Source organism: Cajanus cajan, chromosome 7, assembly GCF_000230855.2.
Source record: "Cajanus cajan strain Asha chromosome 7, NIPB_CcT2T_4, whole genome shotgun sequence".
Lineage (NCBI taxonomy): Eukaryota > Viridiplantae > Streptophyta > Magnoliopsida > Fabales > Fabaceae > Cajanus > Cajanus cajan.
This window is the reverse complement of record NC_138523.1, coordinates 1,178,901-1,250,989: the sequence shown is the minus strand read 5'-3', so window position 1 is coordinate 1,250,989 and position 72,089 is coordinate 1,178,901. Positions and strand designations below refer to the sequence as shown.

Here is a 72,089-nt window from a genome sequence, read left to right as displayed (position 1 = left end):
CAAATGATGTAGCTAAAATATTACTCCAAAATTTTTTACATTGGGTCTAAATTAAATCCTAGGATGTAAAATTTAATTTAAATACATTGTTAATGTAAAAAAAATTACATTTGTATCTAATGAAGCATTATTGTATAATTTAATAAATTAATTTGTGTTGGCATGAAAATTTAGGTCGAAGGAAGATGGCCTAATTTGTTAATTTCTTTTTAGAAATTAGCAATGAAAGAGTTATATATTGGGCAGCCAAGAAGTTTATTAGTCACTGAAAATGAATTTGCATATATAGCTTAAGGCAAAAATTATCTTTTATTATTTCTAATTAAAATGAGATTTGGAGGCAAAATCAATTTTATTTTATAAATAACAGTGAAACGTATATATTTTTATTGGAACAAAACACAGCAGAGTGATTTTTTTTTTCTTTTCATAACTGTGATTTTTGTAGCCATATAATATAAGTGAAGCAAATTGCAAATATATTTTCATAATACTCGAAATTGAAAATAGAGAATTTGATGTGGAGAAGTCACAATTCAAAATATAACAAAAGCTAATATCTAATGCTATTTATTTAGACACACGTGTAGTATCGATTATAGTTAGCTGGCAACAGCTAGCTAGAGTCAGTTGTTCCTATATTACCTATCATCCATCATAAATAGTTGAATGCGATGTATTCACATTGCGTGGACATAATGTATTAATATATAGGTTAATTTTTATTTTTTTTAATATCACTTGCTCTATTTTTTAGTTTCTATAATATAAAATAAAGTATTTTAATTTTCATATTTATTTTTAAATATTTTTAATTTTTATAATTTAAGATGAATATATTTAGTTTCTTTACTTATAACTTTTTTTTAATTCTTTTAGTCTTTGTCAACAATTTTTTTTGCATCATTGTATCTTTTGTTTTAACATAGCAAAATTATTCAACATTTTTTAAGTTTTCTCTTATCTATGGATCAAGTGAATATTATTTGTAATTATTTTTTTTATTTATTCAATTACAAATTCTTAACATTATTTTTGTTTTCACTATTATAGGTCTCTTCATCGTGTCTTTATGGAGATGTAAAATATTTTTTATTATGGTTTCATCGATCCGATTGTCATCCAGTGTGTTGGAAATAAAGACACTAAGGTGAAATAGTATTTGAAAGACCGATTCAAGCTAAAAGGAAAGGAGGTGTACTTAATTAGCACCTTATTTGAATGGTTAAGTACTTGTATTGTATTTTATTTAAACTTTACAATAACCTAGCACTTTCTAACACCATTACAAAATGCAGTGCACATTGATAGCTCTTTGTAGGTCTTTGGATGTAAGCTTGATCTTGTGAGGACTTCCCTAGGTAGCTCAAAAGAAGTTCCAATATATTGTCTAGAGAGTTGTCAAGCTAACAATACTTATAGTTGAATCAAAATGTATTTTAACTATGATTTATTTATGTTTTATATTCATTAAATTATAGTGTCCATATCATTTGGGTAATTATGTGATGAAGCACATACTCACTATTGATATAAATAACATTAGGGACTCATGGAAAGAGGTAATACATTTTTAAATCAAATTAATTACTTTAAATGATTATTTAATTATTTAATGATCCATTAATATTTAACTTATCTCTATTTTAAATTATTTGTAGGTATTCAAAAATTCAAATCTATTTTTAAATACTCTTTTTCCTTATTATCCAATGACATGCATACACATGAACACTTGTGACATCATTTAATCATATCTATTTGTTAATGTTACATATAACTCTTATAGTCCTAGTATAACTTTTTTAATTTTTATTTCTATTTTTAATTTTTATTTCTATTTTTACTTTTCATTTTTCATCGAATGCTTTGTTCCTTGCCTAGAATTCTTAGAACATCGAAGTATATTTAATGACAAAGAAAATATTAATTCATATGAAAATGATATATTTAATAAATATATTATGTTATTTAAATTTAATAACTATAATGTTTTATACTATTATCAATTTTTAAAAAATATAATATTTAATAAATTAATACTATATAAGAAAAAAAACAATTTATTTCTATTTTATTAATAAATACTATATTGTAATTAATATATATAAAAATTGATTAAATATAAAGAAAATTTTGCCCACTCGTATTTTTATAATATTGTATTATAACATTAAATATTATATTCATTTTTGTATCTTTGTTTATTTTTATTTAATAATATATTTTGAATTTATATGAAAACTAATATTTTTAATAAATATACTATATTTATTAAATTTAATAAAGATAATATTTTATAGTATTATCAAAATAAATTAATATAAATTCAATTTTGTAAAATAATAAAATACATTAATACTATATTGGGAAAGGATAATTTTTTCTTTTGTAATAGTTGGATAAAAAAGGATCTTAGATCCCTAAAAAATATATGTTTTAATGTTAACAAAGTCGAACATTTTTTATAAAGAATTATTTTTAAGATCATATAATAAAAATGATAACATAAGAAAATTGGTTTGATGATATGTCTTTCAACAAGTTTCTCATATGAAAATACTTTGTCTACCTAAGACAAATTAATGCATTAAATATTTTATTTTTTATTTTTGTTGATCATATCATTTGTTTATATGTTATTCCTTAACGAATCAAAGGGATATAAGCTTCTTTAGTACTTGAACTTCAAAAAGGAGTGAAAATTTTCTTTTCATCAAAGAAATGACAAACAATATCTCGATATATGGAGTGTGACACTTTCTACCTTGTATACCATAACATATAGTTAATATAAAATCGAACTACCTCATATGAAATAAATGAACTCAAAATTCATACAAGTAGAGAGAATCACATTGTTAACATAAACTAAACTTAATGGAAATAACAAAATTACTAAGGAATTAAAACCAAAGCTATCAAATTTAATAACATGAAGTCAACCCCTAAATTAGTCCTAACTACGCCCCGATGTCACATGTCCCATCAGAGTAACCCCTTATGAAGCCTAAACCTCATCACCAACATCTTCAACACCATGCTAATGATCACTTGTAGAAACCACAAGAACAACAACAAACAAAATAAGGAAGTGAGAAACATCTCACTCTAGCTCACGATGCAAGAACACCACCAAATAACCAAATACAAACAAGCATACAACAAGACATAGCATATGCAGATAAATATTATCATCACACTTGGTTCATGCATAACATAATAAACAATAATAGATAATCATTATAATTTATAATGCATTATGCAATGGACGCATACTACATATTATCATACATGTGGTACAAGTAAAACATAAAAATTATGCATTGCTACTAGCAATACACGTAAAGTAGCCTATGAGGATATACTACCAAGGTTTGATCAAGATAATTAAGCCACACAAGATACATCTTATGTACATGAGGGCGGGACTGAGGCTTTCAAAATCGAGTTATCCTCAAGGTTGGTTTCCAAGCTTTTACGCAAGGGGCTTTCCCTGACGATGTACTTCATATGTACCCCAAAAACACATTTTATGCGAATGATGCATGTCAAACAAACTCAATGCATTACATTCACATGACCTTATAGTTTCACATTTCACATATTTCTCATATCACATTACTCATCATTCATGTTCATATATTATATAGATATCAATTCACATTCACATCAACATCACAATATAGGAATTACAGCATGGAAATCAACAGAAGAACAATAAGAGATTCGTAGACAAGACAACGCCCAACGACACATGCCTCTACGCTTGATGCGAGTCATCTAGAGATCCACATTGGTCTTTGACTGGATCACGCTCGACATGAGTCATCTCATGCTCAATGGAAGCGTCATAAGGAGTCCCTAGAGCTTCCATGCTCGACAAGTGTCATCCCATGCCCAGCATAAGAGACCTTGAGAGCAATCTTTGCTCTCAGCCTCAACGATGCCCAACGTGCCTCAAGTGGTGCCCGACACTATATAAAAAAAAAACACATATAAGAAAAATGCCAAGTTACGAGTCATACATCAATTCATCAAAACTCACAATTCAATCAGTCAAAGTGTTCCCAAACATGTAATTAACATTCCAAAATATGCAATTTACATGTATTAACAAGTATCTTCACACAACTATCACAATACACTCCCTCCACGAGAATGCATAGGGACCTCAAATCATGTAATTACTAGCTCCAACATGCAATTAATCATACATTCAAATAATTCATGTCATTATAAACGTGTACGAAGAACAAAAGACAAAATAGATGCATTTGGGAAAAACCTAAGAGCAAACTTTGCTCTCGGCCTCAACAACGCTCAAAGTACCTCATGCGATGCCTAGCTTCGTATTAGAAACCTGCAAACTTCCAAAATATAGTTACAAAGACAAACCCTCAACACTCAATTATGCATTTCAATCGATAAAAGCATTCTATTTTACATGCTAAACATCAATAAGACATTAATTACACATTCTAAATGCATACTTTTAATAACTACACACATAATCATCATTTAGGGTTCCCATGGGAACCCATAAGCAAACCAAAACATACAATTACAAGTCAAACTCAAAATTTACTAACACGTACACACAATTCACATCAATTAGAACATACAAGAAGAAACAAAGAAGATAAAGACATATTTGGCGAAAAAACCTCAAACATAGGCATACAACAAAGACAGGATTGGGGCCACATCCCACTACCTAGCATACAATCCCACACCCAAAGTGATGTTTCTCACTCCCTCTTACTGTGGTAAGCAGAAGAAGATGGATGCACGATCCTGTAATGGTTTTCTTCTTACTCTTGTTCTCCGAGCTCTGAAGCGTGAAAAAAATGCATACATAAAAAGAAAATGCCTAAAATGACAATTGATCATAAACTTCCTTTTTTAAATAAAAAAAACTTAACTTCCCTTCCCTTAATTAATTAAATAAAACATTTAATTAAATTACCTTATATTATATTCCAAACATATCAAATAATTGAAATAAATATTAAACAGCTCCATTAATTAAAACAAAAATACCAAAATATTTATTAAATACTTATATTATATTTTATGAAAAATGGGGTGTTACATGCAAAGTCATTTAAAAAGTCATTTTTAATTGACACACGCAATAGTTTATCTCATTATGTACCAAAAACGTGATAAACAACCCCCTTGATCAGATAAAAAGTGACAATTTGGTGGAACATATTTAGTGTTTGCATTTAATGTACCAAACAAGATCTTACTCTACAAGGAAGAAAGATGAAGAAAGACGAAGCAAGCCTACGAGTGAAAGTCAAGGATTTGCAACAATCATTTTCATCAAACACCTATATAAAAAAACTTGAACTCAAAAAGAATAGAGAACAACTTCAACTATTCTATGTACTATTTCTTTTTGTGTAAATCTTTGTACCTAAAAGTTGTATCATGTCTTGTGAGAAAGATAAAACAATTAATGTTGTTTTTACTCAGCTTTAATTGTGTGTTTTAACTTAAAATCTACAAAGACTTTGTTATATAAAGAATAACTGATTTTGAAGCCTAGAGAGACTTCATTATTGAAAGAATACTTGGATAATTTGCTTGAAGAGACAAGTTAAAGAATATTTATATTAAGCCAGAAATGGCTTGTAAAGGAATGCTTATATCTTTGTAAAAGATAGTGAAACTTGGTCGAGTTAATCAAGAACCAGATATAGTCTCAATAGTTGAGATGAATCAGTATAAAAATACCTTGTGTTCTTTATTTCTTACTTCATATGCATTTCTTTAAGACTAACATTTCTATTTCACTGTTTCGAAAAAGTTTTATGTTTTTTATTGACATTATTCAATTCCTCCCTTTAAATGTCTTTTTTTTCTACAGTAACCATATTATTGATATGAAGTATCCATCGAAGTCATCGGTGATTAATCTCCATTAGAGAACCTAGCTGACCACTTTTAATATAATTCTCTTCTTTCAACTACATTTTTTTTATACACAAGACTCGAACTTAAAACCTTGCTTAATGAGATTGAGTTCATTACCATTTAATCCAATTACTTATTAGTAGGAATCATTTTATTTTGATTTTAGTTATAAGTTATATATTAATTAATAAAAACAATACATGATATATATATAAAAAAACCTGGCTGCTCATGTATTTTCAAAATATTTTATTAATAATAATAAATATTATATTAATTTTGGTGTCTTCGTGTATTTTATTTTAATAACATATTTTGAACTTTTATACATTGGTATGTAAAATCAAAAAATTATTTAATGTATTATATTTATCAACTTAAATTAATATATTGTGTTTAAAAATATAATATTTTATAATATTACAAAAGTAAAATACATATAATATTAATTAAATAAATAGGCTAATACAATATAACAAAGAAATCAGTTTATTTTTATTTTTCTAAAACTAAGTTATATCTAACAAATTATATACCAAATAATATTATACAAGAAAAAAAATTGTTTATTCATACATTTATAAATTTTATATTTATGAAATTAAATGGTATATTAATTTTTGCAACCTTCATCTATTTTACTTTAATTATAATATATATATATATATATATATATATATATATATATATATATATATATATATGACTTACAATAAAATGACAGTACATTATTTATCAAAACACTTTTTTTTTATACAAAATAGACTATATATTTTGACTCTAAAGATAACAGTAGTATAGAAAGTCTTTTTTATGTTGATCATAAAAATATAACTGACATAAAAAGTTATTTTTTTAAGTTACCAATTACTTCTTCGTTACTCTTTCCTCTTGCTATCACATTCTCTTTGTGTTCTGCTGTTGCCACTTTCACCACCACATCATTTTTACAACACTTTTTTCGCATTATTTTCCACCACCAATTTGTTTCCACATCACCACACAATATCAACATTCAATCAATATTAATATAAAATGCAAAAACAAAATGAAAGTAAAAGAGAAAAATAATTTACCTTGATGTACAAGGAAGAGGGGACGAAATGGAATGAGAGGAGATGAAGAGATGAACAAAAATTGTTATGACCCATCAAGTCTCTACACTTCACAATTCAACAACTAGCAACAAAAGCATACATCTAACTATCTAGGATTAACATATAAGCAATATCTAGATATACGTGCAATAATATATACTTGCAAAAAAATTCATCAACAACTAAAATAATATAATAACTACACAAGTATACATATGTACAATAATTCAATACTAACTATATAATCATAGGTTGTTTGTCAAGTGACAACTACTAAACCAATTACACCAGAGTAGCCCTGAAGATCAACATTGCCATTACCCAACATGATCTCAAAAAACTCCTTCTCTAACCTATTTCCATATAAATATGATCATCGCAGTCTAATCACAAGAAAATATGTAAAGGTAAGCTAGTATTCAAAACAATCAACAAATATAGAAGAATTAACTAACTATATTACAACTTAAACAACTGAGCAACATGCATCAATATTTATCCACAATTGCAACCTAACTACACAATATATTCTCAACTTACCATAATCATACCCATCAAAATATCAACATCGTATATGAACAAACAAACACCATTTTCAACTTGAACAACACAACGATACTACAACTTATCAACATAACAACATAACATATGCACAATACAACTCAATAGCTTAACCACATGCACAACATAATCAACTACATGAATTGTTACACATTTAACTAAGAAATGTCTTACAACACAAGTAAATAGTTTAAGTGACTTGACCTTATAGAACTAACTAACAACACAATCTCTTTGGGCTATCTAGATCAACAACTAGGTTGGATAAAAAGCCACAACTCCATGGTTTCTCAATTTTCGCCACTTAAACTAGGAAAGCCTAGTATTCTTGACAGGGTAGAACAACTTGGATGTGAGTCTACCATGACTTAAGCATGCATAATTAAGTCTCTTAATTGGATTAGTCTATCAATTACCCTCCAAATACTATACCTCTTCCAATACTTATTTAGGGATTTTGACCCCTAACCTTTTACCTTACTTGGTTTGGTCACTTTATACATGCATGGCTTGACATGACACCTATACTATGGTCACTTATAGACAATATGGTTCAACCTTACTTCCATACTGCATCAACTAAGGTCTTAGAGAAGACTCAATAATCCGTTTCAAGAGTCAAATTCTCAAGAAGTATTTTCAACAATTAGGTTTGTAGAGCACCGCAAGACAATATCCTCGCAATAAGGTATTTGACTTTTAAAACAACCTCTTTTTTAGTTCGAAGTCAATCAACACAACTCAACATAATTCCTTAAGCATTCTCAGCAACACCACCTCAACAATACCACATGCAATTCAACTTACAACTTTCAACAATTTAATCACATATATACATCATTCCAGATCAGTGTATAAATAACTAACATCATATATCAACATACAACATGTGAGAGATACAACTATCACACATATGATCAACACTTAGTCAAGAAATCAACATATTTTAATTAAGAAACCCACACCTGATGCCATTCTCCTTGTGACCTACATGAATGAGGTAAAAAGCCTCTGACTCACCACACCTAGTGCCAATCTACCTGTGCCTGGTGTGAATGAGGCAAAGAGTCTCTACGACAATCACAATTGGCATAACTAAATTCATGCTCGACCTCGTTTAAACAGAGAATCATTGCCTTACCCACGTATGACATTACTACATTGTGTAACATCCCATTTTTTAGAATAAATTAATAAATGATTTTTAATTAATCAATTGGGGTATATTATACAATGAGTGCTATTTTACAAAAAATATTAGTTATTATTTTACATTATTATTCTAAATAGTAAGGAGTAATTAATTGGGCTTTAGTTGACTGGTTACGCATGGGATATGGTTAGTATTTTATATAAATGCATTAGTAAGGCTAGATTTGCCTCATAAAAAAACTTTTAACATGTGCCTCTTGTGATCTAATTAAAGAAGAATGAGAACTAAAAAAATAGGAGATGACCTTGGAGATCCTAATCAAGACTTTGGCATCCATCAAAGTAAAAGGGCATGAAAATCTCGCTTTGGATGTGGGTTATCTACAGGGTAGCAGAGTTGACCCTAATCTCATTATTTGTATTTGAATGCATGAGGAATTAAACTCAAAAGTTATTTGTGATTACAGTATGTATTTGTGATTACTTTCTAATTATATTGTTATATTGTAATTATATTTCTAATCTTTGAATTTAAATCTAAATGTAAATCTATGGGTGTCTATGAGTTTTTTGAGAAACCTTGAGATTTTGAGATTAAGTAAGTCATTGGAAAAATAATTACGAATAAAAAACCTTAAATAAGAACGAAATAGTTAGACAATAAATACCCTTTCTCTTATGTGAATTCATGTAAGTTTTAAGACTTAATATCAGACTGATTTGAAAATTATATAGAAAAGGATTTTATTGATACCCTTTCTTTTATATATACATATTCTTTTATTATATTCCAGTCTCCTTCCACTTAAATATTTGTTAAGGATAATTAAGGAAAAACATATTTAAACAAGTTAACTGATTCTCTACCATAGTTATCCATTCTAAGAAGAGGAAAAGCAGTTTATTAGTGAGAAAAATATAGTTTTTGAAATTTCAGTATATGTTAACGTAAAAAGAAGTTGAAATTTTTACCTAAATATTATTTTTTTTAAAAAAAAATACCCAAATAACCACTGTGCAGGTTTATTTACACAGATAGAACTATTCACTGTTCAAGCTCAGAATTCGGTTCCCGGGGAACCGAATTCTGAGCACCAAAATGTATTTTTTATTTATTTCTCAACTCAGAATTCGGTTCCCCGGGAACCGAATTCTGAGTTGCTTTAATATTTATTTTTTTCGTGTTTGCAGGGGAGACGTGGGCTGACGTTGGAAGCGGAACGACCCGTTCCGAAATCAGAACGGGCCGTTCTGCTTAAAGAAACAGAGTGGCATTTGTTAACGTGAAACGGGACAAGAACGGGCCGTTCCGACGTTAAGAATTAACGTTGAAATAGATGTTGGAAGCGGCCCGTTTTAAACAAATTGTTGTGGCAATTTTTTTAACGTGGAACGGGCCATTTTGGTTTTAGAACAGCCCGTTCCAAGATAGATATTTACACATTTTTTTTACTCCTGGAACGGCTTTGGAACGGCCCGTTCCAGGAGCTGTTTTTACAAAGGTTTTTTGATTTGGAACGGGCCGTTCTGGTTTTGGAACGGCCCGTTCTAGGTAAACAGTAAAAACTTGCGTTTTTCTATAAATAGACCCTCTCCCCTTCATTTTTTTCACACGATTTCAGATTAGCTTATCTCCTTTATTCCTTCCGTGTACCCCTTTTGAATCAGTTTCTTAGAATCACGTTAATTTCCTTTAAACCTTTCATAAAATGGCTTCTTCAATCTACGTTATTGTTCATTCTGATGGTTCCATTAACCAATGTCCGAATGAAGGAATCACCTTCTCTTCTCCATCTGCAAAATTAGTTCGTATCAACAGAGGAATTACTCTAGAAAGGCTTCAAAGAGTCATCCACAGAAAGCTACATCGACAAGATTCTGAGAGGGTGGCTAGCATACATTTTCGGTACCCTATTAGACTTGGCCCAGGGGTTAGTAACTATACCTGTGTTGAGTTGACGGATGATGAAGACGTTGAGGCAGTTTTCAATGTTCACGATTCTAATCAACTTCAATCAGGTATTGAATTATATGCTACATTTACTACAGTTGAATCACATGCACCACAAGTTTCACCTTCACGTTCACCTTACGAAGTTTATCAAAGTTACCAGTACACTAACCCATCTGGCCCTTCTTATGATATCCCCTCCAACTACAACATTGAGTCATACACACAGCTTTTAAGTGGTCCAATCATGGACCTTAATCAAATACCTTCTCAGCCATTTGAGCAAGCTAGACCTTCTGCTTCTCAACCCAATGTTGAAACCAACATTGAAGATGATGTTGTTGTTGGTCTCCCAACAGAAAATGTCTTTGATCCTTTTAGCTCGGACGAAGACGAAATTCTCTCTGCACATGAACATGATGATGAAGAAACCCTCCCAATTCCAAATAATCCACCACTACAACCACAACCAGTAGCCATATACAACCCACCTCCACACTTTTTAGAGTTTCCCAATGAAATCCAACAAGACAATGAGTATAGCCATTTGTTGGAGCGTGATATGGTTGTGTATCCACCTGGAACACTATTTGTTGGCCAACGCTTCCAAACAAAAGAACAAATGCAGGATGCCATAAATAGATTTCACATTGTCAACCATTGCAGTTACAAGGTTAAAAATTCAAGCAGTAGTAGGCTTGTTATGGAATGCGTTCACCACGACTGTGCCTGGAGATGTCGTGGTATATTGCGAACCAGGGAACAACATTGGGAAATCATGATCCTTGAGGGCCCCCACACATGTGTTTCCCCACTTATCTCCCAAGATCATAATAAATTGGGATCACAAATGATTGCTCAAAGCATTGGTGAAATTATTGAGGTTGATCCATCGGCATCCATTTCAACCATCATAGCCCACATCAAGTCCACCATGGGTTATACAATTAGTTACAGAAAGGGATGGTTAGCCAAGCAACATGCCATTGAGAATATCTTTGGAAACTGGGAGGAGTCGTACAACAAATTACCAGGTATGTTGCAAGCAATGCAAATGTATGTTCCAGGTTTTATTTGGAAATTAAATACGCAACCGGCTTACCAAGGTGAATTATTGGACGAGGGGAGTGTTATCTTCAAAAGGTTACTTTGGACCTTTAAACCATGCATTGATGGTTTTGCCTTCTGCAAACCAATTGTACAAGTGGATGGTACATTTTTATATGGGAGATATAAAGGTACACTATTGGTCGCAGTTGCGCAAGATGGTCGCAACAACATAATTCCTATTGCATTTGCTGTTGTTGAAGGTGAAACTAGTGATGCATGGTTTTTTTTTCTGAAGAACTTGAGGCGGTATGTAACACCGCAAGATGGGTTGTGCCTTATTTCTGATCGTCATGAAGCTATTCGAAGTGCATACTCAAGAAATGGAAGTGGCTGGACGGAAAATAATTCTGTTCATGTCTATTGTATTCGACATATTGCACAAAATTTCATGCGACGGTTCAAAAATGCAGCACTAAAGAAGGATGTCGTCAATATGGGTAAGTTTATCATTACTTTTTTTAAAGCATTTGATTATTACTTTTAATTATTTAATAATTTCATTATTTTGCAGCCTACGGGATGACTGAACCTAGATTCTTTTACTATTACAACATAGTAAGAGATACTAATGTTGAAGCATCTCAATGGTTAGACAACATTCCTAGGGAAAAATGGACACTAGCATGGGACAATGGACGACGTTGGGGACACATGACAACAAACCTAGCTGAGTCAATTAATTCCGTATTGAAGAAAACACGAAATTTTCCAATTTGTTCCATGGTAATGGCCACATACACTCGTTGCAACAAGTTTTTCGTTCAAAGAGGTACGGAAGTGGGCGCAATGATTAATGCAGGACATGTCTACTCGGAAATTGCAAATAAAACTATTCAAGATGCACAGTCTAAGGCAAATACTCATAGAGTTATCAGCTTTGACAGATCAAGCAGTAGATTTCTAGTGGAAGAAACGCAACATTCGAGAGAAGTTCGACCAGCTAGGAGATTTGCGGTAAGGCTTGATGAATTGTGGTGTGATTGTGGCAAGTTCCAAAAAGTTCATATCCCTTGCTCACATGTGCTTGCTTCATGCTTACATGCACATCATGACTATGAAAGGTACATATCTCCCATATATACCTTACAACAAGTTGCAAAGGTATACGAAGGACAGTTTGGAGAGCTTCGACATGAAGATTATTGGCCTACTTACACTGGTCCAACTTTGTGGCCAAATCCAGAACTGAAGAGAACTTCGAAGGGTCGACCAAAGTCCACCAGGATTAGAACAGAGATGGATATTAGAGAACAACATACTCATGTCAAAAATTGTTCTTATTGTCACACTCCTGGTCACACTAGGAAGACATGTCCGAATATTAGTCATGGATGTAGTTCCCGCCACCAATGATCATTATTGTTGTAATCAGTTGTAATAAATTTATTTAGTTATGTAATATTAAAGTTAATTACTTTGTGTTAGTATCGGATAGTACGTTGTGTTTGTGTTAAAATCGTATATTGTGTTGAAATCGTATATTGTGTTGAAATCGTATATTGTGTTGAAATCGTATATTGTGTTGAAATCGTATATTATGTTCGCAACAATACTTATAATTATAATAGTTTATAACCTTCTTAGTCTAGATCGCATGTAAAAATGCATAATATTAAAATTCATATTACATTGATAAAGACACATAGTACATTAGAATAAAAAAACAATAACATTAACATAGAGTGATTTATATACATTTTTCAATCTCCGTAATGGTGTCCAGTTCCACAACGAGGGCGACGTCTATTACGGCCTGGATTACGCCGTGGAGGTTGTTGCTCAGAAGGATTTGCTTCATCATCAACCACCGGATGTTGAAATGGTGCTGAAGAACTTCCAGGTTCATTACCGAATTGTGGACGGTAAAGAGATTGCATGTATGATTGTGCTGAAGATGGAGTTCTAAAATCTACTCCAAATAAATTTGTAAAAAAATCCTCTGAAGTTGTTGCAAATGAATGTCGTCTGTCAATTATGTTTTGTTCAGGAGTGACGTACTGAGGATTTGATACATGTTGACCAGTCTCTTCATGCGATCGCATGGAAGTTCGACCAGTCTCAAATGTTGTGGAAGTCCTTCGTTGTTGATGGGTCCTTGGATCTTGTAGTAGTCGTGGCATAGATAAAAAATAGATGGAATTGGCCATGTACCATTCCATGTATTCTCGTGTGTGAAACAGTGGGCCTTGCATTGGATGACCCATCAATGTGTGCTCACGTCTATTGTTCCATATGTCGATCCACTGAGCATGTCTTGTAACCCAATTTTCATCTTGTCTTCCCCTCATGTCAATGTTGTGCAGGTTATCCAAATTATTCGGTGGAGAAGGGACATCCTGGAAGAGACGAAATTGCAATTTCACTCTATCAGATTGGTGCCATTCAACAATTGCAAAACAAATAATGGAGGTGCATGATGTCCATAGCAGAGCATCTCTATATGCTTGCATCGGTATTGCTGTTTGCAATACTCCATATGGCGCCCATAAAAACTACAAAAAAAATTAAACTTCTTTAGTTAACATATTATGCTAAACAAAAGAAAAAAAAAATAAAACTTTGATTTTAAAGAGTTACCTGATCATTCTGAATGTGATCAAACCTTGATCTATATCCAACAACATCATTATGAGGTACATTTTGAAAGTTTAAAACTCTGCCCCCGCTCCATTTACAGACTAGAGGGAATGATGCTGGTAACCTGGAAATAGGCGCAATATATGGCATGCGATGCCATGCCCAAGATTGTAACAGAGATGCACAACCACCCATTGTTTTGCTACTAACATTTGTAGCTCTACACATTTCCCTATATAACATAGCTAAACAAGCCGACCCCCAACTATATCGTCTTGTTCTTCTAAGATTTATTAATAAAGATAAATACATAAGATGTACCTTATTGCCTGTTTTGTCAGGCATCAAAACACCTCCTATTAACCCTAATATATATGATCTACAATGTGCATCAAGTTGTTCTTGAGATGGCTCCTCTGGTAATTCTAACATATTATCTCTTAACCACTTTAACTTAATCATAGAGCCAATTAGTGACTCACCTTTAACTGGCATGATTCCGAGATAGGTGGAGCACATTTCCTCCCAGTCATATAATGTTGGGCCAATGACTGGTAAACCATCAACTCTTAAGCCAAGTTGAAGTGCAACATCCTCCAGTGTTATGGTGCACTCTCCAGTTGGAAAATGGAATGTATGAGTCTCAGGTCTCCATCTTTCAACCAAAGCTGTGATTAATGCGTGATCCACTTTTAGATGTCTGAGCTTTGCAACCCCAGAAAAACCCACTTCCTCTAGTATAGGAACAATTAGAGGGTGAGGTTCTGGCATTGAATGACAGTAAGAACAAATAATATTCTCAGTGTCCTGCAATAATAATTACCAAAATTAGTACTAATTTGTTACAAGTTAATTGAAATTTAAAGTATATAACGAAAGTGCTGAACTTACAATTCTACCAATGAAAGCAGACCTATGCTCATTTTGCTTCCACAACAACATTTTTGATATAGTTAATAAAAATTGAAGAAAAAAAAAATTTCTTACTATCAAGGTGAATCAGAAGCAGTACAAATCGCATCAAAAAATGAAGGGGAGGGGGACTATTTATAGAAAAACGCAAGTTTTTACTGTTTACCTAGAACGGGCCGTTCCAAAACCAGAATGGCCCGTTCCAAATCAAAAAAACCTTTGTAAAAACAGCTCCTGGAACGGGCCGTTCCAAAGCCGTTCCAGGAGTAAAAAAAATGTGTAAATAACTATCTTGGAACGGGCTGTTCTAAAACAAAAACGGCCCGTTCCACGTTAAAAAAATTGCCACAACAATTTGTTTAAAACGGGCCGCTTCCAACATCTATTTCAACGTTAATTCTTAACGTCGAAACGGCCCGTTCTTGTCCCGTTTCACGTTAACAAATGCCACTCTGTTTCTTTAAGCAGAACGGCCCGTTCTGATTTCGGAACGGGCCGTTCCGCTTCCAACGTCAGCCCACGTCTCCCCTGCAAACACGAAAAAAAAAAATATTAAAGCAACTCAGAATTCAGTTCCCCGGGAACCGAATTCTGAGTTGAGAAATAAAAAAAAAATACATTTTGGTGCTCAGAATTCGGTTCCCCGGGAACCGAATTCTGAGCTTGAACAGTGAATAGTTCTATCTGTGTAAATAAACCTGCACAGTGGTTATTTGGGTATTTTTTTTAAAAAAAAATAATATTTAGGTAAAAATTTCAAAAGAAGTTAGGTATAAAGTTTTGAGAGTGTGTACGAAATGACTTTCCTTTTAAGCATAGAATCCACAATTAGGCGATTAATTTAAGAAGGGTTTGCGCGGTCAATGATTTCATGGTTGAAACGAAATGATTATGGTCTGCAACAGAGATCTCTGGGGATTAGCAATGGTTGAGATGCAATGCAAACCCTACTCCTATTACTGTGCATGTGTGTTCAGGTCATGAAGTAAAGTTAGTCATATCAGACAGAGAAGGGCAAAAGTGTCATTTCAGAAAAGGTGTTGTCAATCAACCCAAAAGGAAGAAGCAACAAAATCATGTTATTCCCTCATTTATTTTTCCTCATTTTTTCACCTCCCTCCATGACTTTATGCTGTCTGCATCAGTCACCTTTCACTGTCACTATCAACCTATTTTCATTTCCACAAAAACCCTAAAGGCCAAAACACACCACCCCTTCTTTCTACATTACACCCTCACTTTTCTGCATTTGCCTGGCACTCCCATTGCTCATAGCAACCCCGTTTGCTTCCCTTTTTACGGAAAAAAAAAAAAAATCTGCCAATTCCCTAGAAACCTCATCAGAAAAAAAACCAGGCTTAGCAAAAAGCCACTTACAGTATTACAAAAATATTACAAAAGTATTCTAGGAGTCCACAAAAACCAAAGGATCATTCAACCAAGCCCCATACCAAAACATCTTATAGTCTAATCACTATTCTTTTACCCTCATTCATTCACCTATATCACTACACCAACCCTTCCATCTTCCTTCAAACTTCAAACCCTCTCTCTCTCACACTCTCTTCCTCTTCTTCAATTCCCATCCAATTATCCTTTCATTCTTGATCTCTTCTAATCTTCTCCCTCCACCTTCAACCATGACAACCAGCTACAAAGACCCCATCTAGACTAAATTCAATTTGTAAGATTGAGTTACGTTTTGAATATGTCTAAGATCTATAATTCATTTTCTTAAGCGATACCAACGGATCACTAACCATGATGAACTCAAACTCACACTCACACTCTCACTCACTCCAAGATTTTGAATCCTCTTCAAGCAAAGACAACATAAACCCTATGACAAACAACAACAACAACAACATAGGTGCCTCATCAGCATCATCCTCATCAACAACAACGACAACAACATCATCACCACCTTCGACTCCAAGTCGCTACGAGAATCAAAAGCGAAGGGATTGGAACACTTTCGGGCAATACCTGAGAAACCACAGGCCCCCACTTTCCCTCTCTCGCTGCAGTGGCGCACACGTTCTTGAGTTCCTGCGCTACCTCGACCAGTTCGGGAAAACCAAGGTTCACACGCAGCTTTGTCCCTTCTTCGGGCACCCGAACCCTCCTGCACCGTGTCCCTGCCCTCTGCGCCAAGCGTGGGGGAGCCTCGACGCCCTCATAGGTCGCCTCAGAGCTGCGTTCGAAGAGAACGGAGGAAAACCTGAGGCTAACCCTTTCGGTGCTCGCGCTGTCAGACTCTACCTTCGCGAAGTTCGTGACTCGCAGGCCAAAGCTAGAGGCATCAGCTATGAGAAGAAGAAGCGCAAGCGTCCACCTCACCCACCTCCATCAAATTCAACCTCTCAGTAGATCCAAGTATATATAATCATATATATATAGTAAGCACTCAACTCAACCACAAATTATTACATAATTCAATTTGGAAAACCTTTGTTCAACTGTAGTTTCAATAATACAAACAAGATTAGTCTATGTTCTAGTGTTCATATGTAGTCACAATTCTGCAAACCAGATTAGTATATAAGTTAGAGAATAATAGAAGGAGAACCAACAAATTATTACGTCTATATATATACATCGTAGTTTTTTTAATTTAAGATAAATAATTTGTAAGACTTAATTGCAAGTTAAAAATTGGTGAAGACCATAATATTCTAAGCAAACTCTGCAATACATCACTACGTAGCCAATCCAATCGAGTCTCACGTGTTGTATTATATTTGATATGATATTTATACATGCAAGGTTCTAATTACTGTCTTAGAATGTCAATTGCAAGTGCAACAGCAAGGTTTTTTTTTTTCTTTCTCTGCAACGGCATATCAGTTATATTTATTTTAAATTTCTGTAATATATACTATCAAAGATTGCAATGAAACTACAATTCGAACAAGATGACTGCAATTTAAGCTTATATAGTCATCATTAACATTTTCTATGGATTTGGCTGTCTGTGCTTGTAGTGTAAATTAATGCTTAATTAATTATCTAGCTATTCATTGCGTTGCATACCCTAAGTAATATGCATGTGTACTTTGTCCCTTCTTTTTTATTCTTTTTCTTTGTGTTTTTTTTTTTTTATGTATTTTCTTATTATGCAGAAGTTGTGATCTGACATGAGGTTAATGAAGGATATAGGCTTCGAGAACCTTAATGTTATCACTGGCAGGTGTAATTTACGTGGATAGAGAAATCTTGAGAACTTTATGCGCGATTTGAAACCTTGGGGTTACTGCTATATACACAAGACTTGCCCTGCGAAACTAGACTGAAAAAATGTGCGATGATGGAAACTGCAGTGTTACTGGTAGAAGGGTGAAGAGAGGGGTTATTTTGTGAGCTATTCACTGTCCAATTTGTAATAAATATGTTATGTACTTGAAGGTGGGTCATTTATGACGAGTAATGGACTTGCAGATCATGTTCCATGTCTTCTTTGGATGCGGTAAAATGCTATTACTTGTGTTTTCTTTTTACCCCCATCAATTACTCCCACTACTACATAGTGTTCTGCAAACTATCACTTCATCATCCACCGGTTAATTTCTGGCATTACTATACAATTTTTTTTCCCTATGTTTTCGTGCTTTTGGGTTTTGATCAGATCCCAGGGGGGCCCTATCGAGAGTTGAGTTCAGGGATTTCGTGTGGTGTTCATTCATAAATATGTAAACTGTAGAAAGCGTGGCTCTGAACAATGCTTGAAACTGTTATGTAGTTGGTTGCATCACGAGCTTAGTTGGTGTTTCTTTGGAGTTTGTGCACTTAATGAAACCCTCTCTCTCTTTGGAGTTTCTGATGACTTCTCCTACTTCAGCGGGAGTGAATCATTGAAGAGACTGCACACGGTAGGCAATTTATGCATATATATCCACCCTTATTAGTAGTGTTTTCTAAATTATGAGGTCAGGGTCTTAAACTTTGAGTTAGAGTTATTTAACTCATTTAAGAGTAATGATAATTATATATCCAATTTTATTGGGGGGTGAATAGATGAGAAAAATAAGAGGAAAGAAAAAGGTAAAGAAAAAATTGACAAATGTGATCAGTGATATCATCAAAAAGAAAGAAAAGATAAAATAAAAGTGTTATAGAAATGACATGATCGATTGAGAAATAAATTTATATTATTTTTCGTGATTTAATAATTAGTGGAAAAATGTGAATTTTCACATTCTGGGTTAGATTGGGATGAAAAGATGAGAAAAAGAAAATAAAGTAAAGGTAAAGAGAAAAATTGACTGATTACTGGTGGTGTTAAAATAGTGCTGAGTGAATGAAACTCTAATCTCACGAACACATTAATTATTAATTGTCAAATATTTTAAGAATACATAAATTATATTTATGACAAACTAATAAAAATATGATAAATGATGTGATGAAAAAAGAAAAGAAAAATTAAACATAAGAAGAAAAAGATATAGATAAATGATAGGGAAAATAGATTTGTGGATTTAATTGGTAAAGAAATATGAATTTCGAATATACTATGTTCTTGTTTTATTTTGAGAACAAATCTCTTTCTAATTAATATGATCTTCACAAACATGTGTTAAATCTTATGTGAACAGCTAATAATATTAAAAGGACCAAGAAAATAGTAGTCAAGTGCGTAGCTATATATTACTTAATTTGATACGTTGTTAATTGTTATTAAGGCTGTCTACATTGTACAGAACCTTGGTACATCTTGTGCTCCAAATTCAATGATACTTATTACTTTCTTTTGATTAGTAAACAAAGATTAAAAATTAAGAATAAGTTCTGTGATCTTTTATAAATATATTCGCAAAGCTTTTTAAATCATTATAGCATGTCTCGATACTCATACTAAGTCATCAGTCATATATAATATGTGTTGACGTTGATTAAAGAGCACCCCAGTGATGGATTGTGATATTGTTTATATATATATATATATATATATATATATATATATATATATATATATATATATATGAAAAAACGCATTTCATATCTTATTAAATTAGGTGATGTGAAAGTTACAAAATAATTATGTTGTAATTTAATTTTTAAGTCAAATTATTGAGTTAGTCATTATCATAATAAATAAAGGATAAAATTATCTTAAAATTTATGTATATAAAAATAATGGATTGTATATATATATATAAAATATTCATTTATTTCAAGAGTAGGTTTTTAAAAAATTTATTTTACTTAATAATTTATATTTTATATCAAAATTTAATAATTTAATTATTAAATTAAAAAATTTTAATATATAAATTAAGATAATTATCATTTTTATTAAAATTTAAAAATCATTAATTTAAAGACAGATAATCATAAAATCATTTTATACATTAATTTGAATCTATATAATAAATATATAATTTTTTAACTTTTTCTAAAAATATTTATTGATGCCTTTCTTTCATGTAATTTTTTTTTATAGAATGTAAATTAAATCGATTTATTTAATAATATTATTAATTATATTAAGTATATAAAAATATATATAATTTTAAAAATATTTGATACTTTAGAATTTAGGATTTAAGATTTAAAGTTAAAAAGAAAAATATTGTTAGATGTAGGAAGCACAAGAGAAACAGAAAATTCAGTTTTTAAAATATCATTATTTTAATTGGTGACAGTTTTAATTATTTTATTCTTACTATTATCTATATTTACAATATCCCTTAATTATTAGTATTTTTACTAAATTTGAATGGAAAAGGATACTTTTTTGGAAGTAGATCTATGGTCAAAACTCAAGAAAATTGGAAATAAAACATTTTTGGATTGAAAATGATTAACAGAGTAATACTGTGTAAGAATACATCTGATCATGAGAGATGAAAAGTGTTTCTATATTGCGATTTGAAACTAGCACTAAACGCAGATCATTCCGTACAGATTCTCTATGTTAAATTGTCGAGATGTTTCCATGTTTGATTAAGAAAAGATAAAGGTGTAAGGAATTTATTAAAGCGATAATGCCTTTATATATAGTGGAATTATTACTGTGGCAAATTAATCATGTAAACATATTGCTAGAGACCTTGCTTACTTAATTCTAGTATCAGACACTGCATTAGAAGTTTCTTGATTGTGTGGTTATGACATATATAGCTAGGTTTTGTAACGTAAAGATGCATAAGGAAAATAAAAAATTGGGTGCCCAGGCCATTAGAATAAATGGTTTCACACTTTTTTTTTTTAATTAACTAATAGATCATAGGTATGAAGTTATACTTGAGATATTATTTTACTTTTATAATAGACCGTTTTAACTATAAAAAAAATTAAATAAATTTTTAATTTATTTAAATTTTAAAAGAAACAATTTGATTTTAATATATATATGTTATTATGTAACATTTATATTTTAATAAAAGGTTAAATGATCATCTTAAATAATAATCATCCGTGTATATAATGTTGTTGCCTCTAAAATATGTTTAAGGGTAAGTATACCTTACAATAGTAATGTACCTTATCACTGTAATAAGGATAGACAAAATTCAGTTATCCAACTCAATTGATTAAATTCAAATAATCACTAACTTACTCTTGAATTTTAGTAATTTGAAAAAATAAAAATTTAATCGAGAGAGTATTAATTTATAAATTGAGAATAAGATTAAAAAATTATTATTTAAATTCATAGATAAAAACTTTAGGATTGTGATTTATTATTTCCAATCTCCAAAAATAAAATTCATAAATTAATAAATAATGTCACTAATTTTATTTTTGAAATTTCTAATAATCCTATGGTTTTAGGAAGTTAACGGTCTTTATCTTAAGAAGAAAAAAAAACTCAAATTGATCATAAGGATTTTATTTTAAGAACAAAGCATATGCGCACAAAAGTGAATTTAATAATTAATTTAATTGATAATTAGGAAAATAGTTTCGTCATGTCAATTTTCAATAATTCAAGTATTTTAAGGTTTTGTTAATTTAAATAGTTTGATAATGTAATTTTCAATTAACTAAAATAAGAATTAAAAATATTAAAATAATACAATTAAAAATAAGAAATTCATAAATTCATCAGTAGAGGTTCTCAAAAAATAATTACATCACAATTCTTGAATGAGAGAATTAGCCACACATGTTATTAGAACCCATTAAACAAGGAAAAAGAATTAATCGTGATAGGAATAATCCTTCTCCGAGGGTTTGATTTTTACCCACTTACAAAACTTCAATAATGAATGAAAGAGAGAGAAAAAATTATGAAAAAATATAGCTATGAACATGAGAAAATTAGATACAAATTGGATGATTACAACGTGCTTTAAACATCCTTATTTATATTTAAAATTAGGGCAAATTTTTAAGTACAACCGTGCATATCAAACAACACTATTGTGCTTGATATCTTGTGCTTGGGCTTGCTTTAGGGAACACGAGCATGCTTAGGAGTGAAGGGTGTGCTTTGTTTATGTTTTTAAGGAAGCATGACTGCGTATATTAGTAAGCACGACCATGCTTCATAACATGGCCATGCATGCATAATTGTGTGCTTCTCATGAAGCTTGGTCCTGCATAAGTAAAGCACAACCATGCATGTCTATAGCCTTTTGTAATTGCTTTGTTTGATCCTTTAATTGCACTAATTTCATTTTTTTTCTTATTTTCTTTGTTTGTTGCACAATTAATAAAAAAAAGTGAAGTATTACAAAAAATAATACTTTGATAAAAATGTGTAATTTACTCTAAAGATTATTGTTCTCGTATATATGACGATTTTCATTAAGCCTTGAAATACTTATTAAAATGAACATATTATCTAAATGTATCATATTTTTGCTTAAATAGATACACATACTCTAATAGATAATATTCATTTAAAACTGAAATCGATTAGATTTGTTGTGCTTAAAAATTTTCTCTTTTTCAAAAATATGTTTGTCACCATCAAAAAGGGAGCGATTGTCAAGTCAAAAGATAATCTTAGATCCCTCGGACTTTTAGTTTTAATGATAACAAATATAAATATTTTTCTAAAAAAAAGTTTTTCAAATCAAGCTATAAGACGAATAGTAATAAGTCGAATAATTATTTTGTCATTAAGTCTCTTAGACGAAACACTTCATTTGTAAGACAAAAACTTTATATTTATATCATTTATGATTATTGATAATTGAATCAACTTTATCTATGATATTCCTTGATAGGTCCAAAGAAATTAAAAACTCACCAGTACTCACACTTCACCAAGGAACAAAAGTCATGCTTTATGTCAGAAAAGGACCAACATATCTCTTGAAGAATGTGAAATTTCAGAGAAAGTTTTTTCTAGATTGACACATGCAGAATTCCTTTTTTTTGGTACCTAAAAGGTGATAAATTTTTTTCAAAATCAGCTAAAAAGTGACAATTTAGTGAAATAAATTTAATGTTTGCATTTATTACACCAATGGACATTTTTCCTCACAAGTAACGAAAGATGAAGACATATGAAACAAGTCTATGAAAGATGTTCAAGAATTTGCAACGATCATTTTTATGAAATGTAACATCTCAGTTTTCAACATGATTATTACTATTATTATTATTATTGTCATTATTACTATGTGGTATTTGGTCATAATTTGGTGGTTATATTTTACTTCAATTATAGATAATTCACACTCCATTTATGCTTAGAAAGATATGTGTGTTGTTAGATCTAATTAGATAGTTGTGAAATTTTTTTTTAGAATCATTTCTCGCTGGGCTGACTGACTAGTCTCAGTGTCCGAGGCATAACTTGGGCTGTGATGGTCCAAATGATGCAAAATTGGTGTCAATGGAAATCTAAGAGAAAAACGCACAACTTTTGCAGAAATAGCCATTTGCAAAATCGGTCGTTTAGGAGGTCAAAATTGGACTTTTATTAATACAATTGTTTCTCGCTGGGCTGATTGGCAAGCCTCGGTGTTTGGGGTATAACTTGGTCGGTGGTTGTTCAAATGATACAAACTTGGTGGCTATGGAAAGATAAGAGCAAATCCTACAACTTTCATGAAGGAAATATTTTCAGATTCGGCTGTCTATAAGGTCCAAATCAGTAGCCAAAGTCGGTGCGGAAAAGAACATGGCACCAACTCCATTAATTCACACCAACTCCATTAATTCATCCCACCAACTTCTATAATTCATTCCACTAATTCATTCCACTTAGTTTTGTCTATCTTTTTCTCCATTATTTTACATTTTTTTAATGTGTTTTGGAGGCTATAAATAGGCCTTCACTTCTCCATTGCAAACCATCCCAAGAAACACTTCTCATTCTCATCCTCTCTTCTCTCATACTCTCTTCTTTCCTCTTCTTCTCTTTGAAGACCAAGGGAAATCTAGAGGAGGAGGTTCTGTCCTAGTTTTAGCTCCGGCCCCTATTTTAGACGGAAGGAGCCTTGGGGAGGCAGCTGTGCTATAGTCTCAGTTTCTGCCCGAGTTTCAATTCAGGTTTATCCAAGTAAGGGTGGCATTTATAAAATTAATCTAGTATGGGTAGTACTTATAAGACTTAATCTAGTATACATGAGCATGATAGGAGTAGTATAACTTTTAATATGCTATTTTGTTTGTATGAAGGTTGTTATTTATTTAAATTGATGGTTGTTATTTATTCAAGTTGGTGGTTGTTTTGGATATTTAATTTGGCATGGTTATGATTATGTTTATATATATAATTATGAAGTATGTGTATGTGGTTTGGAAAAGTAAATAGGACTGAGAGGAGTAAGGTTATGGATGGGAGGTCTCTTGGTGAGATCAGGGATATAATCTTTGGAGAAAATATGGTATTTCGGAATCCCATTGTGAGGATTTCCAATTTGGAAATTTTCCAAGGATTATATAGTAAACCGCTTCAGATGTTAGGTGGATTCTGAAGTACTCCTCTAAGTATCTATTTGCTACCGGTATGGGTCTGGGTCGAGTCATACCGATGGATGAGGTGACCCCACCAGGGTTACGTGACGACGTAATCCAACTGTATACTTTCCATGAGAGGTTAGGCGTGACACATGGGTTGCTGACATGTTTCACCTTATCAACACTTGGTTTGGATAGGTGTTGAGGCCAACATTTGGTTTGGATGTGTTGGTTACATCATGGATTATACGGTGGTGTGACTTTGCTTTGGATGTAGATTATGTATACATATGGTATGGATTGTATACTATGGTTATGGATTTCTTTAATTAATATGTATGCATTGGCATGGAGGTGTATACATTATATTGGTTTATATCTATCTTGGAAATACATGTTGGCTTGAATAAATAATTGTTAAATGATATTTATACTATGGTTGGTTTTATACGTGCTAACCCTTATGTTTCCATGTGGTGGAACTGTGATGATCTCACTATGTGGGGGAGCAGATTAGGTGTGAGGCCATGGGATAGCAAGGAGTCTTCTGGGTAGCTGCTTTGAGAAGTGGCTAGGCTTAGAGCTTGACCAGCACCTAGGGTGTTTCTGTTGATGGTTAATGTTAATATATTTTGGATGACTGTATAATTTTACTGAGAATGACTAATATATTTATGTTTGCTATTATGAAAACAATTTTTACACTCTAGCGTAGCTGGCTTTTGCTCTAATATTTTCTTTATTATATATTATTTATTATGATTGATGATTTATGTGATGACCTAAGGTGGGTTGTTACAGTTTTGGTATCAGAGCTGGTCAAGTCTCTTTAGGATTTGTGGGGAATGGTCTTGTTATGTTTCCGTTGTATGGAAACGAATTTTTGAAAGGAACTTCATGAGTAACTCATGAGTTTCTTAATCTTGATTAGGAATTTCTTATGAGTTTCGTGTAAACTCATAAAGTTCTTTGACCTTTTTAGGATGACTGGTAGGGGAAATCATTCTAATTCTTCTTCAAGCATGGATGGGCGGCAAATTGCTCGAGCTATGGAGCTAATTGCTGCTACTATTGGATAATAGAATACTTTATGGTGAGCTTAGGTACCAATAGTATGAATAAAGCCTTGATAATCAACTAGAAATTATTGACACCTTAGATTTAGGTGAGACATTGATTTGGCAAGAGTTTACAATTAATGGAATTTAGGAATCTATAGTAGTAGTGATTGAATCCAAAGAGGTTGTATCTGAGAATTGAAGTTTTGATGGGAGATTGGAACGTTCCTTGAGTGTTGGTGCTTGCATGATAACTTTTATGGTTGAGGTAGTATGTGAATTTTATTTTGTGAGCTGTTTTGGTTTAGGATTGTAATGAAAAGCTTGAATATGAGTTTAAGGTGGAAAGGAGTGAGTTTGGAATGATTAAGGTATGTTAGTACACTAATGCTGTATGATATGGGGATTATTTTTGTTGAAATTTTGTTGTACCAGTATGAGTATCATATTGATAGAATCTGATTTTGTGGTCTTTATGAGAATTATGGCTTTAGATACTATCTTTCTAATGGAACTGGAATCAGGTAAAAAGCAGGTCTAGAACTCTAGTTATGACTGCTTTGGTGATCAGAAGTCTAGTTGTTAGAGCTGAATATACTTGAAGTGATTGTTGAAATTTTAGTTAGGAAGGTGATCTTTTTGAAATCTTAAGAGTTGTAGCTTATTCATTTAGCTTTCATTTAAGACAGGTTTGAAATCATTTGGATGAGTATAACTCTATAGATATATACTGTCATGATAGGCATAACAAGGATAAAATAGATTTGGTGATGTTTTGAGGTTTGGTCATTGAAAGGTTGATTAAAATGATATGCTTGGTTCATGGTGATCAATTCATATATGCTTAGGGATAGTATATGTGAAGGAAGTATTCTAATATGAATTGATATGCAAGTATGTGACCTTATGGATCAATTAGTGGATATTTGTGTGTTAATGAAAGGTTTTGATCTTAGGATGTGATACCATCATATTAGAGTTAAGTGTGAAGATATATCCAAGATAAACTTAGGCTAGATTATCTAAGTATGACTCTGATTGTATTAGGTGCGTGTTTTAGGCCATGTAATTTCTTGTGAAGGTTTAACATAGAGCTACCTAAGGTAGAAGTTGTAGTGAGAGATACCTAATTCAATTAGTAAAATTAAGAGTTTTCTTAGGATAATTTATAGGAGATTTATTAAGTAAATTTCTAAGATAGCAGTTCGAGGTTTAGGCTACTCTCATCTCACTCGCCTCTACTACAGGAATCGCTTTGCTTTCTTTTCCTATAGCTACTAAGATAGATTCGGGAAGAGTGTTGATGCATGAAGGAAAGATAGTAGCTTGTGATTCTAGGCAATTGAAAATTCATGAGAGGAATTACCTTACCCATGACCTTGAGTTAGCAATTTTAATTAAGATTTGGAGACACTACATATATGATTCTAAGCTAGAGGTTTTTAGCGATCATAAGAATTTTAAATATCTATTGACAAGAAGAGATAATTGGAATTTTTAAGGACTAGGATTTTGATCTTAATTGTCATTTGGGCAAAGCTAGTATGGTGGTTGATACTTTGAGTAGAAGACCTCTAGATATATCTTCCCTTATGGTTAGAGAGATAGATCTTTTGGTTTGGTCTAAAGATTTAAGTTTGGCTTATGAGGTTACCCTTAGTAGTATGAGACTAGGTATGACTAAAGTAACAAGTGAATTATTGAAGGAAATTGGAGAAGCATAATTAGTTGATTCATTTTGAAAACAAGACAAGAGGATATAGGACAAGGTAGTGGATAAGAGCTGCCTTCGGTATAGATGAGGTGGTAAGACTTGGAGATTGATTCTGTGTAAAACTTACGCTTAGGCACATGATTTTTGGAGAGGGTCGTAGAAATGAAAATATTATTCTGGCAGATACCTTGAGTAGGATGATCTTTCGCCTACCACATTTGATGATTTAAGGGTTGGATTTGACTAAAGAACTTAGAGACTTAAGCGTGATGTGTGAGCTCACCCTTAGGAGCATTGAATTTAGTATGTTGAAAGTAACTAATGAATTAATGGACGAGATTAGAGAAGCCTAGGAGTTAAATTCTTTCTTAGTGAACCAAGTGGAGAGGATTAGTAGGGGTGGGTATAAATAGCCCTTTACGAGTGGAAATTGATGATGTTTTGGGGTTCAATAATAGGATCTATGGCCTAGTAATCTTGAATTTAGGAAGATGATCTTAAAGGGAGGACACAAGTGTTCTCTTAGTATCCATTGAGGAGCTACTAAGGTGTATCAAAGTCGTGCAGTGGAAGCATGGTGGCCTTAAGTGTAGAGAGGAATAGAGGATGGTGTGTACTCATATTTAGTATAGTATAAGTCTGAGACAGAACATTAGGTGCCTTTTAGGACTTTTGTAGCCTTTAGATGTTCCTATTTGGAAATGAGATAATGTGTATAAACTTTGTTGTGGGTTTTCCTAGGAAGTTTAGGAAGAATCTTGAACAAGATATGGATGGAGTTTTAAGGTACAAGTGCAGAATTTGTATTCCACAAGATGCAGAATTGAAGAAGTTGATACTTGAGGAAGGTCATAAAAAGCAAGTTGAGTGTACATCAGGGTATGACAAAAATGGTGGAATGGTATAAAGAGGGAGGTGGCCGAGTATGTTGCATCTTGCATTGTGTCAGAAAGCTAAGGTAGAACATCAAAAACCAGGAGGTTTATTATAGATGATGGAAGTGCCAGAATGGAAATGGGATAGTATAACTATGGATTTTGTTGTTGGATTTCCAAGGTCTATTAAGAATTGTGATTCTATTTGGGTGATTGTGGATAGATTAACTAAGTGTGCTCATTTTCTTCCAGTGAATATAAAGTGGTCCTTGGAAAAGTTAACTCAGTTGTATATTAAGGAGATTGTTAGATTACATGGTGTGCTCTCCAGTATTATTTCTGATAAGGATCCTCGTTTTACTTCTCGATTTTGGCAGAGTTTGCATCAGGCATTAGGGACTAAGTTGAGACTCAGTTCTGCTTATCACCCACAGACTGATGGACAGTCTCAGAGAACTATCCAATCTTTGGAGGATTTGTTGAGGGCTTGTATTTTGGATCATCTAGGGAGTTGGGAAGAAATGTTACCTTTGGTCGAGTTCACTTATAATAATAGTTTTCACGCAAGTATAGGAATGACACCATTTGAGGCTCTATATGGGAGGAAATGTAGAACACCTTTGTGTTGGTTTAAAGAGGGAGAACATGTATTTTGAAGGTGACTCCTACCACAGGTGTGGGAAGAGCTATTAAAGCTAAGAAGTTGAATCCTAAGTTTATTGGGCCGTATCAAATTCTCAAGGGGATTGGATCAGTGGTATATCAGATTGCATTACCTCCATTCCTGTCTAATTTGCATGATGTGTTTCATGTTTCACAACTGAGAAAGTATATTCACGATCCGAGTCATGTTTTGGAATCAGAGGCAGTACAAGTTAAGGAGAATTTAACTTTTGAGAAACAGCCAGTCTCAATGATAGATAAGAAAGTTAAACATTTGCGGAGAAAATCTATCAATTTGGTAAAGATTATTTGGGATGAGGTTACTAATGAAGCCACTTGGGAGTTGGAAGATAAGATGAAGGATCAAATCTCTTTTCAAGTAAGTGAATTTTCGAGGACGAAAATTTTTGTTGTTGGGGAGAATTGTAACATCTCAGTTTTCAACATGATTATTACTATTATTATTATTATTGTCATTATTACTATGTGGTATTTGGTCATAATTTGGTGGTTATATTTTACTTCAATTATAGATAATTCACACTCCATTTATGCTTAGAAAGATATGTGTGTTGTTAGATCTAATTAGATAGTTGTGAAATTTTTTTTTAGAATCATTTCTCGCTGGGCTGACTGACTAGTCTCAGTGTCCGAGGCATAACTTGGGCTGTGATGGTCCAAATGATGCAAAATTGGTGTCAATGGAAATCTAAGAGAAAAACGCACAACTTTTGCAGAAATAGCCATTTGCAAAATCGGTCGTTTAGGAGGTCAAAATTGGACTTTTATTAATACAATTGTTTCTCGCTGGGCTGATTGGCAAGCCTCGGTGTTTGGGGTATAACTTGGTCGGTGGTTGTTCAAATGATACAAACTTGGTGGCTATGGAAAGATAAGAGCAAATCCTACAACTTTCATGAAGGAAATATTTTCAGATTCGGCTGTCTATAAGGTCCAAATCAGTAGCCAAAGTCGGTGCGGAAAAGAACATGGCACCAACTCCATTAATTCACACCAACTCCATTAATTCATCCCACCAACTTCTATAATTCATTCCACTAATTCATTCCACTTAGTTTTGTCTATCTTTTTCTCCATTATTTTACATTTTTTTAATGTGTTTTGGAGGCTATAAATAGGCCTTCACTTCTCCATTGCAAACCATCCCAAGAAACACTTCTCATTCTCATCCTCTCTTCTCTCATACTCTCTTCTTTCCCTCTTCTTCTCTTTGAAGACCAAGGGAAATCTAGAGGAGGAGGTTCTGTCCTAGTTTTAGCTCTGGCCCCTATTTTAGACGGAAGGAGCCTTGGGGAGGCAGCTGTGCTATAGTCTCAGTTTCTGCCCGAGTTTCAATTCAGGTTTATCCAAGTAAGGGTGGCATTTATAAAATTAATCTAGTATGGGTAGTACTTATAAGACTTAATCTAGTATACATGAGCATGATAGGAGTAGTATAACTTTTAATATGCTATTTTGTTTGTATGAAGGTTGTTATTTATTTAAATTGATGGTTGTTATTTATTCAAGTTGGTGGTTGTTTTGGATATTTAATTTGGCATGGTTATGATTATGTTTATATATATAATTATGAAGTATGTGTATGTGGTTTGGAAAAGTAAATAGGACTGAGAGGAGTAAGGTTATGGATGGGAGGTCTCTTGGTGAGATCAGGGATATAATCTTTGGAGAAAATATGGTATTTCGGAATCCCATTGTGAGGATTTCCAATTTGGAAATTTTCCAAGGATTATATAGTAAACCGCTCACTAGTAGAAAATAAGTATATTACGTCACCCCTTTTACGTCGGAAATACGAAAATCCGACGTAAAAAAAAATGCGGTGGCATTTTTGTAATTTTTGCGAACTTTTTTACGTCGCACCTGGTAAGGTGCGACGTAAAAAGTCCAATCTACGTCGGACCTTCCCAGGTGCGACGTAAAAAGTCCAATCTACGTCGCACCTTCCCAGGTGCGACGTAAATTTACGTCGCACCCTACCAGGTCCGACGTAAAAAAGACGCAAATTTGAATAAGAGAGCGCGAGGCACACCGCGCGCATTCACTTTTCATTTTTTTCTCTGTAAACCCTCTTCCTCTTCGTTGTGTAAGTCCCTCCGCCTCCTACTCCTTCGGTCCTTTCTTCCTTATAATTTTTCTATCATTCAGTCTCCGTTCATACGACAAAAACAAGCAGTTTGCGTTCATACGACTAAATGTGTATTTTGAACTTATTATGTGTGTTTCTTTATATATTTTGAGTAGGAACAACCAGTGGCTGAAGCCAAGCCTGAGGAGAACAGAGAAGAGAAGCGATTCTGGGAAGAAAAGCGATTTCTGGGAGGAAAACGCAGAAGAAAAGCGATTTCTGGGAAGCAGAACGGGCCGTTCTGCAAGGAGAACGGCCCGTTCTGCAAGGAGAACGGCCCGTTCTCCAAGCAGTATGGGCCGTTCTCCAAACAGAATGCCCCGTTCTGCAAGGAGAACGGGCCGTTCTCCAAGCAGAACGGGCCGTTCTGCTGCATTATTTTTCTTTTTTTTTAAAATTTTTACGATTTTTTACGTCGGACCTGGGTATGTCCGACGTAAATTTACGTCGGTTTTTGACCCCCGACGTAAATTTTACGTCTCCCGCTTCTACGTCGGACGTTTCCCTGACGTAAAAACCCCTAAATAACCGACGTAAAAAGGGTCTTTTGTACTAGTGGCTTCAGATGTTAGGTGGATTCTGAAGTACTCCTCTAAGTATCTATTTGCTACCGGTATGGGTCTGGGTCGAGTCATACCGATGGATGAGGTGACCCCACCAGGGTTACGTGACGACGTAATCCAACTGTATACTTTCCATGAGAGGTTAGGCGTGACACATGGGTTGCTGACATGTTTCACCGTATCAACACTTGGTTTGGATAGGTGTTGAGGCCAACATTTGGTTTGGATGTGTTGGTTACATCATGGATTATACGGTGGTGTGACTTTGCTTTGGATGTAGATTATGTATACATATGGTATGGATTGTATACTATGGTTATGGATTTCTTTAATTAATATGTATGCATTGGCATGGAGGTGTATACATTATATTGGTTTATATCTATCTTGGAAATACATGTTGGCTTGAATAAATAATTGTTAAATGATATTTATACTATGGTTGGTTTTATACGTGCTAACCCTTATGTTTCCATGTGGTGGAACTGTGATGATCTCACTATGTGGGGGAGCAGATTAGGTGTGAGGCCATGGGATAACAAGGAGTCTTCTGGGTAGCTGCTTTGAGAAGTGGCTAGGCTTAGAGCTTGACCAGCACCTAGGGTGTTTCTGTTGATGGTTAATGTTAATATATTTTGGATGACTGTATAATTTTACTGAGAATGACTAATATATTTATGTTTGCTATTATGAAAACAATTTTTACACTCTAGCGTAGCTGGCTTTTGCTCTAATATTTTCTTTATTATATATTATTTATTATGATTGATGATTTATGTGATGACCTAAGGTGGGTTGTTACATGAAACACCTAGATAAAGAAACTTGAAGATTCAAAAAGTACAGAGACACACACAAAGAAACTTACATGAACACAATTATTTACTTCATTCTATAAAAAGTCTTGTACTTAATTGATTGTATTACATCTTGATAGTAAGATAAAACAATATTGTTATTTTTTCAGCTTTAACTTTGAGTTATTGATTTGAGTTTGGAGAGACTTGTCTATAAAAGAATACTTGGTTGTTATAGGTAGAAGAGATTTTGTGTTTAAAGAATATTTAGGTAGTTGCTTGAAGAGCTAAGTCGAAGAACACTTAGGTTGAGACAGAAGTGACTTGTGAAAGAATACTTATATCTTTGCAACAATAGTAAAACTTGATCAGGTTGATTAAAAATTAGATGTAGTCTCAATGATTGAAACAAACCAACATAAAAATTTTATGTTCTTTTTACTTAATTACTCTTCATCCACACTTGCAAAGTCTTATTATTAGTTCATTGTTTCAAAAAGTAATGAGTTTTTTTTATTGAGACTATTCAACCCGCTTCTACCGTTGAGTTTTTATTGATAATATTCAACTTTCTTCTAATGTTTTTCTTTTCTCCACAATTAATATGTAACATTTTGACGGTTTAACAAATGTTATGACACCTCTAAAAAAGTATCAGAAAATATTTAAAATAAATATCAATTATTTGTCTTAAAGTAAATATTAGAGACCAAATTAAATTTATGATTTCAAATCTTGAAGAGATGAAAATGAAAAAAAAAATAAATTAAAATCAAAATTTATTTATTTTAAAGACAAAAACAATGATTAATTTCAAATTTTAAAAGTATAAAAAACAAAGAAAAATTATAAAAATCAAAATAAAATTCACATATTTTATTAAATTGAAAACATATTTAAGCAAATAACATTATAACAATTGCATTCATTTGATTAATAAAAATTTTTATTTTCGATCCCAAAGTCCAATCGAAATTTCAATATAAGCCTAAATATATACTTTTTTTTAATTCATACTAGATTTATATTAATCATTTCAATGTCATGTCCTTCATGCTCATTAGCAACGTCGATTTTGTCGACAAAAGAAATATTGGTATCGATCTAAAGTACTACTTGAGAATACATCAATCCAAATAAATAAATAAATAATTGCCTTTAAGAATGAATTTAGCTATTGAAAATTTTAATTTCAATATTCTATGATCTTTTTTTGTTAGAAATTATCTCTTTAATTGATATTTATATGTTTAGATAAAGATACAATCCCACTAATTTGGGATCACGTTATTTTAACATTAGGATTAACACGGATTCATTATTCAGGATGCATATATATTATACTATTTGTAAATAAAGAACATATCCCCGATCCCTCGGTACCTTTTTCTTGACTTGGAACCACAACATAATCGATCCTTGACCCATTTTCTTCAAGAATGGAGGGAGAGAAAGCATCAACACCAAATTCTTCGAGCAATAGGGATTCCTCAGAACCATACTTCATTATTCATCATTTTGACTACCCCGGCCACATGCTTGCACCAATATCAAATTAAATGGAGCCAACTATCCCTCATGTGGAGCATGTCAATGGTTCATACCCTTGCAGCCAAAACCAAGTTAGATCTTGTCAATGGGTCGATTCAGTAAAGACAAAACCAGCTTTCTTATTAATATGGTTTCAATGTGGAAAACCAATTTCTTAATGCTTGTTTAAGATCATAAAGAGAATTGTTGAGTCAACATACAATGTTCTCCCCCTGTCGGCAAAGCTCAGGTGGAGATGGGACTCAAGATATTAATATATCATCATCCAACTCCTAACATAGGCTTTCCAAAGAGCAACTTCAACAAATTGCTCGTGCTCTATCCATGATGAACACAAATGGTGAGAATGATGCTTATGCAAATGTTGCATGTTTGTATCCCTTTTGTAATGGTTCAATTAATTCTGTATTCACAAATCCTTGGATCTAGGATAGTGGAGCCACTAACCACATTATTTCTGATTCAACATTTTTTCACAAAAGCTGAACCATCACCAATATCCCATGTCAATGGGTCTTCAGCCACTGGCATTGTATCTTTCATCCCGAACTAAACGATGTTTTATGTGTGCCTTCATTTCGATTAAATCTGGTGTTATTTACTAAAGTGATTAATTGCTTCCCTAAATTGTTGTCATTTTATTCCCTAGCTAACGTGGTGGTCTTCATCACATGTCACCTTTGCAACTAATACCAACCTCTCATCAAGTTTCCCAATCCATAGATCTGTGGCACATGCTTCTTGGCCATCCTTCACCATCTCCTCTTAAATTAATTTTCCCATTGTTGTCTTCTAATATATGTTTTGATAATAATCGTAATGTTTGTTCTATGCATGGCAAAACAAACTAGATTGCCATTTCCTTCAAGTCATATATATCTACCAATACACTTTTTGAATTATTACATTGTGATGTTTGGGCTCCAATCAAAGTTCCTTCACACATAGGAGCACGTTTCTTTCTTATTATCATGGACGATTTTACAAGATGCGCATGGGTATTTCTTATGCAAAAGTTTGAAACTCACAAGCTATTACAAACTTTCATTCAATTTTTCAAAAGCGGGCACGTCATTATGTAGTTAAACTATGATCAAATTAATATTAATTAAATAATAATAATAATTATTATTATTTTATTATTGATAAAATAATATTATAATTTTATAATATTAAAAATTAAAATAAAATATTATTTAATATATATAATACAGTTCATGTATAATAATGAACTAAAACACAAAAATATCCATTAAATTAAATGTGTGAGTAGTGGAGACAAATTAAAACACTAAATCACTATATATAAATGAACTATTATATTTTCAATAACAAAAATTAAAACATAATACCATCAACATTTTAAATCCAAAACATCATATATTAAACTACAAAACTACTCAAATATAAGAAAAAATAATAAATATGTAAAAAAAAATGGTATTTTTTAAAATGTAGTTATATATAAGTCATTATAAAAATATTAATTAATATAAGATTTTAAATAAAAGAAAACTTACATCTTTAACTGGAGAACTCAAGTGAGTAGAAAGTTCATAGAATCACATTTCTCCCAACAAGTTAACAATTTGATGTTTTACTTTATTCTCAATATTTTGCTTCATTTGTTCTTGTTGAGCATCAATCAATTGTCTTTAGGATTGTAATTCAATTTGTAGTTGAATATTGGTCTCCTATTATTTTTTAGTAATATCAGTCAATTTTCGCACTTGTAAGTCTCTAAATTATTTCCTTGATTTTGAGCATTCTCAAGTTGATTTAAAAAAAAAAAATATTTTTGTGAAAATTTCTTAGTTATTCTTGGACTACCAACACCCGTATAGTGGTTTGATTTTCTTCCTAAAACCATGACAAAGTGTTCCACCATTGGTACATGGGCCTTTGAAATATTTTCTTAATATGTATCACTTACATTCTTTAAATCTTCCTATAAAAAATAAAATAAAATAAAAAGTTTTATAATGTTATTAAAAGCTTCACTATACTAGTTTACAAATAGATATAAAAAAATTGCACAAAAGGATTATTACTAACTACCAATACATAAAGAAAATTGCAACTATATATAATATGCTATATACAACATATATATAATTAATATTTTATATTTAATAACAACATAAAGTCTATAAAATAATCTTTTACTTACTATAATTTGTTCTCTATTTGGAATGCACCAAGTCCTATTAGATCTCATACATGTTACTTTTCACACTTCCATAGCGTTTGACTATTCATCAGTTTTGGATTCTTATTTTTATTTAAATTAAATATAATTAGATCATATAAGTAAATTAATAATTAAATTAAAAAAATAGTGTTGAATGGATTTATAAATTTGCAAACTTACATTTATTAATATCCTATCCTATATAAAAATAAAAGGGGTAATTGTTTTATATAATGGATGAAGAATTTTACATAAAACATTATCATTTCAAATGTCTTTTGCACAATTAATTTTATACCAGTAATTGATTTCATCTCTCGCTTATTTTGATTAACTTTATTTTTCAAGTTCCTTTCCTACATATGAATAGAAATTATTTATAATCGTATAAATATAAAATTATAAAAAAAATAATTTGCTTCAATGCATATATTCCTTGACCTCATGAGATAAACTTAATACATCCTATGTCACGTGAATATTATAAGAAAAATAAAAATAAAACATTATCAAACCAAATTTAAAAATATAAATTATGTTGAACAAAAGTAATAATTGTATTTTTCATATGTTTTCACATTTCATCTACATTATCTTTAGCTATTTCACTCCAACTATTAACTTGAGAATGAGCTTTTTGGTATATACAAACTTGGGCCTCTGACTTCAAATATTTTGCATGCATATTTTTCACGTATCTTATAAAATGGTAGAGGAAATTGGATGTTAATATTTTTTCCTTTTTCCATAAGCTTTTCTTTTTTCTTTTTAAATTTTGCATTAATTGTATGTTTACGTCCTTTCCTAATAATATGATCACCTAGAATAAATAAGATAAATTACTAACACTTTATAATAATATTATTTTATTTATTCCTAAAAAAGTGTCATAAAAGTACCTAAATTAGATTCAATTTGTTCTAAAGTCATCACTTCTGAGGCATAAGTTGCACTATTGAGTTGAAACTCATTCACTTGTTTTTCAACGTGAATAAATAGACTATTAGAGACTTTTTTAGAATTTAATGTCAATGATCTCATCATCCATCAATTACAATAATTAATTATAAAAATTAAAGGTAAATACAAATTACATTATTAAATATGTATACAGGAATGCCATAAACAAATTAATGAATTGTTGATGCATTTCAAGTGTCAATTCAAAATGATAAGGGTTCTCTAAAATTGGTATCCTCTAAGAACTACAAAGTGACTACCCAAATACAGATTTTCTAAAATTCTGTTAGAGGATATAAGACTATGGGGTACCATACTTGGTTGATGGTATTACAATTACAATGAAAAAAATTGCAATACTTGCCTTTCTTTTTTGTGACACTAAAAGCATTTTCAACGACATCATCATTATCGTTGTTATCCTCATTAAAAAAATTTGATCAAGTTCTACTTCATCTTCAGTTATGTAGTCTTCATCATCTTTTTCAACTTTTTCTTTATTTATGTTCTTAGCATTTTGAATTAGACTCTTAAAAATGGAGGAAATTTGGGGTAACCTTAAAGCCTCCAATCTTGCTCTATTATTTGTAATTCTTTGCATCCTCTGCTGCATATACTTGGAAAATTCAAGTTTTTGACATTGTTTTTCCCTTCTTCACTACAAGAAATAAAGCTTTCAATATTAGATATTAAGTTTGTATTAGCATTTAAGCAATCCAATTGGAACAATAAAATAATTCAATCTTTAAAATTATTGATTCTTCGTTTTCCAATTGTGACCCAACTCAGTCATACAACAACAACAATTGAAATAATATAACATATTTATGTTAAATTTTATTTTATATTGATGTTAGTTGTTTGAGTTGATAACGATATAGAAAATCAATAAATTTATTTTAAAATTGAGTTGTATCATTGTTTGCTTTGAGTTGATAACATTTCATTTGCAACAAGATATCAAATTATTTACAAAATATCCTAAATATTAAAATTTTTATAAAAAAGATAAATTTAATTATGTTAACTCGATTGACCCAATTTAATCCAATCCATTCATGTTCGGGTTAGGTTAGATTAAAAAAATATATGCACAAATTTGATCCAACCTGACAAGTTTACACACTTATCTTCAATATATTTTATTTATATTTCATTATATTTCTATCACTGTAATTTCATAAACCTTACTTTTTAATCTTTATAATTAAAAATATTTCATTTTAATTTATATATATATATATATTATAATTTTTAATCGCTATAATTTCATAAATGTTACTTTTTAATTCTTATACAATAGATAATAAGTACAAAAAAACAAAAATATAGTATGTATGAAAATTAGATGGAAGATTTTAATTAAATAGATTCATTTTATTCAATATATTAATATCTATACTAATAAATAAAAGAGAAATTTCTTCTTACACTTTTTAATTGCTTTAACAAAAATTAGAAAATCAAGAGTTTTTTTTATAAATATTTTTCTTACATGATTAATAACCTCCTCACACTCTTTCAATAATTACCTACTTCATTATCACTTTTCTTATATTATTTTTAAAACTATAACAGATCAGAAGTCTCCTTACCGCTTTCAATAACTATTTACTACATACTAGGGATGGCAATGAGATTCCATGGGGCCGGGTAATAGTAAACCCGTCCCTGCTCCGCTGAATAAAAATTGGTCCCATATCCACTCCATATCCGTGCGGGTATCCATTAAGTGGGTATTCATTAATTTTTTGAATACCCACGGATATCCACGGACATCCACGGATATTTATAAAATTTTTAAGAAATTAAAAAAATTATATTACAAATAATTTTAAGTTTATATTTTAATGTCATTGAAATATTAAAAATAAAAATTTAATGTTAATTTTGAACTGTTATTTAACGTTAATTTTGTTGAAATAATAATAAAAATTCAAGATAATCAATAACTTAAAATATATCAATCTCACTAGTAAGTTAAAGTCTCATCACAAAGCTACAATAATTCAATCTCATAATTCCAAATGAAAGTAAATATGTTAAAATACATAAATCTTATTGGTCCAATCAAAGCTAGAAAATTAATCAAATTACATCTAACATAATTCTATAACATGCTTAACACATGTCGGTAACTTCATCAACCTCACTTTTGTAAGAAAATAAGATGAGAGAGTGAAGTTTTAGGGTTATGTGGTACAAGGATAATTAGGATATTTAAGAAATAATATTAAACGGGTACCCGTGGGTATGGATATCATCATACCCGCCCCCGCCCCATTTATAAATGGGTAAAAAATTATCCGTCTTCATTATCCGCGGGTACCTAATTAGCCTATCCATTTATTATCCGTAACGAGTTTTATCCACAAATACCCGTGGGTACGAGTATTTTTATCATCCCTACTACATACCTCATCATTTTTTTAAATACATCAAAAGTCACGAAATGCCTCTTTCTTAGAAATGGAAATAGGCCAAGCCTTAAATAAGGCCTATGATTTGCCTTGTTAAAAACTTAATCTGATCCGATTTGACCTATTCAAATTATTAATATTTTATATATATATATATATATATATATATATATATATATTTACTATACTTAAATGTTTTTGTTCATATGAAATCAAGAAATTGAAAATAAAAATTCTAGCGGTCACATTTTTTTCCGCTCTTTCTTTTCATCTTCATAGTTAGTTATTTTGAATATTTCAAATGAGATATTATGAATATTTATAAAGTATTTTTTTATAAGATTATCTTCTTTTATTATACATTTGTCAATACGTATTAATATACATCATGATAAGCATGAGTTGTTTCTCTTATATTAATTTTTTATTTTTATTTTAAACTTTAATTTTTATTAATAATAGAATAGGTATAAAAAATAATAATAGAGTAATCTATATTTTTATCATATAAATTTAAAAAATTCACTTATATATTTAAAAATAGATTTATTAATTTATATAAAATTAAGTTTATTAAGGTATTTAACATTATTAATATAAAATAAAATGTTAAATATGTTAATAAATTAAATTAAACTTTTAAAATAATCAAATCAAATCTAAAAAAAAAAATAAACAATAAATTAAATTTAAACTTTAATTTTATACAACATTCTATATATTAAAAGCATGACCAATTTCATACTCTTACCCTACCAATAAGAATAATAAAATTACTTATTATTCTCTTTAAATTCATTTTTATTAACAATTTGTTTGTCTCCAGAATTTAGTTGGCCTAATCGCAAATTACATAATACCTACGAATTGGGCCAAAATATGACCACTTTGTAACAAAGATGACCCGACAACCCAATGTTTAAAATTGAGTTCCGAAGCAAATGCTGAGTCCTTTCATCCTCAAAAAGAAGAACCTTTCTCTCTCTGTCGCGGCACACAGAGACAATGGTGAGTCCGCGTCACCTTCGTTTTTGGTTTATCATTTTGATCAAACTTGGATGGTTCGATTTTCTATAACAGGCTCCGAAGAGAGGTGCGAAACCAGTGGTGGCAGCGAAGAAGAAGCCCGAGAAGGTGACGAACCCGCTCTTCGAGAAGCGTCCGAAGCAGTTCGGAATCGGAGGCGCGTTGCCGCCGAAGCGTGACCTCACGCGCTTCGTCAAGTGGCCCAAGACCGTTCAAATCCAGCGCAAGAAGCGCGTCCTCAAGCAGAGGCTCAAGGTCCCTCCCGCACTCAATCAGTTCACCAAGACCCTCGACAAAAGCCTCGGTACTACGTCGTTTCGTTTCGTTTCCCTCGCTCCTGTTGTTTTTTTCTTGGTGAAACGGTGCGTTTAACTTTAACTTGGGGTTTTGTGGATGCAGCGACGAACCTGTTCAAGATGCTGCTCAAGTACAGGCCCGAAGATAAAGCGGAGAAGAAGGAGCGTTTGTTGAAGAGGGCCCAGTCTGAGGCTGATGGGAAGCCCGTTGAAGCTAAGAAGCCCATTGTCGTCAAATATGGTCTCAACCATGTTACCTACCTTATTGAGCAGGTCCTTTTTTTTTTTTTTTTTTTTTTTTTTCTTGTTTTCTCTTTTTAATGTTGTAGAAATCGCAAACCTTAGTTGTAATTGTGGCTGTGGACTGTATTTTACGAATTGGATTCAATATCATAGCTCTTCAATTAGAATTGATGTTTTGTCTACTTATTCACATTTAGAGTCTGCTTGGATACGAGTTTAGAAGAGTTGTTGACAATTTATCTACTGAAAATAGAAAGCTTTCTTCGGTAGAGAAGCTGTTAGAAGTATTTTTAGTTTGTATTTAAATAGATTCTTTAAGGATTCTTTTATTTTGAAATTATTGAGATGAAATTTCAATTTGGATGAGAGAACAACACGTTAGTACCTTTGATACTGAATGTATGTTTTATCCTTTTAAAAATCTTGATGGTGGTTTAAATGTGCGATTTGCCTGTGAAATATGTTGGTTGTGTTGTTGTTGTTTGGATGTTTATGATTATGTAAATTATGTTAATTAGTCTTAAGATTTGTTGACTTCATTGCCTTTAGTGAATAATGTTCAAGAGAATTTGGTGTTTGCTGAAGAATGAAGTAGGATGTAATTAAGTGGAACAAAGTTATCGTTCCATTGCTTAGATATTGTATTGTGGAATGGAAAAAAAAAAAAAAAAAAAAAGTGGTTTTGACCCAATCCTTGTCCTTTGGGGGAGAAGGAGAAAAAGAAAAGGGTATTGGAGAGAATGGATTGGAATGCATTTCATAATTTTTTTTCACATTCCAATTCGTTTTATTTTAAATAATTCAAACAATGGAACCTAATGCCATTCCATTTTGTAATGTTCCGTTGCATCTCTTTTCATCAGTCCAAAAATAACAATTTTGCATTGTTTGGAAGGAAACTCTTTCATAGCCAAGCAATACAAGTTATAATTTTTTTTGAAAACTGAATAATAGATTTACTCTTATTTTTGTAGTTATTTTATGCTTGAAGAGAATAATGAATATGCATAAATATTCTCTAGTCATATTTCACTAACAGTTTCTTTTATTTATTTTTGGCAGAATAAAGCACAACTAGTTGTGATTGCTCATGATGTGGATCCAATTGAGCTTGTGGTCTGGCTTCCAGCATTGTGCAGGAAGATGGAAATTCCATACTGCATTGTCAAGGGCAAAGCACGATTAGGAACGGTAATTATATTTATTGACCAAGGCAATTTTTTCGAAACAGAACATGGTGTTTTTGGTTTTTGAAACATTGCTGCAGATATGCTTTTAGAAAATGTGTGTGTATGAATCTATGATTTTCGTCTTATTCAGTTAATTCACCTGCCCTTTTGACAGGTTGTCCACAAGAAAACTGCTTCAGTTTTGTGTTTGACGACTGTCAAGAATGAAGACAAACTGGAGTTCAGTAGAATCCTTGAAGCTATTAAGGTGATTTATCTTATTATTTTGTTTGTTTGGGAGTCTTTTAATCGATGATATTAACTAACTCTGATTGGTTTCTGGGCTTTTTACTTGTTTTTCTTTTCAGGCCAACTTCAATGACAAGTATGATGAATACAGAAAGAAGTGGGGTGGTGGGATCATGGGTTCCAAATCCCAAGCCAAGACCCGGGCAAAAGAGAAGCTCCTTGCCAAGGAAGCAGCCCAAAGAATGTCCTAGATTTACTTGTTTTTACAAGTTTGAGGTTGTCATTTTTCTTTATTTTATATGGGGGCATATACAAGTTAAAAATGTGAGGTTTCACTTCATTTTGTTAGTTCGTAATCCACAAGTACTGATTTTGATCTGTGATTTTCAGTAGCTATTTTATAGACTTAACATGGATTGTTTTCCTTTTTCAGATCAGGAGTTAATATTATCAGTATTAAGATTTTGCAGCAATTTAGTAGTTTTTGGGCGTCTTGTTGCTTAAAACATCGATTGTGGCTCTTTTTTCTGGATAGTTTTTCTATGTTTGTGATATGCGATTAATTATAGCTCTTCTAGTTTTTGAAGCCTATACGTCCAAAAATAGGTATAGGGGGACAAAATATCATAAAATGATTTGCAGCAGTTTAGTAGTTTATGTGCTTCATGTACATGACGCCAACTAAAGGACATATCTCTTGATAATTTGTGTTCTGCCGTTCTGGATTCTGTTTAGGCACCGTCTACGTAGCCTTTGGTAGACAAATTAGAATAGGAGATTATATCATGTAGCTTTTATTGTGTTTGGTATACTTTAAAATAAAACAAAACGGGCCATGTAGTTAAAAAGGTGGTTCCTATTAATCATTTACCTTTAGAAAATATATTATCTTTGGCTGCTTTGCCTTAACTGCCCCGTGAAAAAGGGAGATTAATTTTAAGATGATTTTGCTGTTTAAAATAAGAATAATCCAACAAAAAGAAATTAGTAAATTGAATGCTTACAGGAAGAGCCTCAAATCATCATTAGTTTGGCAAAATCTTCTTAATTTGTGATTAAGGTCCATTCATTCTGCTATCACGTGAAATCATTTTTTTTTTTTTGATGAATAAGAAAGACACGTGAAATCATTTCAAATCAAGGCTTATGTTTTGTGGCAGCATAGAACCAATGTATCTAAGCCGAATACAAAGATCAATTAAAGATTAGAATCTACAAGTAGTACTAATTTAATTTGTTAATTCCTGTAATCTTTGAATATATACATTGATTTTGGAAGACACGGTTTTCCGATTTAAGTGGTAACTTTGATACTGCAAATTGTAATATGAAAACAAGAGACTTGTGATATTTCAAGCAGAAAAATACATGTATAAATATTACACTTTAGTGTGACAAGTCCTAAACTTTGATCACCAAGACAAAGTTTACTATGTGTTGATTATTAAGTAGCTTACATTATACCCAAATGAGGGGCAAAATAATGAATAGCCTATAGAAGCATAATGCATATGGCTTAATAATAACTTGCATCATTAACACAAAAATGAGAATACAAAGAAGGAAAATGATAAATATTATGTAATAATGCTACAAAATGCAGTTGTTGACTGCTTCCAACACTGGGTGCATGCATGCTTGGGATCCGTTGTAGTAGCAGCAGACAATAATATATAAGAGGAAATGAAAAAGCCATGTAGTTGTTGTGGTTGTCTTGTCCTATTCATTCTGTATTCCTAAAGCTTTCAGTGGTGAGCCACAATTTCTTCTGGATGACAAAAATAACTTCATTGTTATCTTGGTCAGATTCAGAACTGGAATCTGCAGTTGCAACTGCTTCCCAGTGCAATGCTGTTAGGTACTTCTTGACGAAATCAATCACATGTTGCTTATCCCTTATGATGATGAAACCAGTAGGCCTAAGCATACGGTCCATTTCAATCAATAGATCTACTGGACTGCAATCTCTCTTTTCAATGTCAGAAAACACGGTCCATGCATGGAGTAAATCATAAGTCCGAGGATATGTTGAATATGCTTCACACCTGTTTAAAAGATGTTATCCATTAAGATATCAGTTTTGTCAATCTCATCCAATCTCAGGTTTTGATACCGAACAATACAAGGGAAAAAAGTTCTCTTGCAATCATTGATTAGAAAATAAATGGTTTAGAATTGTGATAAAATTAAGAGTAAAATGAGTTTTAGATTCCTCAAGATCCAAGCAAAAATGGTTTTAATCCCAACATTTAAAAATGGTGATTTGGTACTTGTATTTCCAAAATGTGGTGGATTTCATCTCTACACCTATATTTCATTTTGGCTTAATAGGGGCAAAATTCATCACATTTCAGAAATACATCAGATATCATCATTTTTAAAATGCAAGGACTAGAACTAAATTTGTCCAACTCTTGAGTGATTTAAAACTCGTTTCATCCTAAAATTAAATACATGCATAACAAACCCTAAAATTAATTAGAATTTTAACCGTTGATTTTCTAATTAATGGTTATTAGCATACTTTAGTCTCTAAAGTGCACTTCCTCACTTTAAAAGAACCAATTCCCTAATAAAAAGATGTCTATTGAATTATGGATACCACAACAGGTTCAACTATTCAAGAAATGAAGTAACAAATCTCAATGGCTTATTTAATCAAATCACCATGTTCTGTCAGAATCAGCTAAGTCAATTAAAATGGATCTTGAAATCAGATATCATCAAATGAGACTAAAAAGGAGAAGTGTATCAAATGCACAAAAAGATATCAAAGATGAAATAAATTTAAGCTTCAGGAGAACCAGTTTTGATACCAGTCATGGATAGACCCTATGAGGCCTCTGTCGTATATAAGCTTAAGTGTGTTTGGTCCATCACGAGGTACAACATTCATCACCCAAATATCCTTGCCTCTAAAAGCAGCTCCAAATGAACCCATGCTTGCTTTCATGTCCATCACATTCCTCAACGTGTTTGATGAAATTTTTGGACCCAACAGATTCCAGTAATTCTCAACTCTTCCTTGCCACAGTTCCTGTACCACAGAACAAAAGTTAAGCATATAGCCTATTTATCTAACTATATATTTGTTATTTCAATAATTTATATGCTTACAGGAACAAGAACCTGATTATAACAAACCAAAGAATAAATTGCATATTCCAATTACCGTATCCTTTTCAAACATTTCATTTGAATAGCCAAAGTCAGCTAATCTAGGAGGGGGAGTAGTCAATCTTGCAGGCCATGGAGCCAATCCACTACCCTTGGCTCTATTGTCATCTGATAAAATCAACAAAAAGCTTTTAATCAGGGTTTACCTGCTTGGATTATCAGCTACATGCACACAAAGCATTTGCAAAACTTTAACAAACAGTAGCTAAGATGATGGAAAAAACTGAAGTATTTCTAATAACAGACATTAATGGTTTAGCCAGGAGAATTCAGCTCAAAACAGATAATTCATGGATAATACAACACAAAACGATACAAAGTAACGACATTGATTATTTTATTTAGTTGGGGGGGGGGGGGTGTTACTATTTACTACTTGTTCTTGTCAACATGAACCGATGAATTTATTAATATTCAGTAAATATATAATATATTGCCATAATAACATAGTTTCTTCTTTGGCCATTTACTGACAATAATCAGATCCCTGTACTGTAATTCAATGTTTTCACTCCCTTCCTTCCTGTTTTCATAACAACCATGGGCGGAACAACTTATCTTGTGGATCTTGAACATGGGATACTCCTCAATCTAATTAGAAGAGATGAAGACGACACGGTTGACCTAAACGGTCATTCAGTGTTTTTTAAAGTCTGTTTGAATACAAATTTTAAAGAACTTTTACGAGCTTCTCTACTGAAAATAAAGAGCTTTTTCTAGTAGAAAAACTCTCAATAACAATTCTATCTTGTATCCAAATTGGCTCTTATTAGTTCTCATAATTTAATATTATCCTACCAAGTGGAAGCTAATTGACAGAATCTGAGAAGGCAAATAACCCTCACTTCTCAGGGACATATCGTTCATTTAGGATATCTACAGCAATAACAGACAAAGAACTCATTTTCACATGGCTCACGGCATCATAGCATAAGAGCCTATTTGAATACAAGTTAGAAACGCTTTTGAGAACTTTTCTACTAGAAATAAAAAATATTTTTCAATAAAAAAGTTCTCAAAAGTTTTTTTAAACTTGTATAAATAATAATAATAATAATATACAATTGGAAGATACACTAGAAAGAAAAGAAGCAGCAATATATTGCTAGTCAAAAAGAAATAACTATAATTTGTCTTCAAGGCATAGAAATATATTTTATATAGCACGAGAAAAAGGTACTCACGGTCTGAGTAAGGTGTTATGCAGGCTTCCATATTCACTCCCCAAATTGCATCTGGGTCATCATCAGTCTGGCAAAGAGGAGGGCGAGTGCCGGGTTCTCTCTGCATATAGCATTCATTTGTAAGAGGTTTTTGCCAGATGACAGTTTGAAACCTCTTTGCAGCGATTCTCCAACACATACGTGCCACGAGGGTACTCATTTCTCTCCATATCCTTCGATCCTCCTCATCCTGAGCATATGCTTCTGGAGATGAGTATGCAAAATAACCTCCTGGCCTAAGCAACCGGTCTAGCTCAAGTAGTAGTATTCCATCCCTTTGAAGCCAATCAATCCGACATCGAGAACAGTGTGCAAGTTCAAAAGATCTGCTAGGGTAAGGGAGTCTCTTAGTTCCCAAAACACCTAGATATGCAGGAATTCCTCTTTCTAGAGCAAACTGAATTTGATTTTGGTGCACATCATTAGGTGCCACGGACATTGCAATGATATCAGATGAAAGAAGATAAGCTCCAAAACTCGCAACACCGCAGCCAACATCAAGCACTGTCCGCAGTCTTCCTTCATTATTAAGATTATCGTTTGAAAAATTGAGCATCTGGCAATACATACTCACTGTGAGATCCATGAGATGAAAATTTATATAATCAGAATGCCCCAAACAACCAACACTTTCAAACATGGTGCTGAAAAGCCTATTAACTGATGTGATGTGTGTATATCTATATCTATATCTATATCTATATCTATATCTATATCTATATATATATATATATATATCATATTTTCATCAATAAAATGAATGCATACTGGATAACACACACAAATTCCAATGATGCTACCAACTGAAAAACAGAATACATGTACCCTTTTATTCTGCCTTATAGGTATAACCATTAAGCCTTACATTTGCAATTGATGCAATGTACTTGTCAGCTCCATAGTGAAAATGTGTCCCTCCTCCAGGAAACACTATCTTTTCACCTTTTACAACCATCCAGTTCTGGTCAGACTTCTCATGTGCAAGGTGAGTGTGTGGTATGTTTGCTTTCCACACTTCATCTCTGCTCTGTGGCCACTTAATAGGGACCTGAAACACCATAGAAGCAACATTTGTTTGACACTGACTAACATGGGACAAATGTATCAACAAGGATATGTTATAGTCGAAGATCACATCTTGTCCCAGCATATTCTTTACCTTGTATCCTGCCGGAGGAGGAATCAAACAATTGAATCTCCTTTCTGCAGGCGGACAATGTCTCTCATAGTGTTCCATCAAAGAAAGATCCAGTTTTAATCTCATTTGATAGATAAGATGTCTATCTAAGCAAGGAATCAACTCAGAATGGCGATCATCACAAACCTTTCAAAACAGAAGCATTGCAAATTCCATTAGATTGATGATAAGAAAATGCACCACCTTGAACTAGATGGGGGATCAACAGATATTGACTTAGATAACCTTTACGGTAAAGGTAGTGAATCTATCTCATCTGAGCATGAGGAGGAATAGAACCTGAATATGGTGATGAAAATAATGAAAAATTTAATTATGTTGCTTAGCTTTGCCTCTTTCACTATGGTGATGCTGTGCAGCCTGTGCTGCATTGCTTATACATTAAACTACGAGTTTTATTTTAATTATGCCTTGATGAAGAAAAGAGTGTTTGTGAAAAAATATAGTGAATGTGCCTTGAGTTTATGCTTGCACAAAAACTTACAGGGAAACTCTTTGGTATAATATCATCTTCACCATCTCCCTGCACAAGACTTGATGAAGATTCATCTTGCTTGCTATCAGCATCATCTTCTGCACCCAAGTATGTTGCACCAAGTCTTTTCAATGACTTGCTGCCATATTCAAGAGCAGCTGAACCACCATTCTGAGAACCAAATATGGATCCATGGTACACATATATAAAACCAAGAAAGATTGCCGCACCACAAACGGAAGCAATTAAACGCTTCTTAGATCCATCAGGTCTTCCCCTCGACATTTATCAGTTGAAAGTAATGCAAATCCAGATATACTTTTCACTGCTCAGATATGGACTAAAACTGATCACAGCACAAATCTTGTTTCACCAGACATGAAGCACCACCAAATTTACCATCCAAAACAACTCATAAACTAGCAACCCCAATATTCCAAACTAGGTAACATGGTTCAGCTTCCTCACAAGGTTTGCAAGAAATTGACACAGTGATAACTGATTCAAAGATTAACCTGCAAGCAAGGAAGGAGACTGCAGTCAGCAAATAACTACAGGTTTGATTACTAATTAGTCTTCTTAATTAAATCATAGAGCTGAAATGAAAGAAAAGAAAATAAACAAAAAAAGGAACAGGTAGAAATACCAAAACTAATTTATGGCATTATTTAACTGAAGTTCTAACATGCAAAAAAGAGTGTAACTCAAGCTATTTTAATTAAATCCAACAACTCAATCCACAAGATTCATTCTTAGTTTTCAGTTAAATTGTATGCACTATACGGCCCCACAGGAGCGAAAAATAGTAAAGATTAGAAGAAGAAAAATGAGGTGAAAGAAAGCAATGATGACCACGAATCCATTGAAACCTAACCAATGAAAATGCTGGATCCGCAAAGACCCTATGATTCTGATAATTGAATGCGTGATATACAATGAAAAATATGATTCTGAAAACATCACTGGATCAAAATCAAATGTTAATGAGTGCGATAAATGATAACTATTAGACATAGAAATAAATGGAACTCCAGATCTGGCCCAATGGAAAACAGCATCAAAAGGAGTAAGACTAGTTAATAATTCAACCACTACTCAATGCAAAACAACCAAAAATAAAAAAATAAAATAAAAAAGTGGAATCTGGAATGCATCATATATCAAAAGCAAATATTTCCATTAGCATTGAAACGACAAAATCAAACAAACCCAGATGGCAAATTGGTCCAGATCCAGCGCAAAATGCAAACGTGATGGCAAATCAGCAGAGAAAGTGAATTGAGAGAAGAAAAACTTACTGGGTCGAGATCAAATCTGAGTGGGTTGTGACAAGAGGAAGTTAAGAACTCAGATTTAGAGAGAAGTTGTATGGAAGGAATGAATAATGAAACGGAGAGGGTATCATATCAGATTTCAGTGTTTGCTTTGGATTTTCTATTTTGGGAAGTGACACGGAGGAAAAGGGAATATGTGTCACAGTGTCCCATAGTTGAGGTAGTTAAATTTAAGGTACTCTCTTTTTTCTGTCCCTACCATGCAAGAAACTACCAAAGCATGATTCGCTCACAAAATTTTGTTAATCAAATTTATAAATACATATACAACTAAATTACACTTAGACTCGATGAAGATTTGAACTTTGCAATAAATGTCAAATCATATATGCTGTCCAAAAAATATATTAAATTTAATATATTCGATCATATTTAATGAAGAATTAAACTTTTCTCATTAATGAAATTTATTATACAATTTTAATAATTAAAAATAAATTGTAGTATATTTTAAAACCAAAAAAATATATAAATATTATAATAATAACCTTAACAATTATATAATTAATATTTATGTTTAAATTTATTTATTTTAGTTATTAAAATAAATTTTACAAACAATAATGTTTTGGAGTTTAATTTATGCACCAAAAAACAATAATGATTAAGAGAAATAATTTTATAAATATATGGTTATATTTAAAATAAATCACAATATTGTATTTTAATTAATAATCAATGATAGAAATTAATGAATATGGTATTATGCATTTTTTATAATCACTTTATTTTTTGGTATTGTGCATATACATAAGTCTATTTTATTTTTTAATTTAGTCACTTCCAAATATATTTTATGAAAAATAAATTAAACATAAGGATTTTAATATATATTTAATAAAATTCAAAATAATTTATCTAAAATAATAATTAATGATACAAAAATAATAGATAAGTATTTATTATATATTTATCAATCATATATATTATATTTTTGCTGAAAAGATTGGGAAAAAAATATCTAATTTATATATTAATGGAAATTAGAGAAAAAAAAAAGTACTAACATGTTTTATGAGACTAATATTCATTTTAACATACGATAAGTATCTTATTAAATTATTAAATTGTTTATCTTAATTATTCAAATATGAAGTTATTATCCTTATATAAATTAGGAGAAAAAGATGTACTCTATGACTCTTTATTTAAAAGAAAATAATGAGTAGTTACTTGAGAAATTAAAAAATTGAATGTCATTGAAATAGAAAAAAGAGAGAATAAATAAATAATATCAAAAGAGAAAGTGGTTTAGAGGTAGTTATATAGGGGTAAATTAGTTCAAAATTGTGTATACTAAAATAGAATATCTATTTTTTCTTTGTATAGAGAAATGGTAAAATGAAAATAACACTCCATATGCTATCCGGTAAGGCGCCATTGGCATGTTGGGACTACCAATAGAGACCCACCTAGAAGATTACTACACAAGTCTGAATTGTTGGATCTTTAATCCAACATTGGCATTATATGTGAATAATTATATAATTAGGACACTTAGGGTTGTGCTTGATCTAATGACGAATAAATAATTTAAACAATTATGTATCTGATAGAGTATAGTACCTTTAATGTGTAGTGATTAAAAAGTAATTCTATTTTGTGATAGGTTAAAATAAAATTACCAAAAGACAACCCTATGATTTTCTATAAATAAGTTAGGATCCCAAATCATAGTACATTCTTTTCTTTTCTAACGTCCATTATCAGAATGAGATTGACAGATAGTTAAAGGTTCTCTCAAAAGAATATGTATTAATTTAGAAGGTCAAACCACACTGTTCACTTATCATCATGAGTTCAGATACATTTTTGCTTATATTTTCTTATGATTAATATGATAAATTATGGGTTATATAGATGATAATTTTCATCAAAGACTTAAGTTTGGTTTTAACACGAACTGCAAGCAATTTCACCCAGTTGGAACTACTCAATTAGTTCCTAGACGCTAGATCATGTTGGATTTTGGGATCCGTTCCTATGTAGAGAATAAACCCAAATATGTAAATCCATTATGTCTCATTTAACCAAGTGGAAAGGGTTAAGATTAAGGTTGAGAGAGTGACTTAATATTAAGAGAGAACAACAACAAAACATAGAGAGAAAAATCATTGTCTAATTCGCATATCCATGAGAAAGCGGTTTTCGAATTGCAACTACAAACTTGTTCATTGTTGGGTCACACTGATTTTTGGAAAGCTGGTTCATAGGATGTCATTCTTCATTTTCAACGGTTGGATCGTCGAATGCATGTTTGGAGTTGGAGAAAAACATTTCTCAGTAACAACTATATTTTTGGTGTTTTTTCATTTTCTTGTTTCTCATTTGTGAGCATTGCGCTTGGTTTTCTTTGGTTGATTGTAAGCATCGTTTGGTGTGTTCTTTGGAGACTACCTAGTACCTTTTGTTGATCATAATAATATTTTTCTATGGCTTAGACGATTCGTTGTTTTTACCCTTACATTGAGGGGTTTTCCACATTAAATATCTTATGTGTTTGGGTTATTTATTTTTTCTCTATCTTGTTGGTGTTCCTCATAGATTCTTGCAAGTATAGGGATTGAATTTATGCTATGTTATTTTTCTTTTATTAAGTTGTTATTATGTTAGACTATCCCCCATCAGAGTAGCATTAAAGCTCTTTGGTTAAGAAGTTGTTTGACTTGCTTCAATGATAGAGGCACATACGAAGATGATCTCTTTGAATGGAACAAATTGTCAATTGTGAAAAGGCAAGATGAATGACTTACTATTTGTGAAGAATTTGTATCTTCATGTTTTTGTTGCAAATAAGCTAGGATCTAAGTCTAATGAAGAATGGGATTGTGAGCATCAACAAGTTTGTGGATTTATCAGGCAATTTATTGATGGTAATGTCTATAATTTTATTGTCTAATAAAATATACTTTTTGAAGAACTTTGTAGAGTTGAAGTACAAATAATTAAATAATTAAATGTGATAATGCAACTATATCTACTTCCACTCACAAAAAGCTATAAATCGATCAAATAAGATTTCAGAAATATAGATTAGAGAACTATATACCTATCATTGTCGATGCAAAGCAGATCAAAGAGTTGAAGGGATCAAAGAATCGGTGAATTGGGTTTGGATTTTGGTTCAAATTAAGAGGGTTTATCCCCTTTGATGATTAGAGAATAAGGTCTTTTATGTCGTGCGTGAAAGTGTGCATTGTGGCTAAAAGAAAATAAAAGAGAGAGTGTAATTTTGGGCTTATGTAGTTTTATATATAAGGGTATTTAAGAAATTTTATTAAACAGTTACCCGTGGGTATAGATACTATCATATCCCCTCCCGCCTCATTTATAAATGGGTAGAAAAATATTTGTACCCGTTACTCATGAGTATCCATTTAGACTACCCATTTATTATTCGTGTTGAATTTTATCCACGAATACCCGTAAGTACGAGTATTTTTGCCATCCATATAGTTAGTTATCTCAAAGTATAATCCAACCTAAATAAATTAAGAGTTATTTTCAAACCTCAAATCAACTCCAATAGAATCCATAAAGATCTCTCAAATGAGCCATGTATAGAGCCTAAATTACCACCACCATCGAGCCCCAAAACTAGCTCCAACATAAGCATCAAACCAATTAATTAGCAACTAAATAAGCACCCAAACCCCAAAGACACCCAAAACTAGCAAACCAAACCAGCAACCAAGTACCAAAATACTCAATTAGTGCAACAATTTAATGAGAAATCTATCCCAATAACTAAAACAATCATTCAACAACACCACAATGACATTAAAATTTCAAATGCACAAAAAGGAGAAGAGAAGATGAGAATGAACTTGATAGAATGTCACTGAATGATGTTGACTTTGCCGGAGAAGGATGGGTTGTGGTGGTGGCCAAAATGCATTGACATTGACAGATAATGAAAAGCAGGGGCGGTGCGCGTGCAGGGATGGGTCACCAAAAAGAAGGAAGCAACATAGAACGCAAAGACGAAGAAAATGATGAAACAATACAAAGAGCTCGAAGGAGTTCACACTCCCAATAACCTTAATAAGGACACTTTCTATGGAGGGTGATTAATTACCTGTCATAGAATGTTCCTTTCTATATCAGATAAGTCAATAACCGTGATAAAATATTTAAACATATTTATAAGTATGTCACTGTGTCACTTTTTATATCATGTGGATAACACCTGACATAAAAAGTGCATTAAAAATGATATTTTTGTATTAGAAAGTTTTATATATATTCAAAGTATTTTGTAAAAACTTTTTTTGTTTATTATCACCTATGAAAAAAAAAATCTTTTTAAAACAACACTTTATATTGTCTTATTGAACATACGATACATAGTCTCTAAAAAATATTTACAAAAATTATTTGAAATACAATTCAACATTTCTTCTTGTATTTTTATATATTTTATAAATAGTTATTTTATTTTTATATAAAAAGAGAGAATAACTATACTATTTCAAACATTTATAATGATCACTAAGATTAGCTTAATAGTTGGGGGGAGGGATTGGGATAAAAGTGAGAGAACCTAAAGGTTCGATCATTGTCATGCTTTTGTAATCTTTCCTATGAATAAAAAAAATTTCTAACGAGAGTCATATCATTTAGTTATGGAGGTATTTTTCAACTTTTGTTGTACAATAAGTAGGTATTTTTCAACTTACAACTTTACACTACTGTTTACTTACGAATTTTTCTGCAAAATATTATCGGTAGGAATTTTCTAAAAATTTTGCTGCAATTATATTAATCATATAGACTTATTTTTTGTGAATAAAAAGTTGTAGGAAATTTCATAAGAAATTTTTTTTGTTTTCTGGAAATTTTCTTGCAAATATAATTCTGCAAGAAATATTTGATCTTATTTTCATAAATCGCAATAAAATGTTGCAGGTAATCTTTTTTTTTGTAAAAAAAAAAGAAAATTTCCTATGAATTTATCTGCAAAATTTCCTGCGCATTTTTTTTTGGTGTTGTCTGCGCATTTAAATATGTGGGAACATTTCTTGCATATTTGAAATTCACAGAAAATGTTCTTGAGAATTTGTGTCTCCATGAAAATTTGCAGGTAATTCCTACATGAAATAAACATTAATAATAATAATATTTTATATTACGTTGAATAAAATTCACAGGGACGGATTCAACTTGGCCCTCCCTTCACTCTTTGAAATTTTTTTTTTATAATTACGTTGAATAATTAGTTAAAAACATATATTTTATATTGTTGATGATTTTATAATATAAGAAAAAAAATGTTTGTAAATTAGATAAATAACATGATATATTTAATAATTATGAATTGATATTTATCTAAATTTATTATTAAAAAAATCTCGCTCTCTTTTTAACCCGTCCCTAAAGCATCATATTGTCATATAGTTACAAGCATTGAGAAAGTTAGGGAGTGTGGTTTGGAATCATAAATCCAAATATTTTCTGATTTTAGATTTATTATGGAATGCAAGGAGTGTATTGGGCGCGTGCAAACCAGAAACGAGGCATGTGAAACGGTAGAAACATAGGAATATGCACCACAATTCAAATATCAAAGATATATAGTGCAGTATTTCCTTTATACAATAATAACTATAATTATTAGTATTTATTAACCATCTTGTTCCATGGAAAACGAGGGGTCACTTAACTAGTTGTGACTTTATATATATATACGGTCCACATGCAAAACTTTTCTTACTATCACTTCCTGTGCTCAGGTTTTGTTACTCTCATTTCAATCTATTATTCTTCTTCTAGCATTGCTTCCTCAGAATGCTCTGAGTTTGACTTTGTTAACTCTTTCTTTATAGTTTACTTAACATAATCTGCTTCTCTTCAGGTCTTCACCGTGCCTCTACATTGTTTGGTACTCCAAAAATCCACCATGGGTTGTCTCATCAATTGGTAACATTACGCCCTTCTCCTTCATTCTAATTAATCCACTATGCACATGTTTTTTACACTTTTTTAATGTATAATTATCATAATGAGAATTGAACTTAAATCTTTATCAATCTAATTTTATATGGTTCACTCTAACTAACATGAATTTCATGTTTTAGGTTCAAGTCCAAGATAAGTTATTTAACGACAAAGATAAATCGAATTGCGAAACGGTTTGTGTCCAACACAAGTTGTTTAGTGACAAAGCTTATTAATCCAATCGTGTCAAAGACTAGTTGTTTAGTGACAAAGATTAATCGAATCATTCAATGGTTCATGTCTGAGGCAAGTGGTTTATTGACAAAGATTCAATGGGTCATGTCTCAGATAATTTGTTTAGATCAGCCAAAGATTAATGTAATAATAATTGAACGAGTAACGTTGTTGAATGGTCCTGTTGTGGGATGGCTATGAAGGCTCCAGGTAGGAACTATTGCATTTTAAGAGATGTTTGTGAACGTAACCCTGCAATGTACTTCCGTAACTGGCGCAAATAGACAGAGGATATTAAGTCTACTTCAAGTGTTTTTAGGGTTGTTTTCTCATCAGAATTGGATATCTGCTTTTCATTTTACAATCTATGTTATTGTTTAATGCAAGTTTTTATTTTATTAGACATGAAGTTTTAATTTCGCATTGTTGGTAGCTTGTTTTTTGTTTATTCGTGAGTAAATGTGTGGTACATGTAATTTAATTTTGCTACGTCTGTTCTTTTTTGATAGCACTAATGTTCATTTTTGTTCATTACTTAATGACTATGCATTATATAAAAGACAAAACTGAGATGTAGTATTTTTTTTTAATAGATACTTTAGTGTTTTATTTAATCAGTTATATCTTATTATATATATATATATATATATATATTAAAGTTTGTGTTAAAAGTTAACTTAAATTATTGTTGACATGAAACTTTAATTTCAATTATTAAATTGACACAAGATACATAGAAGAAATTAAATGGAAGTTTTGTCTTTTATAAGTGCCGATATAATAACAAAGGTAAACTTGAATAATAGAATTTTTTTACATAAATTTCGTTATAAACACTTATGATAGAAGAATATAAGATTTTTTTAGTTAAACATAGTTTACATTTTAAGTAAAAAATCTATATTGGAGAAATTAATGAGATTTTAACTTTTAGGTAAGTGTATCTCATTTATTCTTCTTAATTTTTTTTTCCAAAAGGTAACGTTTAGATAAATTTTACATAAATCTTAGTTTAAATTGGATCGGTTTCACATATTCAACTGATCTGACCGGAATCAAATTGGTGATTGTTTTGTTAACTCAAAAGTAGTGCATTATGAAACCAGTGCAAGTGAAAACCAGTTAAAAAATGGTTTGAACCTGTACAGTTCATAAAAAAACATTCTTTTATTTTTAGTTTTTATTATTTATTTAAAATATTTGTGTATATATTTATATTTAGTAAGGATTACATATTGTAATAAATTATTTTATCAATTATTTTTATAATTTTCTTATAAACATATATTTAGTCATTTATAGTTTTATATTTGATATTTTATAATATATTAATATTATTTTGATATTTATTTTAAATATAAACTTGTTAACAATTATATCAATTATAGTTTTCACTTTTTTCTTGAACTTTTTAGACTCTCTTTAAATTTTTATTGAGTTACATTAATTATATTTTTCTAAAATATCTTTATTTAATTAATAATTATTTTAGACAAAAGTAATAAATGTTTGGAACTAAATAGATAAAAAAAAAAACTTCTCTCTTATTAGAATTGAAGAAGATAAATAGATATACAGTTATCTCTCTTTTCTAAAGATTAATTAATTAGGTAAAAAATGCGAAAGAAAGAAAGTTAATTTAAGAGATATTAAGAGTAATTTTGAAAAAGTAGTTTAAATTATTGACAAATTTAATGTTCTAAACTAAATTAAATACTTTTTTAAAGAATGTAATTGAATTGAAAGAATCTTATAATTAGGTATGAAGGTAGTATTGTTATTGAACGTTGTTATATTTTAGGTTTAAATACATTTTTAGTCTTAATAAAATAAATAAGTTTTAATTTTGGTTCTATAATTTTTCTTTTTTCATCTTTTTAAATTTTGTAAACCTTGTTTTTTATTCTTGTAGAATGAGTAAAAAATGATTTTGATCCTTGAAAAATATTAATCTTTAATTTTTCATCTCTCTTAATTCCAAAGTCACTATTTTTTGTCTTTAATGATCATTTTTAAGTACATAAAATTTTTTTATGAATTTATATAATAAAAAATTAAAAAGGTGTCATACACCATATAAGATGGTCAGTTAACCTTCTAATAAACACATGAGCAGTTAAAAAAGATTACATAATAGTAGTGGTAAGGACTAAAAATAAAGTTTCAAATTTTTGAGGAATTAAAAAAATAAAGAAAAACTTACTCATTTTGTAAGGACTAAAAACATATTTAATGTGACATCATATACTCCTCATACATAAAATAATAATATAAAAAAATTTCATATATATAATAATTGAAAACTAAGGATAAAAGGTATATCATATTCAAAGATCCACAAATAACAAGAATAAAACTAAAACAATTAAAAGGAATATCAATTAATGCGAAAATGTTTTTTAAGAAAAGAAACTAAAGCTCCTAATGCGATTAAATAGAAAATAATCCTTATCTAAAGTTCCAATGTCACATTCTATTATAGCAATTCCATCAACAATTCAAATTCATCTTGGATTAAAGTCACTTGCATAAACAATAAAAAAAAAAGACATAAAAGAAAAAAGGGAGATGAGAACATATCTCACTCTAATTATTGATGTAGGAAATGACCAAGTAGCCACACACATACAAAATACATAGTATTATCATACATCCCCGCTTCTAACATTACCTCTTCACATCCAATGCAAAGAATTATGCATTTGCACCCGACACGATGAGGGCACGCCTAATGCTACCACAGATTTTGCACTTCACAAAATTGCAAATCTCACGATTTAGATTCTTCAAAACCTTACATTAAGACTATTATGTTAATGAATAAGATGAACCATTAGTCATAAAAATATATATGCATTAAATATTTATCATTTACAATCTCTAAATAAGAAATTGATTACATTTGAATATTTCCTTTAACAGATCGAATTTAAAAATATTTTTTAGTACCAACGTTCTACAAAAAAGAAAAGAAAGACAATATTTACATTAGAAAAGGACAAGCATATCTCTACAAACACATAAAGTTATAGTCAAAATTTGTTTCATCATTGCAACATCTTAACACATGCATGACTCTACCTACTTTGTGTCAAAAGGTGATAAGTAGCTTCTTTGATCAAATAAAAAGTGACAATTTGGTGAAAGCATTTAATGCAAGTATTTATTACACTGACGAACACTTCTCTTCTCAAGAATAAAATCTTGAAGACGGATGAAGCAAGTCATGAGAAAGAAGTTCAAAGATTTGTAACGGTCATCTTCACTAAAGTTTTATAAAAGGAAGTTTGAAATTCATAAAGAACGTGAGGACAATATATTATTTATTCATTCTTTCTATAATCATCTTTGCACTTAACCTATTGCATCAGGTCTTAAAAGTAAAACAAAACAACTTTGTAAACCTTTGTAACTTTAAGTTATTGGGTTTGAGCCTAAAGAGACTTATCTGTAAAAGAATACTCGATATTGAAACCTGGAGAGACTTTATGTATAAAAAATACTTGGATAGTTGTTTGAAGAGGAATTCAAAGAATACCTTGGGTTAAGCTAAAAATGGCTTGATAAAAAATACTTATATCTTTGATACGATAATGGAACTTGATTTGGTTGGATCAAGAATTGAACATAGTCTCAATAGTTGAGACAAATTCGCATAAATCTTTGAGTTCATTATTTGTTTTGTCTACCTCTTATATCTATTATGTTACTACTTCATAGCTTTGCAAAAACTGAAAGTTTTTTAGTAATACTATTCAGCTCTCCTTTTAGTATTTCTCTTTTCTCTACACATATTTGTACATCTCTTTACTCAATTTAATCGATAAAACAAATTATACATCATACATTGAACAACATACGATCATCAAAACATTCAAGTTCATCCATTCAATCCAAAATTTCCAAATCACAAACCCTAACCCTCAATCAATTCAATTCATCATAAGATCATTAATCCATCTACACAATTTCATCATAATTACTCACAAATTTACAACCACAATTATATTGTAACATCCATTGCAAATCATTCACATAAGCATAAATTAACAACCTACAAGGATTACGGTTTATCTCACTAATCTTATCCCTCATATATACCTATAGATGTGACAATCTCGCTACCGATGATAATTTCATAGTACTATGCACTCTCATAGCTCCGACCGTTACTCCACACATTTTCCATTGGTCTCCTTTAGATTTCCTTTTGTAGGTGCTTTTTAAAGAAATTAAAATCAAAATATATTTATTTCACAAAAATTAAAAACATATTCAAACTTTTTAAAAACTAAATTAAATAATTTAAAAATAATAAAATTAAATTAAAATTTAAAAATAAATAAAGACACTAAAAAAAATAATTTAATTTAAAGTAATCAACTTAAATTTTATTATTTTTTTATATTAGAATCGAAAGTAATATTTAGGCTAAATACCTATTTTGGTCTCTTATAATTTTTTTTTGTTTCAATGTAGTCCCACTTTTATTTTTGGTCTCAATTTGGTCCCAAACTAATTAATTGGTTTCAATTTAGTCCCTAATAAATTAATTGGTTTCAATGTGGGACTTCCGTCCAAATTTCTTTAATGGAATTAACTGTTGCATAGGTGGATGTCACGTGGATGCATAGGTGGATGCCACGTAGATGCCACGTGGATGCCAATTTTTTGAAAACACCTGGAACCAGAACGGCCCGTTCTGAAACCAGAACAGGCCGTTCTGGTTGCACTTTTGGTGTGTTAATTTTGCATCCAGAACGGCCTGTTCCAGGTGCAAAATTAACACACTAAAAGTGAAACCAGAACGGCCCGTTCTAGAAATCAGAACGGGCCGTTCTGGTTCCAGACTGCTAAACACAAACGATCAATGATTATAGTTCACGGTTGTGAATCATGGAAGGAAAAAGACCCAAGGTACAAAGCATTTCAAACACTGAATTTGGTAATATTGTCAATGGAAATTGATAACTTCAATTGCTAAACAGTTAGGCTATACAATGTATTATTAAGGACAATGCAATGTATTACTAAAAAATGAACCACTTACTACCAAATTGACACTATACAGTAAATGATGAAATGACACTATATTGTCAATGAAATGACACTATACATTAAATGATGAAATGACATTATTAATTATATTTTAATTATGCTATTATATCTAATATAATAAATATATTAATATTTTTTTATATATTATTTTATTGTTTAATTGTTTTTTATTTTGTGGTAAAATTATTTTCATTTTTAATGAAGAAAAAATTTACTTACTTCAATAGTAAGTCTTGATAGATTTATTCTATTTAATAATTAATGTTGTATATCAAATTTTTAAGAATTTAATTGTTAAATTAAAAAAAATTTCATGTATAGATCAAATTTATAAAAAAAATTTAAAAAATTAAAAATCATATAATAATTCATTAAATTAATTCAAATTAACATATAAAATATTTTTATTTTAAATGAATGTAAAAATTTAGAGGACACTAAAAGAAAATAAATTAATAATTTTATTATGTTTATCCTATTAATTTTTATCATTTTATTCCTCTAATTTTAAATAAGTTACAAAAAATTATAAAGTGACACTTAAATATTTCTTCAGATAGAAAGAGAAAAAGAAAAAGTTATTACTCTATTTATAAGGCAATTGTATTCTATAAAAATAAGTAATTTTAAAATTTTTACCATAAAAAAAATATTTTTCAAAATTATTACATTTTTTAATAAAATTAATAAATAATATTCTATTCTCAGTTTTGGAACGGGCCGTTCTGATTTCAGAACGGCCCATTCTGAAACCAGAACGGCCCGTTCTGGTGTACTCTTGGTGTGTAAATTTTGCATTTGGAACGGCCCATTTTCGATGCAAAATTAACACACCAAAAGCGCATGTTTCATGATATATACACCTCTTTTTTTCTATAATTACACCTCCTTTTTAAAAAAAATAATTAAAATTTTAAAATATTTTTAATTTTTAATTTTTTAATTTTACATTCATAATATTTAATTTAGTAAAAAAAATTTCATACATCTTCTCTCATTTTTTCAATTTTTACATGCACCCCCTTACCTTTCTTTTACCCTACCTATTTTGATAGCATGTGAAAATTAAATAAAGTGTGTGAAAAAAAGAAAAAAGTAGTAAATTAAAAGTTAAAGGTGTAAAATTATAAAATTTATATAAAAAAAACTATAATATTTCATAATTAAAAAAACGTACAAAAGATGTGTACTTATAAAAAAAAGGAGGTGTATATATCATCAGCCCAATAAAAATTATCTATAAGAAGTTATATATAAATATAAAAAAATAAGTATGAGATTTTTTATAAACTAAAACTAATTTGTAATTAAATTAAAAAAAACGTATTTTGAAGAAACTAACATGAAATAATTTTTATAAATTAACTTATGCATAATTTTAATTTTTGAAGAAACTTGATTCATTTTTCGTTCTATTTTTTTTTCTTATAGAAAAATTTATCTAAATAGACTCTCAATTTAGTATTTTTAATTTATAACAAGTGATATAGTTATAACAAGTGATAACGTTGTGTAACTATAAGCTGTCGTAGAAGATGTAAGAAATGAACCACTTGAGTCTACAGTTGACCTAATAATGAAAAATTGAAATAGATGTATAAGAATTTAAGTTTGATCTTTGTTGTGGTCATTGTAAAAAAGGAAAATGAAAGAAATATAAGGAACGCCCAACCCGAGTCTCGACCAAACAATTAACTTTCATTTTGGTGGTTTGGCATCAATTAAAAAAGGTTCATGATATATACACCTCTTTTTTTCTATAAGTACACCTCCTTTTAAAAAAAAATTAAAATTTTAAAATATTTTTAATTTTTTGTTTTAAATTTTTTAATTTTACATCCACAACATTTAATTTAGTATTTTTTTCACATATCTTTCCTTCTTTTTTCAATTTTTACATGCACCCCCTTATTTTTCCTTCACTTCACCTATTTTGGTAGCATGTGAAAATTGAAAGAGAAAAAAAAATGTGTGAATAAGAAGAAGAAAGTAGCAAATTGAAAGTTAAAAGTGTAAAATTAAATTTTTTTAAAAAAATTATAATATTTTATTTTTTAAAAGAAGGAGGTGTACTTATAAAAAAAATGAGGTGTATATATCATGAGCCAAAGCGCATCCAGAACGGCCCGTTCTGGTTTCAGAACGAGCCGTTCTGGTTCCAGGTGTTTTCAAAAAAAAATTCATCCACGTGGCATCCACCTATGCATCTAGGTGACATCCACGTGGCCAATAATTAACTCTGTTAAAGAAATTTGGACAGAAGTCCTACATTGAAACTAATTAATTTATTAGGGACCAAATTGAAACAAATTAATTAGGTTAGAACCAAATTGAGACCAAAAATAAAAGTAGGACTACATTAAAACAAAAAAAGATTATAAGAGACCAAAATAAGTATTTAACCTAATATTTATTAACTTACTTTTTTCCACGAAAGACGACAAGGGGTCACTTCACTAGTGTTGTTTTCTTAACGACTAAGTTGCGACTTTATATACTCCACAATGGACCACTCGTGAGTTAGACGCAACTCTTTGAAAAAGAAAAATAGTCGATCACACTTGTTCTTCTTCTTCTTCTCCTTCATCAGGTCTACTCTCTCAGACTCTCAAACCCACCATGGATCGTCTCATCAATTGGTAACATTACGCCCTTCTCCTTCCTTTCTTTGTTTTTTTTATTCTTTTTCTGGTTATTTTCCATGCACATTGTTATACCTGAATCAATCAAATATCATAGTGAGTGGCTATACTTTTAAAAGGTTGATTTTTTTTTTAATAGTTTCATTTACATTATTTTTATTTTTTATGGTTAAAAATGTTTTATTTTAATTTTTATACATTTTTTAATATTTTTAGGAATTAGGAGATGGAATTTGTGAAATTATAAAAATTAAAAAACACGAAAGTTATATATAGTAAAACTAAAATTGAAATTTTTTAAAAGTTTATAAAACTATGAATACATACTCAGAAGGTAATTAAACTCTTTTTAAATATTTTATTTTAGAAAACAACAAATTCCTAGTATATGAAGATATGATGGGATGTTAGTGAAAATCATTTGCAGGTATATCGAAATGTGCGTGAATGAATATTTGTATTATTTTATATTTAAAATAAGTTGATCTTGTGAGTGAAAGATATAACTCCTTTTTATATAAAAGAATTGTAGATTTTTCTTAAATTCGTAAAAAAAAATACCCTAACTTAAGAGTTAATGAGTGTATTTTAATATTATTTTTTATTTTTTATTCTTCTAAAATTTATAAGTATTTTTTTTTTGTCTTTGAAAAATAGTTTGATTCTTGTAAAGTAGGTAAATTTTAGTTTTAATCAACGTAAAATATTATGTTTTTATTGTCATTTCTCAAAAACCTAAAATTACTATTTTTGTTTCTGATGATTTTGAAGTGGATAAATAGTATTTATTTTAAAGGCCTCTAAAAAAATTTAGAAATATTAAAAATAATAATTTAAAATTTTAAAGGGATGAAAAATAAGAAAATTAAAAAATTAATGAGACCGAAACCAAATTTTTTTCATTTTATAGAACAAAAATATATTTAAGTCAAATTATTTAAGAGTGACTTTTAAGGTATTAATATTAAAATTAAAAATCTGAGTGCACCTGATATCCTGTAATTATTGGATGATAATATAAAAAATTAAATAAATAATTAATGTCTTAATAGTTTACATTGTTATCTAATTATAAATAGTTATAGATGAAGTTTTAGGAGGTTGTAGAGCTAACTCTCAACTTGGTGTTATTCTAGATCTTACAAATACAAGTTTAGTTCTTTTCAAAAGTTTGCATGTTAGGAGACAAGTAAAGTCTGCTGCTTGGGCAGCAAATTTGTATGTTGGTCTCCAAATCTTTGAGTATATTCGGATATTGTTTACACAAAAAAGAATTGATCTTTTACTGTTATTGTTAGTATACGATAGTTGTCAAGGGAATAGTTGGAGGAATAATAGAAACTTATTTGTATTGAGAGAGTAGTAGTAGTTGTGGTAATTGTTGTTGATGTTACAATGAAGTCTCAATTTGCCTATTTATAGGCATGATACTCCATCTCTAGATGATGGTGAAAATATCTAGAATTTTCTAAATTTTTCAAGTCTCTGCACTCTTTTAGATTTTTCTAGAGACTTATACAACTTTTCTTATGTTTCTAGAATTTTCTTTTTCTCTCTTATCTTATGTTTCTAGAATACTCTTTTCTTTTCTAGAATTTGCATCATAATTTAACACTCCTCCTTGATGCAAATTTCGGTAACTCCAAGCATAGTCCGTAGTTGTTCAAACTTCACTCTTGGTAGTGCCTTTGTAAATATGTCTGCAACTTGATCTTCTATTGAGTAGTATTCAAGTTGAATTTGCTTCGTTGTCTCTGCTTCTCTGATGAAGTGATATTTGATGGCTATGTATTTCGTTCTTTGATGATGAACTGGATTCTTTGCCATTGCTATTGCTGATTTGTTGTCACAGTATATAAGTGTCAGTCTATCTTGTTGTTCACTCATTTCTTCAAGTATTCTCCGTAGCCATATTGCTTGACTTGTAGTTTCAGCAGCTGCTATATACTCTGCTTCTGCTGTTGATTGTGCAACTGTTGCTTGCTTCTTTGACGCCCAAGAGAAAAATCCAGATCTTAGTGAGAAGGCATATCCTGATGTACTCTTCATGTCATCTATTGATCCTGCCCAATCACTATCGGTATAGCCAATCATCCTTGATTTGGTCATAGTTTTATACCATATACCAAACTTCCTTGTCCCTTGTAGGTATCTCAATATTCTTTTTCTTGTTCCATAGTGAATTTGACTTGGCTTTTGCATGAATCTTGATAAAAGACTTGTGGCATACATAATGTCTGGTCTTGTGGCTGTGAGATATAGAAGACTTCCGACTAGACTCCTGTATCGGGATGCATCAGCTTCTGGTGCTCCATCCACCTTTTGTAGTTTCTCATTTGTCACTAGCGGTGTACTCTATACCGAGGAAGTAACTCATCAAGCCAAGATCAGTCATCTCAAAGGTCTTCATCATGTCTTCTTTAAACTCCATCATCATATTTGTATTGGTTCCAGTATAAATAAGATCATCTACATACAGAGAGAGTAAGAGAGTATGCTGACCTTGAGTCTTGATGTATAGTGTAGGCTCACTCTTACTCCTCCTGAATCCATGATCAGTGAAGTACTGGTCGATCTTGCTATACCATACTCGAGGAGCTTGCTTCAGGCCATATAAAGCTTTCTTCAGTCTCAACACTTTGCCTTCATGGCCTTTCATCACAAATCCTGGTGGTTGCTCCACATAGATCTCTTCTTCGAGTACGCCATTGAGGAATGCAGACTTGACATCCAGTTGATAGATGTTCCATCCTTTATGTGCTGCAAGAGCTATTAAAGCTCTTATTGTGTCTAGGCGTGCAACTGGAGCAAATGTCTCATTGTAGTCCACTCCTGGTTGTTGTGAGTAGCCCTTAGCGACCAATCTTGCTTTGTGCTTTTATATAGTTTCATCAGGATTAAGCTTTGTTTTATATACCTATTTTACTCCAATGATATCTTTTCTATGAGGGCAATCTATGAGCTCCCATGTATTATTCTTCTCAATCATTTTAATCTCTTCTTCCATAGCCTTGACCTATACTTCTTGGTTTGCTGCCTCTTCAAAGCTTCCTGGTTCAAGTATGGCCAAGTTGCAGGTTTTATATATATCTACTAGTGATCTAACTCGTCTTAGAGTAGACTCAGGTGATGATTCTTCTTGTTGTGGAACTATTCTTGGAGATTCTGGAGAGATAATAATGTCTTGATTGTTGTCTTTCAAACTTGATGTAGTTGGTTGATTGATGGGCATGTATATAGTCTTCTCAATTCGTTCTTCTTCCCAGTTCCAAGTAGCATTTTCATCTACTTCAATATCTCTACTGATTGTTAGCTTTTTTGTCTGAAGATTGTAGACTCGGTAGCCTTTTGATTGTGAGCTGTATCCCAAGAATATGTCTCGTTCGGTCTTGTCTTCTAACTTATGCCTTTTTTCATCTGGCACATGAATGTAGCAGATAGATCCAAAGACCCTTAGGTGCTTAGCTGATGGCTTCTTCCCGCTCCAAGCTTCTATTGGAGTCTTGTCCCGAACTGCCTTAGTAGGACATCTGTTGAGTAGGTAGACTGCAGTGTAGACTGCTTCAGCCCAGAATGTATTTGGCAATCCTTTCTCCTTCAACATCGATCTTGCCATCTCCATGACTGTGCGATTCTTCCTCTCTGACACACCATTTTGTTGTGGAGTATACGCGACTGTAAGTTGTCGCTCTATGCCTTCATCTTCGCAAAATTTGTCAAACTCGCGAGATGTATACTCATTGCCACGATCACTTCTAAGTACTTTTATTTGTTTTTCACTTTGCTTTTCAACAAAGGCTTTGAATTTCTTAAATATTCCAAAGACTTCTGACTTTGTCTTTAGAAAATAGACCCATGTCATTCTAGAAAAGTCATCAATGAAGAGGATGAAATACCTGTTGTTGGTGTGTGATGGTATCCTCATCGGTCCATAAACATCTGTATGAATTAGCTCCAACAAGTTCTTGGCTCTCCATGCTTTGCTTGTCGAGAACGGCAATCAGTGTTGCTTTCCGAGAAGGCATCCTTCACAAGCTTCATTATTTTCCTTTAGGTTGGGTAGATCCCTCATCATACCTTTCTGATGTAGAAGCTTTAAGGCATGAATATTGAAATGGCCAAATCTCCAATGCCAGAGCCATGAGTTATCAACTTCTACCTTCATGGCAATATTAGTGCCACGGTTGAAGCTTAAAGGAAAGCTTCTATTTCTTTTTTCCATTTTTACTTGGCCAATCTCTACCCTTTTACTGTCATAAATTTTGCATATATCTCTTTCAAAATGAAGAGAATACCCATTTTCTATCATTTGGCCAATGCTTAAAAGATTTTCTTTAAGATTGGGAACTAGTAACACGTCCTTGATAAGTCTCGTACCTTTCTTTGTCTCCACCATGACGGTGCCTTTGCCTTGAGACTCCACCATGGTGCCGTTTCCCAATCGAACTTTGACTTTGACGGAGTTATCAATGTCTTTGAAGATGCTTTGGTCCTTGGCCATGTGATTGTTGCATCCACTATCCAAGTACCAGCTTCCATCTTCGTTGTCACAAGATTCTTGGTTAGCATAGAACAGACGTTGCTCTTGATTATGCTCTTCGGCAAAATTTGCTTGATGTTTATTTTTGTTACGGCAGTACTTCTCCATGTGACCGGATTTATTGCAATAGTGGCATATTGGCTTTCCACGATGCCAACAATCTTTTTCTACATGTCCCGGCTTATTGCAAATACTACATGAAGGGTATTTATCTTTTTTGTTTCTAGAGAAGTTTCTAGAATCTTTGTTTCTAGAATATTCTCCAGCATTTTTCTTTCCTCCATCTTCTTTATTTCTAGACTGTAATTTAAGCTTTGATTGAAATGCATTTTCAACTAAATTTGTATCGGCACGACTATTTAATCTTGCTTCGTGCGCTCCGAGGAGTCCAATTAATTTATTCACCGATAGAGAAGATGGATCCGAGGAAGTTTCTATCGAAGCTACAATGGAATCATATTTTTCCGTGAAAGTGATAAGAATTTTTTCTACCACTCTATTCTCCTTAATTTCTTTTCCATATAATTTCATTTTATTAACTATTTCTTTTATTCTTCCATAGTATTCTTCAATGATCTCGGATTCCTTCATTTTAATGGTTTCAAATTCTCTTCTTAGGTAGTGTAGCTTGACGGAGCGTACCTGTTCATTGTCTTCAAATTCTTCTTCCAAAATATCCCATGCCTTTTTTGCAGTATTGATGTCCATGATCCTTCTAGCGATAGTTTCTCCCACAGCTTGTTGAAGAACAAATAATGCTTGGGCTTCCTTTTGTTCACAGTCTTCTAACTTCTTCTGCTCCTCCTTAGACACAGTGCTAGTATTATCTGGTTTTGTATAACCAGATTGAACGATATCCCACAGTTTTTGTGAGATAAAATATGTCTTTAGTTTGAGCTTCCAAAGATCAAAATTTTCACCAGTAAAAACTGGTAGAGGGACAGATGAAAAATTAACAGTATTGGAGGCCATAGATCAAAGAAAAATGTTTATAAGTATAGAAGGGAATTTTAGAAGTAGTTGGGTGATTTTTCTACGCCCAGTAGATGACCGAACGTAGCTCTGGTACCACTGTTAGTATATGATAGTTGTCAAGGGAATAGTTGGAGGAATAATAGAAACTTATTTGTATTGAGAGAGTAGTAGTAATTGTGGTAATTGTTGTTGATGTTGTTGATGTTACAATGAAATCCCAATTTGCCTATTTATAGGCATGATACTCCATCTCTAGATGATGGTGGAAATATCTAGAATTTTCTAAACTTTTCAAGTCTCTACACTCTTTTAGATTTTTCTAGAGACTTATACAACTTATCTTATGTTTCTAGAATACTCTTTTCTTTTCTAGAATTTGCATCATAATTTAACAGTTATATTATGTATTTGGTGGAACTTTGAATGGCGAAGTTCATAGTATAAGCAAAGGTTTGTCAAGACATGCAATGGACTATATGGCAAATGCATGAATTTGTCAATACACATTTTTTTCTACTGAAATTTTTATATACTGACAACAATTATTAAGCATCAACAATTTTTTCTTCTTCCTCTGTTGTTATGCTGTTGTAAGAAAATTGTGCAATGATACAGGTCAAATTTGAGGACCCAAATTTGAGCCAATAGAACAAAACATAGTACTATTTGGTGGATTGATCCATTAATCCAATTCTATATAGTTCATTCACTTTAACCATCATGAGTTAATGTTTCAGGTTGGTGTCGGAGATAAGTAATTTATGGACAAAGGTTAATCCAATTGTTCAATGGTTGTTGTCCGAGACAAGTTGTTTAGCCACAAAGATTAATCCAATAGTTCAAAGGTCCATGTCCTACGCAAGTTATTTAGTAACAAAGATTAATCCAATAGTCGAAAGGGTTAAGGAAAGAGACACGTTGTTACTTGTTGCTGGTGCTGTGGCAGCTATTGCTGTTGTTGGTATGCTTTGGAAGATGGTTTTCAAAGGTTCTGGGAAGACAATGAAGGCTCCAGGGAGGAACTATCGCATGTTAAGGAAAGACTTTGAACGTAGCCCTAAAGATTACTTTCTTAACTTGCGCAAATAGACAAGGGAGATGAACTCTTAAGACAAAACTTGAGTAAGAAACTACATTTAAGTCTTGTCCTTAAGGTTATGGTACTATTTTAGTATTTTATAGCTTGTTTAGTGTTGTTTTGTTTAAGAAGGGGAGGTGACTTGGTTTGGCACAACCTGTTGCTCCAGGTTTATGGTATTTGATGAGACTGAAGTGTAATTTGGTTATGAATTTAATTTTCGCATTGTTGGTTACTTGTTTCTTGTTTATTCATGAGTGAATGTGTGCTACATATAGTTTAAATTTGCTGCTTGTGTTTCCTTTCTTGCACTAGTTCATGAGTGAATGTTTGATACATATAGTTTAAATTTGCAACTTCGTGTTTTTTTTTTCAGTACCAGGATATTTACTGTAACAAACGTTTTTTGCTCGATTGGCTGAGCTAGGTTTCTTGGATAAACACACTCAATTAAATAAGCTTTCAAGCTGATATAAGTATTTAAAAAGATAATGTCAACGTCTTGCAAGACTGATATATTTTTCCTTTGTAACAATCAATTTTCATCCTTATTTCTACAGCTTCCAAACTCTTACTTATCAACTCCATCAATCATTTTTTTTCTTTTCTTTTTTTACTTAAATGATTTAAAGACATTTTTTATTTTTATTATCTATAATTTAATTTTAACTTAAATATATTTTTAATCATTTAAATTTAAGATAAATTTATTTTTTATCCCTCAAATTTAAAAATATTGATTTTATTTTCTAAAATTTTTTAAAATCTTATTTTAGTCTTTCGTATCACCAATAATATATTGATAATTATGTAACATCAATTACATTCAATATGGTGTTTTTAATACTAGAGACTCAGTAGATGGATTTTATATAATAGTATTTGACATATTTTTTAACAAAATTTGAATATAAAGATTAAAATAAGATTTTTTTTGAAATTATAAGAACTAATAAATCTATTTTAATTTTGATGGGTTAAAAATAATTTTTTTTAAAATTTGAATAATTATTTTGTCATTAAGTCTCTCAGACAAAACACTTCATCTATAAGACAAAAACTTGATATTTATATCATTTATGATTATTGATAATTGAATCAACTTTATCTATGATATTCCTTGATAGATCAAAAGAAATTAAAAA

At 31.2% G+C, this 72,089-nt stretch overlaps 5 protein-coding genes and 1 long non-coding RNA gene across 8 annotated transcripts; 4 read left to right on the top strand and 2 right to left on the bottom strand.

Annotated features, from left to right (window-relative positions):
- Positions 1–13,345: 13,345 nt before the first annotated feature.
- LOC145949747 (serine/threonine-protein phosphatase 7 long form homolog) lies at positions 13,346–15,677 on the bottom strand. The gene is made up of 2 exons (XM_083060605.1): positions 14,374–15,677; positions 13,346–14,288 (listed from the first exon to the last, which is right to left on the bottom strand). The coding sequence occupies exons 1-2, from the start codon at positions 15,142–15,144 to the stop codon at positions 13,497–13,499; spliced, it is 1,563 nt and encodes a 520-aa protein (XP_082916731.1). The 5' UTR covers positions 15,145–15,677; the 3' UTR covers positions 13,346–13,496.
- A 775-nt stretch (positions 15,678–16,452) lies between these two features.
- On the top strand, positions 16,453–19,108 carry LOC109805256 (protein LIGHT-DEPENDENT SHORT HYPOCOTYLS 4). 2 transcript variants are annotated; one of them, XM_029272654.2, is made up of 2 exons: positions 16,453–17,684; positions 18,411–19,108. In XM_029272654.2, exon 1 carries the CDS (start codon positions 17,047–17,049, stop codon positions 17,653–17,655), a length of 609 nt encoding a protein of 202 aa, XP_029128487.1. In that variant the 5' UTR covers positions 16,453–17,046; the 3' UTR covers positions 17,656–17,684; positions 18,411–19,108. The 2 variants fall into 2 exon arrangements, with proteins under 2 accessions (XP_029128487.1, XP_020222865.1); XM_020367276.3 differs by having other exon boundaries at positions 16,467–17,684; positions 18,408–19,080.
- Positions 19,109–23,799: 4,691 nt separating this feature from the next.
- On the top strand, positions 23,800–32,883 carry LOC145949673 (uncharacterized). Its single transcript, XR_014428060.1, has 3 exons — positions 23,800–24,748; positions 25,662–30,830; positions 32,687–32,883. It is a non-coding gene; the product is annotated as an uncharacterized LOC145949673 (long non-coding RNA).
- An 8,064-nt stretch (positions 32,884–40,947) lies between these two features.
- LOC109805135 (large ribosomal subunit protein eL8y) lies at positions 40,948–43,546 on the top strand. 2 transcript variants are annotated; one of them, XR_014427713.1, is made up of 7 exons: positions 40,948–41,098; positions 41,171–41,420; positions 41,516–41,685; positions 42,718–42,846; positions 43,000–43,092; positions 43,193–43,411; positions 43,442–43,546. XR_014427713.1 is itself a non-coding variant. In XM_020367124.3 (6 exons), the coding sequence occupies exons 1-6, from the start codon at positions 41,096–41,098 to the stop codon at positions 43,322–43,324; spliced, it is 777 nt and encodes a 258-aa protein (XP_020222713.1). In that variant the 5' UTR covers positions 40,948–41,095; the 3' UTR covers positions 43,325–43,546. The 2 variants fall into 2 exon arrangements, 1 of the variants encoding a protein (XP_020222713.1); XM_020367124.3 differs by having other exon boundaries at positions 43,193–43,546.
- Positions 43,547–44,401: 855 nt separating this feature from the next.
- LOC109805068 (putative methyltransferase PMT3) lies at positions 44,402–50,630 on the bottom strand. Its single transcript, XM_020367017.3, has 8 exons — positions 50,445–50,630; positions 49,156–49,661; positions 48,633–48,797; positions 48,339–48,521; positions 47,435–48,029; positions 46,246–46,358; positions 45,890–46,110; positions 44,402–45,118 (listed from the first exon to the last, which is right to left on the bottom strand). The coding sequence occupies exons 2-8, from the start codon at positions 49,429–49,431 to the stop codon at positions 44,797–44,799; spliced, it is 1,875 nt and encodes a 624-aa protein (XP_020222606.1). The 5' UTR covers positions 49,432–49,661; positions 50,445–50,630; the 3' UTR covers positions 44,402–44,796.
- Positions 50,631–64,189: 13,559 nt separating this feature from the next.
- On the top strand, positions 64,190–71,179 carry LOC145949494 (uncharacterized). The gene is made up of 2 exons (XM_083059462.1): positions 64,190–64,348; positions 70,604–71,179. Exons 1-2 carry the CDS (start codon positions 64,329–64,331, stop codon positions 70,953–70,955), a joined length of 372 nt encoding a protein of 123 aa, XP_082915588.1. The 5' UTR covers positions 64,190–64,328; the 3' UTR covers positions 70,956–71,179.
- The last annotated feature ends 910 nt before the right edge of the window (positions 71,180–72,089 follow it).

Excerpts from the sequence above, each read along its gene's own strand:
- LOC109805068 (XM_020367017.3), bottom strand. The coding sequence starts at position 49,431 with ATGTCGAGGGGAAGACCTGATGGATCTAAGAAGCGTTTAATTGCTTCC. Across the intron at positions 46,359-47,434 it reads CATAACACCTTACTCAGACC|ATGACAATAGAGCCAAGGGT; the intron begins GTGAGTACCTTT and ends TGATTTTATCAG. Across the intron at positions 46,111-46,245 it reads AAATGTTTGAAAAGGATACG|GAACTGTGGCAAGGAAGAGT; the intron begins GTAATTGGAATA and ends TCTGTGGTACAG.
- LOC145949494 (XM_083059462.1), top strand. The coding sequence starts at position 64,329 with ATGGATCGTCTCATCAATTG. Across the intron at positions 64,349-70,603 it reads ATGGATCGTCTCATCAATTG|GTTGGTGTCGGAGATAAGTA; the intron begins GTAACATTACGC and ends TTAATGTTTCAG.
- LOC109805256 (XM_029272654.2), top strand. The coding sequence starts at position 17,047 with ATGATGAACTCAAACTCACACTCACACTCTCACTCACTCCAAGATTTT.
- LOC109805135 (XM_020367124.3), top strand. Across the intron at positions 41,421-41,515 it reads GACCCTCGACAAAAGCCTCG|CGACGAACCTGTTCAAGATG; the intron begins GTACTACGTCGT and ends TTGTGGATGCAG. Across the intron at positions 42,847-42,999 it reads GCAAAGCACGATTAGGAACG|GTTGTCCACAAGAAAACTGC; the intron begins GTAATTATATTT and ends CCCTTTTGACAG.
- LOC145949747 (XM_083060605.1), bottom strand. The coding sequence starts at position 15,144 with ATGCCAGAACCTCACCCTCTAATTGTTCCTATACTAGAGGAAGTGGGT. Across the intron at positions 14,289-14,373 it reads ATCACATTCAGAATGATCAG|TTTTTATGGGCGCCATATGG; the intron begins GTAACTCTTTAA and ends TTTTTTTTGTAG.